Here is a 72,089-nt window from a genome sequence, read left to right as displayed (position 1 = left end):
AGACTCACCAAACGCAACTATTTTCGCTATAACAACATTAGACATATTTACGACTAGGCTTATCTACATAAATGTAACAAGACGACAAGTCGCGTACCTTTCAAGCACCCCTTTCAAGCGCGCCTCACCACCGGCTTGTCCAATTGACGCTACGGTTTCTTTTCCTATAGAGTTCCATCACAACCCGTTTAGAACTCTTTTGTTTATATAATACGCATAATTTGCCATAAGTATACAAACACGCGTTTTAGCTCAAATTTCCAGTTTTAATCCTCTTTTAGGCATTTTCACAAACACCTTAAGGGCATAATTCTTCACAATTTATAATGAAGTTCAACACTTGGTATTTAGCCAAGATAAATATCAATTTAAGCTAATTCACATCAATTTTCATATTACTCAATCTAAACTTGTTTCATAGAACCTGTCACACCCCGATCTCCACGTGCCACCGGTGGGCCCGGTGTGGGGTACAGTGACGTGGTTGGCATCGTCATAGACAAACAACACAATATAATAATGCACAGCGGAAGCAGAATAGATACATTTCAAATTTAATTAAATGTAATAATAACATCATAAGTAGTTGAAACGGATCCACAGGCGGATCAATAAAATAAGATAAATTGTTCAACAGTTTATTTGTCGTCCGAGCTTGCGAGACTATAGTGGACGCTCTTAGGAAACAGCCAGCCTAGTTCGTTTAGTACCTGCACTTAACCTTTTGGGAAAAATACGTCAGTTTACACTGGTAAATACAAATCAACCGACTCATTTTGAAAATGATTGAAAATTGATTTAAATGCACAAGGCATAAATATTTTTATTAACTTGGGAAAATTATGCAATATAAACTTGTGAACGAATTACATGTTACTCGTACATTTGGTGGCCCGGGATCTGCTGTCCGGGCTAAAGATTAAATGACACACCACATTAAAGAGTTATACACGCCGGGTGTACGCCTACACCCCGTGCTCTGGTCGTGGCCATCTCGTATGATAATGCCAAGGATATCCGGGACACGGTCAATAACCCCCCAAAGCCTAAAGTAAGAACAAGACTGTTTAAACGAGTCGCATAAACTATTCAAGACTGTACACCCATAGGGTGCAGGATTTGTGCGCTCGATCAAGCGGTATTTTAAATACCGTACCCCAAGCCCGTATAGGGAAAATAAGTCAAAATGTATTGACCTGAGCAAGTATGAATCACAAACAGTAAGTGTAGGTAGCTTTTACTGGGTCTCCTAATCTGGAACAAAGGTTTATAATAACCTATTAGATTTCTAACGGGTCTTTTATTTAAGCTTTAGCTTAGACCGGTTAGTTTTAAGGACGATACGGTACAAGCGCATGATTAAGCGAAAGACCGGATAGAATGTGATTTAGACCCGACAAGTTTGAATACTTGTATAATATGGGTATACTAAATACATTCTGGATTTTGAGACAAAAATGATAACGTTTGACCCGTTTCGGTCAATTTACGCAAACTAGTTACGTAAACCGAACCGGACGCTAAAAGGGCGTTACGGGTAGCCAAAAGAGTCAAATGCAAGTTCCCTGAGATAATATGCTTTAAATATGATATAATATCAGTAAGTTATGTTCTATTATGCCCCGAATGATTTTAAACTCAATTTACACCTCATAAGGGCATTTTGGTCATTTAAAAGATTATAAAAGAGTCAAATTAGAAATCTGAGTTCCGGATCTGGTTTATACAGTAAATATACTCCATTTAACATATTATAACAGTAGGGTATGACCCATATACCAAACTTAACATTTAAAATCAAACTATGCACCGTAGGGGTATTTTAGTAATTTCACAAGGGCTAAAAATGCCAAAACTGGAAATCTGAGTTCATATACTTATACTTACTGTTATTATATGAAAATATACTAATTACATCAGTAGGTATGAGTCTTATATGTTTAAAACGGGTATAACGCTTACTATGCGCTAAAAACGCTTAAAATGCGATTTAGAGCCGTTTCCGGGTTTTCAAAAGAAAGCTGAGATTTTTATATTTCCAGAATGCTCAAAATAATTTATTTAAGAAATAAAATCAGTAGAAAAATATTTGGGGTCAAAAGAATGTGTAAAACTCATTTTATGGCTTAAACGGTCAAAACCGGCATAAACCGAATCGACTAAACGATCTAAGATACGATCAGCCAAAAATTAAATAAAAATTATCAAAAATCCCAAAATATTATATAACATCAGTGGGTAAAAAGTTTTGTATCAAAACGTGGCCTGAAATAGGTTAGACGCGAAATGTGCCGTTTATTAAATATAAAGCTTTAGTTTTACGCTATTGGCCATAACTCAAAATCTGGACCACCAACTGGTCTCAAATTTTCGGTGCAAGTTTATATATTAGAAATAAAGATTTCTACTCTTTCACTTTTCCAAAAATCACGTTTTATATCAAAAAGGGCAAAATAGTCAACTTTAAGCATAAATCGGAAACATGCAAATGAATCGGCTAAGTATAGACTCAAGTATCAAAAATTCCAGAAAGTTATACTAAAATAAAAATGGTCAAAAAATATGCTCCAATACAGATCTCAAACATGCATGCACGGATCCGAATCGATAGTCTACGAAAAAGTCGTTTTACAAGACTTTCGGTTCCGATTCGTATTTATACTAAAGATTGTCGAGTTGAATATGATAAAACACATTCTTATATCCATTATAAGTTATTTTTGATGATCAAACGAATTGCATGTCATCTACATTACCATTTAAGCTTATTTTTGCAAAAACAACTTCTGTTGACTTTTTAAGAACGCCTTTGACTCGACAATTAGCATGCAATAAGTGGGAATCAGAGAATACCCTTTTGAGGGTTTGTTTCCCACATAAATACCAACATATCAGTGGTTTCAATTTGAGAAATGACAGAGTAAAACTCGTTTAATCGAAAAGTCAAACTACAAGAACAACGGTTTTGACTTTTACTAATAATCAAAGCAAGAACGAATTAGAGACTGATATAGAAGCTTACAAAGGTCCTAATGAAACTTAGTTAACACTTAGAGTCAGCCTTGTCATTCAGAATTGCTCCAGAAGGCCTTGAGAGCTTTTGCAAGTTAAGAGAGTTCTTTGTTGCAACAAGTGCTTCAAGAAAGTGAATGAAATAATCTGATTTATGGAGGAATCAGATGTTATAGCAAGCTCCTAGTAGACCTAGGCATGCAAGGAAGTTTATTGGTGCAAAAGGAGGTGATATGAGCTGTTTACCACTTCAAATTCGGACCCAAATTGCAATTTTCGCGAAGTTCTGATGCTGGCGGGGTCACGCGGCCCGCCTAAGGATTCCCAGGCGGGTCGCCTGGGGTCTGCAGGCCCAAAATTGTTTCAAACTTGGCAGCTTTGGTCCCTGTTCTTGTACGCGATGTTTCGGCTACTTATTTTGACTCGTAAACCCCCAAACTTGGTTTCTAAGAACCTTGGGACATTTACCAACATGGTAATGTCCTCGGATAACTTTGCGCTCAACCGAAAAGCCATGAAATTCGACGTTGACGCTTTTAGCCCCTCAAGTACGGTTTTGGCCATAACTTTCTCATACGTTATCGAAACTTCACAAAAATTTTACCACATATTCTAGTGAGTATATTTTAGCATTACCAAGCTTCGGGTCTGCCAAAAGTTCACTCAGAGGTATAAATTCAACATGTTGACACTTTTGGCCCCTATAGTTTGTAATTCCTCACTTTTGTGCAATTTCCGCTTCGTATGATCCATGAACCATCCGTTTAAGGTTATGAACATTATGTAGGGTTATCATAGAGTCTATTTATCCATTGTTGACACTTTGGACCCTTACGTTCCATAGTTTTCACTGTTTGTCACTTTTAGTCCCTCTAAAGTATATTTTCACATACCGGAACCTTATGACACGTGTCAAGACATTATTGGACGAAATTTTTCGAGGTGTTACATCCTCACCCCCTTAAAAGAAATCTCGACCTCGAGATTTACTGAAATAAATGAGGATATTTCTCTTGCATCGTGGATTCCACTTCCCACGTGTATTCGGGACCTCTACGGGCATCCCATTTGACCTTTACAATAGGTATATACTTCCGTCGAAGCTTCTTTACCTGTCGATCCTCGATCGACAATGGTTTTTCCACGAACTTCAAACTCTCATCTATGTGTATATCCGTATGCGGTATAACCAGTGATTCGTCAGCGAAACACTTCTTCAAATTACAGATGTGGAACACATTATGAATAGCGCTAAGTTCTTCAGGCAAGTTTAACTTGTAAGCGACTGACCCGACACGTTCGATAATCTCGAAAGGTCCTATATATCTCGGGCTCAGCTTGCCTTTCTTTCCAAATCGCATCACACCCTTCCAGGGCGATACTTTAAGCAATACTTTATCACCTACATCGAAGTGAAAATCTTTGCGCTTAGGATCCACATAACTTTTCTGCCTATCCCTGGCAGCTTTCAAACGATCGTGAATCTGAATGATCTTGTCTGTCGTCTCAAAGACGATATCTGGTCCTGACAGTTGGACTTCTCCAACTTCTGCCCAACAGATGGGCGATCTACACTTTCTACCGTATAAGGCCTCAAAAGGCGCAGCTTTTATGCTGGAATGGTAGCTATTGTTGTAGGAGAATTCAATCAGTGGTAGGTTCTTATCCCAACTACCACCCAAGTCGATCGCACATGCACGAAGCATGTCTTCCAAAGTTTGAATAGTACGCTCACTCTGACCATCAGTCTGAGGATGATAAGCCGTACTAAAATTCAAACGAGTGCCCAACGATTGTTGGAAACTCTTCCAAAAATGTGACGTATATCTAGTATCTCTATCAGAGATAATAGATATAGGTATACCATGTAGCGCTACAATCTTATCAACGTATAATTGAGCTAACATATCGGAGCTATACGTCTCCTTGATGGGTAGAAAATGAGCTGACTTAGTCAGTCTATCTACTATGACCCATATGGTATCATTTCCTTTTCTCGTCTTTGGTAACTTGGTGATGAAATCCATTGTCACCATTTCCCATTTCCATTTGGGAATTTCAGGTTGTTGAAGCAAACCTGACGGCTTCTGATGCTCAGCCTCGACTTGCGCACAAGTCAAACATTTAGCTACACGCTCAGCTACTGACTTTTTCAAACCAATCCACCAGTAGTTTGCTTTCAAATCCTGGTACATCTTATCAGCTCCAGGATGAACGGAATATTTAGAGCTGTGGGCTTCCTGGAGGATAACATCCCGAAGTCCTCCATAAACTGGAACCCATATTCGTCCGTTTAGTCGTAGCATTCCATCTTTGTCGTAGGATAACTGCTCCTCAGTTACTCCTAACTTCTCTGCAGGATAGTTAGCTTCCAACACAGCTTCCTTCTGTGCAGCTAACACCCTTTCATTCAAATTATTTCTTATTTCAATGCGCTTGGCATTGATTTTGATTGGTTTCACCCCTTTCCTTTCTGCTTAAGGCGTCTGCAACTACATTTGCCTTGCCTGGATGGTATCTCATCTCGCAGTCATAATCATTTAAAGTTTCCAACCATCGCCTTTGACGCATGTTCAATTCCTTCTGATTGAACAGATGCTGAAGACTCTTGTGATCTGAATATATTATACACTTGGTTCCATACAAGTAATGTCTCCATAGCTTCAATGCAAATACAACCGCACCCAATTCCAAATCGTGGGTGGTGTAGTTCTTCTCATGCACCTTTAATTGTCGAGAAGCGTAGGCAATGACTTTGCCTTTCTGCATGAGTACACAGCCCATGCCAGTGTGTGACGCATCACAGTACACCACAAATTCTTCTACGCCATCGGGCAATGTCAACACGGGAGCATTGCTCAACTTCTTCTTCAAAATATCGAAGGATTCCTGCTGCTTAGGGCCCCAATCGAACTTAATCTTCTTACGAGTCAACGAAGTTAGGGGCGCAGCAATTCTTGAAAAGTTCTCGATAAATCGCCTATAATATCCTGCCAATCCGAGGAAACTGCGATTCTCAGTAGGAGTCTTCGGCTCCTGCCAGTTCATGACTGCTTCTACTTTAGCGGGATCTACTTGGATACCACGCTCACTTACTACATGTCCAAGGAACTGGACTTCTCGAAGCCAAAATTCACACTTCGAAAATTTGGCATAAAGCTTCTCTTGATGCAGAAGTTTGAGAATACAACGAAGGTGTTTCTCATGGTCAGCTTGGCTCTTCGAGTAGATAAGGATGTCGTCAATAAAGACAATAACGAATTTATCTAGATAGGGCTTGCAGACACGATTCATGAGATCCATGAATGCGGCTGGTGCGTTAGTGAGCCCAAAAGGCATCACTAGGAACTCGTAATGTCCATAACGAGTCCTAAACGCTGTCTTGTGTACGTCTTCCTCCTTGACCTTTAACTGATGATAACCTGACCTCAGGTCAATCTTGGAGAAATAGCTTGCTCCTTGTAACTGATCGAACAGATCGTCGATCCTGGGTAACGGATACCTATTCTTGATAGTGACCTTATTAAGCTCACGGTAATCGATGCACAGATGCATCGACCCATCCTTCTTTTTAACGAACAAGATTAGCGCTCCCCAAGGAGACGAGCTAGGTCTAATAAAACCTTTAGCTAAAAGATCATCTAACTGCGTCCTCAACTCCTTCATCTCCGTTGGTGCCAATCTATATGGTGCTCTTGCTACAGGCGCAGCGCCTGGAATGATGTCTATCCGAAACTCCACTTGCCTATCCGGTGGCAAACCGGGTAGTTCTTCAGGGAATACTTCAGGATATTCCGAGATAACAGGGATATCCTCAATCTTTGGCTTCGGCTCATCAATGGTAACTTGTGCCATATAAATGACACATCCTTCCTGCATGCATCTGGATGCCTTGAGCATGGACACTTGCTCAGGCAATCCATGCTGGGTATCTCCTTGAATAGTAAGTGACTCACCAGACGGAGTCTTAACTATTACTTGCTTTCTATTGCACAGAATCTGGGCTTGGTTACTCGACAACCAATCCATGCCTATCACTATATCAAATCCAGCTAGCTTAAAGGGAAGCAAGGATAACGGGAAAGAATGATTCCTAATGGATATAACACATCCATCTAGAACAGTCGAGGCGGTTTCTATGGTTCCATCGGCTAATTCCACCTCATATTTCACGCTTAAGGTTTTAACAGGAAGGTTCAACAATTTACAAAACTTATCATCTACAAACGACTTATCAGCTCCTGAATCAAACAAGACTCTAGCAAAAACATCATTTACAAGAAACGTACCTGTAATGACGTTGTCGTCTAGAACTGCTTCCTTGGTGTCCATTCTGAAGACTCTCGCATTAGTCTTCTTCCCGTCGTCAGCTTTCTTTGCATTCTTTGGGCAATTTGGCCGGATATGCCCTTTCTCGTTGCAACCAAAACAAGTTGCATCCTTAAGCTTCTTGCAATCTAAGGCTTTATGGTCTGTGGACTTGCAGATTCCACATCGCCTTTCTTGAGACTGGGATTTCGCTTCCAAACGACATTTCCCAAAATGGTGTCTCTTGCAGGTCTTGCATCTGGGTTTTTCACCCGATTGATCTCCTTTCTTGAATCCCGACCCTTTCTTATGGTCGTTGTTCCCTCTGTGTCGTTTCTCAGATCTTCGTGAGGTGTCATCCTCACGTTTCCTTTTGTTTTCCTCTGAGCTCTTCATAGCTCTCAATCTGACTACATCTTGAGTGAGGGAGAGGGATAGATCAGCTACGGATCTAAATGTCGTAGGCCTTGAAGCCTTAACACTCGCCTTTATCTCCGGTGCCAAGCCCCCAATAAAACGGGCGATCCTTCGTGGCTCAGGGGTCACCAAATACGGCACCAATCGAGATAAGGTGTTGAATGTAGTAAGATACGCTTGACAATCGAGGTTTTTCATCACTAGGGATACAAAATCCGACTCAATCCTTTCGACCTCATGCTGCGGGCAGAAATTCTCTTTGATCAGTGCTACAAACTGATCCCAGGTCATGCTATACAGAGCGGCCTTACCGGCAGCTTGCAGAAGTGACTTCCACCATGCTAACGCATCTCCCTTGAACGACTGGGACACGTACTTCACGACGTCCCTATCAGCACACCCGCTGATATCAACCACAGTATCCATCTCATCCAACCATGTCATGCAATCCACTGCTCCTTTTTCCCCAGTAAAATCCCTGGGTTTGCAAGATACGAAATATTTGTACGTACAGGACTTGTTGTGCGTATCATGCTTCAGCTTGATTTCTTGCTTAGGAATACTGCTGTGGTTGGAGGAGTGATTATCCCCCTCATCCTTCTTCGGCTCATTCTTCTTAGAAGGTGGCTTACTATGAGCCTCAGAATGAGTCTTGGGCTTGACATGCGTTACAGTTCGGGTCCTACTCCGGGTCCCGCTAGATTCTCTGAACTGCCTATCCATAGCTTTAGCAACAGCGTTTTCAACCAGTGCTTGCAGTTCCGCACCAGTGACGTGAATCTTTTTATTATCTGGGTGCTCCCCAGAATGACTGTTGGTTTCTTCCGATTTGGCCATGTAGCTTTAAGCTACATAAAAAGGACAAGGTCTTATTTAGAAGCCTAACAGTATTATCGTTCTAGACGATTTATTAACCATGATATTAAGAATCATAATAGTTAATTTATTTAATTTCATTCAGGGCTTTTATTAGCAACTATATTATGGAATGAAATTTATATATTGGCACAATAGGCCTAGTCACTTCGGACAACTTACTAAATTATAAATTTAGATTTTTATAGGATTAGCATTGTATAATTAAACAAATAATCCTTTACTAGGCAGGGAGTCATAAACCACAACTGCCACTATATGACATAGTCATAACCCGTAGGTATCAAGTCATAAACAGACTTGTGTACAGATATAATCTGTAGATAATTTATTAAAAAGGGTGGCTTGTGTGATTTTACAGATCACGCTTGGCTAGGAATGTTAACATGTTTTCAGATGTTAACAGAGATTTGAATCTTTTCAACCAGGTTTTACCATATTGGCTAGGCCTGTAAATAAGGCATTCAAGCTAGGTTCTACCTTACTAAGATTCTTATTAAAATGGCAAATCAAATAAAAATTGATATTTTCCATTTATTTTAATATTATTTTCATGCACATAAATAAAATGAGAAATTCAAATTAACCATTTCAAATTTTAAATAAAGTAACTAGTACATCTTTGCCCTAAACGGGACTTTAATTCAAATAACATGAATAACATGCCCGCGCAGGGGCTAAACCAATAACAACAACAACAAATAAAACAAAACAAACCCACGCAGTGGTTAACAGAACAACATACCCACGCAGGGGTAGAATAAGAGAAATATACCCACGCAGGGGTAGGATACAGGAATAAATGTCCACGCAGGGACATGAGTAAAAGAGCTAACAACAGAGGATTTAATAATCCTTCTTACTCTTACCCTTAATCAAGTCAACCATCTTCTTGAACATACCGCGGTTGTGTCGGCGATCATTTTGCAATTCCCGTCGCACGTCGTGTATCCCTTGCAGGATTTCTTGGACTTGCGGTGGCGACATCATTGGCGCCGGCGGCGGTGGCTGATACTGCTGTGGCTGTGGAGGCTGCGGCTGCTGGTATCCCTGCGGTGGGAATCCAAAAGCTGATTGTCCCGTAGCCCAGGGACCTCCAAAAGTACTCTCCTGATTGAGAGGGTTGTAGCCTGAAGCTAACCAGTAGGGATCTCCCGTATAATCATAACCGGGAGGAAAAGTCGGCTCGAAAGGGTTGAACTGTGCTGCGCTAGCATACGCAGGGATGGGCTCTCCAAAGTTCTGCGGCGGTAGTGGTGCAATAGTCGCAGAAGTAACCTCTGAGACGGGATGCTGAGACTCTCCCATCTCTGACTCCTCGTGGAGCGGCGAGTAGCGGCCGCTACCTGAATGTCGAGGGGTGGCAATGCGAATCCCTCCTCGCGTAGACATACGCGCGTTCCTCCTTGGCCTCTGAGGCGGAGGAGGCAAAACCGGTGGTGGTGGTGGCGACGGAGTAATCACGTCGCTCCAAAAGGCCTCAGATGGGTCCTGCTGCAAAGGCGGCTGCTGAAGCTGCTGCTGCTGAGAGTGGTGCTGCGAATGCACGGGAGAACCGTGGTAAGACTGGTGCATGGGAGAGTTGTGGTGGCTGGGGGTATAAAACCACTCGTGCTGCTTAAACCTCTCCTCGTAGCTGTCAACACCATTGAATGGTGATCCCCTGTATGGTGACCCATCCGATATCTCAATGGGATGGTTAGGCGTGCCGGACGGTGGCAGGGAAGGGTCAGTGTCCTCGTCGACCTCCATCTCGTTACCACCAGAGAAGTGGTCTTCAGGTCCTAGTGGGTTATGACCCACTGGTTCATCCAAGTAAGCATCAGGGTTGTATAGGCCCTGATAAGCTGGTGCTGGGTAGTGGTGAGGTGACTGGTGCAAGGGTATGAAAGATCCATGGGAGTCATGGGGCCCATTTTCAGAGTGGGGCCCAAATGAGTGGGGTAGGGATGGCGAGGTGCTCAAAGATACCGAGTGCCTGGCTGGCTCGGCGAATGATCTCCAAAGATCATGGGCTGCAGTGTTGTGCGAAGCTGATGGGGCTCGCCTGTGTGAGGGTCCTGCCTCGTGGTCATGTGATGTGGCGAATCCTCCTCGTCCTCGCATACGTGGCGGCATGATGAACCTGTCAAAAATTAAACAAGTTGCACAACAAAATATATAAGACAAAGCTAATAATAAAAATAAAGATAAAATAAACGAAATGTCGAACATTTCCTAAGTTCTTTGTCTAGACTCGAAAATCGAGGAATGTGCAATTGTGTAACTGAGATCAAACACAAAAAAAGGCTAGTGTTTAATTCACACAGCGTTGGCTCTGATACCAACCTGTCACACCCAGATCTCCACGTGTCACCGGTGGGCCCGGTGTGGGGTACAGTGACGTGGTTGGCATCGTCATAGACAAACAACACAATATAATAATGCACAGCGGAAGCAGAATAGATACATTTCAACTTTAATTAAATGTAATAATAACATCATAAGTAGTTGAAACGGATCCACAGGCGGATCAATAAAATAAGATAAATTGTTCAACAGTTTATTTGTCGTCCGAGCTTGCGAGACTATAGTGGACGCTCTTAGGAAACAGCCAGCCTAGTTTGTTTAGTACCTGCACTTAACCTTTTGGGAAAAATACGTCAGTTTACACTGGTAAATACAAATCAACCGACTCATTTTGAAAATGATTGAAAATTGATTTAAATGCACAAGGCATAAATATTTTTATTAACTTGGGATAATTATGCAATATAAACTTGTGAACGAATTACATGTTACTCGTACATTTGGTGGCCCGGGATCTGCTGTCTGGGCTAAAGATTAAATGACACACCACATTAAAGAGTTATACACGCCGGGTGTACGCCTACACCCCGTGCTCTGGTCATGGCCATTTCGTAAGATAATGCCAAGGATATCCGGGACACGGTCAATAACCCCCCAAAGCCTAAAGTAAGAACAAGACTGTTTAAACGAGTCGCACAAACTATTCAAGACTGTACACCCATAGGGTGCAGGATTTGTGCGCTCGATCAAGCGGTATTTTAAATACCGTACCCCAAGCCCGTATAGGGAAAATAAGTCAAAATGTATTTACCTGAGCAAGTATGAATCACAAACAGTAAGTGTAGGTAGCTTTTACTGGGCCTCCTAATCTGGAACAAAGGTTTATAATAACCTATTAGATTTCTAACGGGTCTTTTATTTAAGCTTTAGCTTAGACCGGTTAGTTTTAAGGACGATACGGTACAAGCGCATGATTAAGCGAAAGACCGGATAGAATGTGATTTAGACCCGACAAGTTTGAATACTTGTATAATATGGGTATACTAAATACATTCTGGATTTTGAGACAAAAATGATAACGTTTGACCCGTTTCGGTCAATTTACGCAAACTAGTTACGTAAACCGAACCGGACGCTAAAAGGGCGTTACGGGTAGCCAAAAGAGTTAAATGCAAGTTCCCTGAGATAATATGCTTTAAATATGATATAATATCAGTAAGTTATGTTCTATTATGCCCCGAATGATTTTAAACTCAATTTACACCTCATAAGGGCATTTTGGTCATTTAAAAGATTATAAAAGAGTCAAATTAGAAATCTGAGTTCCGGGTCTGGTTTATACAGTAAATATACTCCATTTAACATATTATAACAGTAGGGTATGACCCATATACCAAACTTAACATTTAAAATCAAACTATGCACCGTAGGGGTATTTTAGTAATTTCACAAGGGCTAAAAATGCCAAAACTGGAAATCTGAGTTCATATACTTATACTTACTGTTATTATATGAAAAAATACTTGAGTCTTATATGTTTAAAACGGGTATAACGCTTACTATGCGCTAAAAACGCTTAAAATGCGATTTAGAGCCGTTTCCGGGTTTTCAAAAGAAAGCTGAGATTTTCCAGAATGCTCAAAATAATTTATTTAACAAATAAAATCAGTAGAAAAAGATTTGGGGTCAAAAGAATGTGTAAAACTCATTTTATGGCTTAAACGGTCAAAACCGGCATAAACCGAATCGACTAAGCGATCTAAGATACGATCAGCCAAAAATTAAATAAAAATCATCAAAAATCCCAAAATATTATATAACATCAGTGGGTAAAAAGTTTTGTATCAAAACATGGCCTGAAATAGGTTAGACGCGAAATGTGCCGTTTATTAAATATAAAGCTTTAGTTTTACGCTATTGGCCATAAATCAAAATCTGGACCACCAACTGGTCTCAAATTTTCGGTGCAAGTTTATATATTAGAAATAAAGATTTTTACTCTTTCACTTTTCCAAAAATCACGTTTTATATCAAAAAGGGCAAAATAGTCAACTTTAAGCATAAATCGGAAACATGCAAATGAATCGGCTAAGTATAGACTCAAGTATCAAAAATTCCAGAAAGTTATACTAAAATAAAAATGGTCAAAAAATATGCTCCAATACAGATCTCAAACATGCATGCACGGATCCGAATCGATAGTCTACGAAAAAGTCGTTTTACAAGACTTTCGGTTCCGATTCGTATTTATACTAAAGATTGTCGAGTTGAATATGATAAAACACATTCTTATATCCATTATAAGTTATTTTTGATGATCAAACGAATTGCATGTCATCTACATTACCATTTAAGCTTATTTTTGCAAAAACAACTTCTGTTGACTTTTTAAGAACGCCTTTGACTCGACAATTAGCATGCAATAAGTGGGAATCAGAGAATACCCTTTTGAGGGTTTGTTTCCCACATAAATACCAACATATCAGTGGTTTCAATTTGAGAAATGACAGAGTAAAACTCGTTTAATCGAAAAGTCAAACTACAAGAACAACGGTTTTGACTTTTACTAATAATCAAAGCAAGAACGAATTAGAGACTGATATAGCAGCTTACAAAGGTCCTAATGAAGCTTAGTTAACACTTAGAGTCAGCCTTGTCGTTCAGAATTGCTCCAGAAGGCCTTGAGAGCTTTTGCAAGTTAAGAGAGTTCTTTGTTGCAACAAGTGCTTCAAGAAAGTGAATGAAATAATCTGATTTATGGAGGAATCAGATGTTATAGCAAGCTCCTAGTAGACCTAGGCATGCAAGGAAGTTTATTGGTGCAAAAGGAGGTGATATGAGCTGTTTACCACTTCAAATTCGGACCCAAATTGCAATTTTCACGAAGTTCTGATACTGGCGGGGTCACGCGGCCCGCCTAAGGATTCCCAGGCGGGTCGCCTGGGGTCTGCAGGCCCAAAATTGTTTCAAACTTGGCAGCTTTGGTCCCTGTTCTTGTACGCGATGTTTCGGCTACTTATTTTGACTCGTAAACCCCCAAACTTGGTTTCTAAGAACCTTGGGACATTTACCAACATGGTAATGTCCTCGGATAACTTTGCGCTCAACCGAAAAGCCATGAAATTCGACGTTGACGCTTTTAGCCCCTCAAGTACGGTTTTGGCCATAACTTTCTCATACGTTATCGAAACTTCACAAAAATTTTACCACATATTCTAGTGAGTATATTTTAGCATTACCAAGCTTCGGGTCTGCCAAAAGTTCACTCAGAGGTATAAATTCAACATGTTGACACTTTTGGCCCCTATAGTTTGTAATTCCTCACTTTTGTGCAATTTCCGCTTCGTATGATCCATGAACCATCCGTTTAAGGTTATGAACATTATGTAGGGTTATCATAGAGTCTATTTATCCATTGTTGACACTTTGGACCCTTACGTTCCATAGTTTTCACTGTTTGTCACTTTTAGTCCCTCTAAAGTATATTTTCACATACCGGAACCTTATGACACGTGTCAAGACATTATTGGACGAAATTTTTCGAGGTGTTACAGAACCCAATTTATACTAAGATAACATCATAATCCTAATGTTCATCATACTTCTACAAACCCATTTATCACTTTAAATGGTGATTATGGATTTCACAAGAATTAGGCAAAATTTCAACAAGTAATTGACTAGGGCCTTTATGTCTTTATTGGAACTGGAGCTCATACACTACGTGTGGATGGCGTCGGGTTCCAAGTCCTGCAATAAAAACAGAAAAGAATGTTGGTCAGAAGGTTCACCACGGCCCCGTGTTGAGCGAACACGGCCCCGTGGTCGGAATTACAGTGGTTGTTTTTCAGATCCCAGTTACTGGAAGTTGGACACGGCCCCGTGTTGCACCGGCATGACCCCGTGGTCAGCCTTCTGTAACTTGAAAAACAAAAACTGCCAGTAACGTTGCTGAGCACGGCCCGTGTCCGACCAGGCACGGCCCCTTGCTGAGCTCTGCAGAAGCTGAAAATCTAAAAAAAAAATCCTAAAAAATTAAAGAAAAATAAAAATATGATTAGGCCGTTGATTCCTAACTTTCTTAAAATCCTTGTGTCCCCGGCAACGGCGCCAAAAACTTGATGTGCGTGAAGTGTGTTATATTTTTGATGAGTATTTAAGCCCCTTTTTACACTTTTAGCCAAGTTTTAAATTTATAAACACGATATTCACTAACACTAAACACACATATGGGTAAGTGCACCCATCGTGGACGTAGTATAGTGTTGGTAAGATACCGAGGTCGTCCAAGGACACAAGAGCTTTTAATACCGGTTTATCCTCAACGTCTAATCAAATCAAAAAGTGAGAAAAATGTTTTAAACTAAGAAAAATAAAAACTAACTAAATGCTGAAAATAAAAATAAAATAAAAACAGATAGACAAGATGAATCACTTGGATCCGACACGTGTATTAGTATAACCTTTGATTATTTTCGCACTTTTGCACTTGTTTAAGAGATTATCTTAGTTATTGTAGTAGGCCCCTCTTTTGAAGGCGACGTTACCCTCAACCCAGTAGTTTGAGTCAGCAAGGATACAATCCTAAAGGGTCGGATTATTGAAAGATAATGAATTAAGTTATTAATGCAAATTGTGGTAGGCCCCGCTTTTGGCGGTGACGTTACCCTCGGCTAAGTAGTCTGAGTCAGCAGGGATACAGTCCTAAATAGCCGGGTTATAGTATTAATAGTAGTTAACTTATGAGGGGGTCAAAGAGTTTGGATCCCCGCCATCCAATACCTATGGGCATTGAAGGAGATCCTACTAAATTTGACCCAGGTCCCAAGCAGGACCTCTAAACGCTGAACAAGGGCAAGACCCTTACCAAACCGTTCCCTTAACCCCCGACCAGGTAGCCAACATACCTCCATATAGACCGTGGAGATATGAATGGTGAAAATCTTTTATTTTATATAGACAGTAAAATAATGCCAAGACACCACGGACAAACGATAAGGAAAGATCACCTTCAACATAAGTAACTAGTTATTAAAGTCATTAATACAAAACCAAATAAAAAGTGCAAAAGATTAAAAATAAAAAGTATTATACTAAACACTTGTCTTCACCAAGTGATGTAAGAGACTTAGACAAACATGGCCTTGATTGTCAAGAACTCTTACGATCAATCTTGGATCCCGAGACGACTCACACACTCTACGATGGACAATGGATGATGGTGGTGGATGATGGTGTTATGGTGGTGGTGGGTGGTGGATGAAGTGTGAGAGAGGTGGTGTGCCAAGGGATGAGAGAGAATGAAGCCAAGCTCCTCTATTTATAGGCTGAACAGAAGGCTGGACACGGCCCCGTGTCCGCTGGACACGGCCCCGTGCCCGTCTGACATTCTCTCACTTCATTAATTGTAATTGCGAATTACAATTAATGCGCCTGCTGTACTTTCACCATGCCCCCGTGCTCGCTGGACACGGCCCGGTGGGCAATGGAAGCTTCTACTGGTTTGTCTTTTCTGCTGCTTCCTGGGCACGCCCCCGTGTTCGCTGGACACGGGGCGTGTTCAGACTCTGTTTCTTCTCCTTTGCCTTGGGAGGTGCCGTTGAGGGTCCGGGCAGTCCACTTTTGTTCCTTTTCTTGTATTTATGGTAGAATTAGTTGTCTTTTTGCTTCTTTTGTGATTTTGAGCTCATTTCATCCTGAAAATACAAAAGGAAGACAAAAACACTCTTTTTCCAACATTAGTACTTAAAAAGGGTTAGTTTTATGCCTTAATTGATGTGATTTATATGTTGCATTTTACACACATCAAATACCCCCACACTTGAACTTTTGCTTGTCCTCAAGCAAAACTCTTTAAATGTGGCTTACACTCCCAAATGGAATAGTAGAAGAGAAGTTTTTTTGCTTGTCCTAGAGTGTCGGGAATCCAAGGTTTTTATAGGTTTTATTTTTATTTATTTACAATCCTATTCGTTATGATTTATTTTGAACGTTTCATAAGATGAATTACTTATTTGGGCATAGCATGCCTTATTAAAATTCCATTTATATACAAGTTCACATACCTCACGGGAGATCACTCAACACTCGGCCGAAGGTGTATATTTTAGTGAATCACTCGAGAGCGGCACGGAACTTACGTCTTCCATAGGCTTGCCAAGCAATCAATCCTCCTCCTTTTTAACTTTTTACCTTTGTAAATATCAAGAGGACTTTTGGGGTGAAGGCTTGGTTTTAAAGGTGGGTGGTTGGTTAGTGGTTAGTAAAAAGGGCGAAAATCGTAACAAGCGTCGGTTTTTCGTGAAGTACCTTCTTTTTAGTGATTTTTTTATTTTGAAGTATTTCTCCAAACAAGCTTTTATAGCTTTTGTTTGTTTTTGACTTCATCATCATCATTTTTTTTTTTCGATCGTCACATAAAAAGGTGAGTTTACGAAAAAGCGAGCTTGTTACTAAAATAAATAGAAAAAAAAAATAAAAAGGTTTTTGGTGGGTAAAAAGGGTTTTGGGGTAATGAAATGAAAGGTTTAGGCTCAAAGGGGCTATCTAGGGGGATTTTGGGTAGGTAAAAAAAAATGAAAAATAATGGTTTAAAAGAAAAATGGTTAGTCCTAATGCCTCCATCATTTACTTACTTGGGTTTAAGTTGGTAAGGACCGGGAATGTATCGTCGTGGCAAGTTCTAGATTTGTAAGGACCGAGCGACTATTCACACAAGAAAAATGAGCATTTAATCTAAATATGTGTATTTTTGTGCTCAATAAAGGCTCAAAACTCACTTTTGTGGGAATGGGTTTTTAATGTGACCAAGCATATATAATTGAATTTTTAACTAGACTTGTTATACCGTTTCATAATTTTCTTATGTTGGTTCTTTTTTTATCACGACGCTATCGGTTGTAAACTTGTAAAAATATAACCTTTTTAGAACTTGTTATTCCCAACTTAAACTAAGACAAGTAAATAAAAAAAATGAAAAAGTTTTTTGAAAAAATTTGGGGTGTTTAGCGGTTCCAATAGAGTTTTGTGTAAGGCTTGTGTTTAGAATTTTGCAAAATTTCAAGGTTTTAGCATCTCCCCCACACTTAAATTACACATTGTCCTCAATGTGTCCAAAAATAAAGTTTTTGGTTGATTTAGAATGTGTAAAAGTGGGTTAAAAAGCAAAGATTTATGTTACTGGCATCCTGGACACGGCCCCGTGCTGACCGGGCACGGCCCCGTGGTCAAGTGCCAGTAACAAAAATTACAGAATTGAAACAGAAGCCTGGACACGGGGGCGTGTCCGCTGAACACGGCCCGTGTCCAGTTACCTGAACTGGGTGATTTTCTGCTGGGGCTCAGCACGGGGCCGTGTTGGTTGGGCACGGCCCGTGTTGAGCCTTCTGTGATGGAGATTTTTGTCGGGTTGCTCTGTTCTGCGTGCATGGTTCCATTTTTCTCGTTCCCTTTTTCATCCATTACCACCATGAGTGTGTTTTATTCTGCAAAAACTAAAAGATTAAACTAAACTAAGGATAGATCCGCGGAATGCCTCCGTGGTGCGCCACGTTTATAAGGGTCCTTGGCTAGACCCGATTCCAGGTTATATATCTTCTGAGTGGAGTGCCTTGCTTCCCAAGTTACACCGTCAGAGAGCGGCATCCAAGCTTGAATCAATAACCTTCATGTAATTGACTGGGTCGTTGTCCTCTATTCTCTTCCCAACTCCGAACTTCACCTCATCGTCCCCATACCTCAAAGTCAGTGTCCCGTCATTCATGTCTACCACTGCTTGTGCTGTGGCAAGGAAGGGTCTCCCTAGTATAAGGGGGACCTCGGTGTCTTCCTCCATGTCGAGTATGACAAAGTCAACTGGATAAACGAATCTGCTTACCCTTACCAAGACATTCTAGATGACACCTTGTGGGAACTTGACTGATCGATCAGCGAGTTGTATGCTTATTTTTGTAGGGCTCGTGGTTCCCAAGCCAAGCCTTTTGAACATCGATGAGGGCATGAGGTTAATGCTAGCCCCTAAGTCGGCCAAGGCATTGCGAACGGGTGATTCCCCTTTTGAGCATGGAATCGTGAAACTTCCGGGATCGATTTTCTTTTGGGGTAGTTTATTGAGTACGAGGGCAGAGCATTCTTCGCCTAAATTAACTAATTGCAAATTTTCAATTTTCTTTTTATGTGTAAGGAAGTCCCTCATAAATTTAGAGTATTTGGGCATTTGGGTTAGGACTTCGATAAAAGGAATATTGACATGCAATTGTTTTAACAGACTTTCGAATTTTGCGAACTGCTCATTGGTCTTTTGACGAATTAACCTACCGGGGTACGGAACTCGAGGAGCCTTGGTAGGCTCTGGTGATGGGGGAGAGTTCTTTTCCTGCAGATGTGTTGGCATTGTTTCTTCCGCAGGTGGAGGTACTTCTGCAGGCCCTACGGTGCGGTTTCGTAGTGTGATGAGGTGAACTTGCGCCTTTGGGTTTGTTTCGGTATTGCTAGGTAATGCGCCTTGCGGTCTCTCGGAAAAAATTTGTGCTAGTTGATTTATTTGTTTTTCTATGTTTTGAATGCTAGCTTGTTGATTCCTAAAATTAGATTCTAATTGTAGAAATCTTTCCGAGTTTTTCTTATCAGTGTCAGAGACGAGGCGAGATATAGTATCTTCGAGCCTTTCTCGTCCACCTTGTTGTTGAGTGAAATTTTGTGACTCATTTCTTGATTGCTGAAAGTTTGTTCGTTGGGTTTGTTGGTTACTACTATTGCCGGTTTCCCTCAGGTTTGGGTGGTTTCGCCATCCTTGGTTGTAAGTTCCCGTTGGAGGACCCGACGGCCTAGGTCTATTATCAATGTAGTTTACCATTTCTTGTTGATCGTCCGTTTCTTTCATGCAACTCCAATTTTCATGTGACCCACCACACCCTTCACAAGCCATAACCGAGACTGTTTTTGTCATTTCTAATTTTTTTATTTTTGAAGAAAGGGCCTCGATTTGGGCTTGTAAAGAAGTGCTTTCGTCGACCTTATGGGCGCCCGGGGCGATAGACTTATTTCCCCGGGGAGTGTGCCATTGAAAATTGGTTTGAGCAATTTCCTCAATCTGATTATATATTTCGTGTGGGCGTCGATTACCTAAAAGTCCCCCGGAGCTAGAATCAAGTGTCTGCCTAGTGTGTGGCAACAATCCATTGTAGAAAGTGGATACTTGTTGCCATATTGCGAGGCCGTGATGGGGACACTTGCGTAATAGCTCCTTGAACCTTTCCCAAGTTTCATATAAGGATTCCCCGTCCTCTTGTGAGTATGTATTAATTTCAGCCATTAATTTAGCAGTTTTAGCAGGAGGGAAATACTTATATAGAAATTTTTGGGCTAGTTCATCCCAGGTGTTTACCGATCCAGCTGGGAGGGTGTTGAGCCAAGCTTTCGCTCGGTCTTTTAGTGAGAATGGAAACATACGGAGGCGGATGGCGTCGTTTGATGCTCCATTGATCCGAAAGGTATCACATATTTCTAAGAAATTAGTTATATGTAGATGAGGATCCTCGTCCGCAAGCCCGTGGAAGGTTGCGGAGTTTTGGAGCATTTGTATCAAATGCGGTCGAAGTTCGAAGTTATTGGCTTCGACATTCGGAGCATTGATAGCGGCGCCTAGATTACCTACGGTGGGCCGTAGATAATCCATAAGGGTACGTTGGTCCGCCATTGGGGGTGGATCACCCGAAACCTTCTCTTGTTTTTGGCTTTTAACCTTTCTCTGAGAAAGCGTTCGGGTTTTTCTAGCGGTTCCTTTATGTCTTTATTGGAACTGGAGCTCATACACTACGTGAGGATGGCGTCAGGTTCCAAGTCCTGCAATAAAAACAGAAAAGAATGTTGGTCAGAAGGTTCACCACGGCCCCGTGTTGAGCGAACACGGCCCCGTGGTCGGAATTACAGTGATTGTTTTTCAGATCCCAGTTACTGGAAGTTGGACACGGCCCCGTGTTGCACCGGCACGGCCCCGTGGTCAGCCTTCTGTAACTTGAAAAACAAAAACTGCCAGTAACGTTGCTGAGCACGGCCCGTGTCCGACCAGGCACGGCCCCGTGCTGAGCTCTGCAGAAGCTGAAAATCTAAAAAAAAAAATCCTAAAAAATTAAAGAAAAATAAAAATATGATTAGGCCGTTGATTCCTAACTTTCTTAAAATCCTTGTGTCCCCGGCAACGGCACCAAAAACTTGATGTGCGTGAAGTGTGTTATATTTTTGATGAGTATTTAAGCCCCTTTTTACACTTTTAGCCAAGTTTTAAATTTATAAAACACGATATTCACTAACACTAAACACACATATGGGCAAGTGCACCCATCGTGGACGTAGTATAGTGTTGGTAAGATACCGAGGTCGTCCAAGGACACAAGAGCTTTTAATACCGGTTTATCCTCAACGTCTAATCAAATCAAAAAGTGAGAAAAATGTTTTAAACTAAGAAAAATAAAAACTAACTAAATGCTGAAAATAAAAATAAAATAAAAACAGATAGACAAGATGAATCACTTGGATCCGACACGTGTATTAGTATAACCTTTGATTATTTTCGCACTTTTGCACTTGTTTAAGAGATTATCTTAGTTATTGTAGTAGGCCCCTCTTTTGAAGGCGACGTTACCCTCAACCCAGTAGTTTGAGTCAGCAAGGATACAATCCTAAAGGGTCGGATTATTGAAAGATAATGAATTAAGTTATTAATGCAAATTGTGGTAGGCCCCGCTTTTGGCGGTGACGTTACCCTCGGCTAAGTAGTCTGAGTCAGCAGGGATACAGTCCTAAATAGCCGGGTTATAGTATTAATAGTAGTTAACTTATGAGGGGGTCAAAGAGTTTGGATCCCCGCCATCCAATACCTATGGGCATTGAAGGAGATCCTACTAAATTTGACCCAGGTCCCAAGCAGGACCTCTAAACGCTGAACAAGGGCAAGACCCTTACCAAACCGTTCCCTTAACCCCCGACCAGGTAGCCAACATACCTCCATATAGACCGTGGAGATATGAATGGTGAAAATCTTTTATTTTATATAGACAGTAAAATAATGCCAAGACACCACGGACAAACGATAAGGAAAGATCACCTTCAACATAAGTAACTAGTTATTAAAGTCATTAATACAAAACCAAATAAAAAGTGCAAAAGATTAAAAAAAAAGTATTATACTAAACACTTGTCTTCACCAAGTGATGTAAGAGACTTAGACAAACATGGCCTTGATTGTCAAGAACTCTTACGATCAATCTTGGATCCCGAGACGACTCACACACTCTACGATGGACAATGGATGATGGTGGTGGATGATGGTGTTATGGTGGTGGTGGGTGGTGGATGAAGTGTGAGAGAGGTGGTGTGCCAAGGGATGAGAGAGAATGAAGCCAAGCTCCTCTATTTATAGGCTGAACAGAAGGCTGGACACGGCCCCGTGTCCGCTGGACACGGCCCCGTGCCCGTCTGACATTCTCTCACTTCATTAATTGTAATTGCGAATTACAATTAATGCGCCTGCTGTACTTTCACCACGCCCCCGTGCTCGCTGGACACGGCCCCGTGGTGGGCAATGGAAGCTTCTACTGGTTTGTCTTTTCTGCTGCTTCCTGGGCACGCCCCCGTGTTCGCTGGACACGGGGCGTGTTCAGACTCTGTTTCTTCTCCTTTGCCTTGGGAGGTGCCGTTGAGGGTCCGGGCAGTCCACTTTTGTTCCTTTTCTTGTATTTATGGTAGAATTAGTTGTCTTTTTGCTTCTTTTGTGATTTTGAGCTCATTTCATCCTGAAAATACAAAAGGAAGACAAAAACACTCTTTTTCCAACATTAGTACTTAAAAAGGGTTAGTTTTATGCCTTAATTGATGTGATTTATATGTTGCATTTTACACACATCACCCGTCTCGGTTGGAAACCCGATTGCTGAGTGAGGCGTGGAAGTTACCATGTTGAGCTCTCATTGGGTTTCTCTCCCAATCAAAACATCATGCCTTGATTTGACAGGCATCACCATGAAGTTGACCGTTGTTGTTCTTGAGTGCTTCCCGTCAGAAAGCGTGAGGGGGGAGCTGATTTGGCCTAGTGGGAAGACCATTTCATTGCAGAATCCCGACAAAGGGTAATCGACTGGCTCAAGTCTTGCTTTATCTTCATCGTCGAACTGATTAAAGCATTGCTCACAGATGATATCTGTCGTACTTCCTGGTTCAATGAATACGTACTCTGTCTCGTAATGGCCGATAATGCCGGTAATGACGACGGGGCGCGTTGCGCGTGGACCCCCACGCACTACCGGGAAGATAACCTGTTGCTCTTGCCATGCTGGTTTGAAAGGTCGCTTGCCTTTATCTCTCGCGCTATATCTTGGTCCGTTGACCATATAAGTTTCCAAGCGTCTGACCATTTTGTCTCTTCCATCATCGTTGCGCTAAATCTGACGTGTCTCTTTGCGCACGTTCTTTACTAGATGACCCTACTTTCCACTTTTCAGTGCTTTTTCGATTTCTTGCCTTAAGCTAATACAGTCATCAGTCAGATGACCTGTATCCTTGTGGAAGTCACAATACAGGTTGGGGTCTTGCCCCTTCTTGTTGGTCATAGGCCTTGGCGCCTTAAAATCATGGTTCTCCGTCATGAGCACCTCTTTAGTTGTCTTTTTGAGCGGAGTCCAATGTTTTTCTCGATTCTCATTCCTGACCGCCTTCCTGTACCCAATGCGATCGATAGTGTCTCGCGCGTCTTCTTTGTAGCGAGATCGTTCCTCATAACGAGGTCGTTCGTCATAACCGCTGGAGTGGTTGGCTCTCCACCCAGGGTTTTTGCCTTTGTTTCATCTATTGTTGTCGCGAGAGCTTCCCTTAGAAAATCGATCCTCAGTATAAGAGTTTTTGTTGCCAGCCAGTGACTCTTCAGTTTGCGCGACTATCTTCGCGGCTTCCATGAGCTTATCCTACTCTTTGGGCATTCCATCTTTTCCTGTGATAGTCCTGATAAGGCTATCACAGCGAATGGCTTTCTTGAAGTGAGCGCGCATGAGTTGCTCGCTTACACCACCAATTTCCAGACACTCTTTGTTAAAGCGAGTGATGAAATCTTCTAAACCTTCGTTCTCTCTGCGCCAAATGTCTGTTACCTCGGCTGTGTTGCGCTGGTAACGTCTTTGTTGACTGAAATGATTCACAAACTGTGTTCTGAAATCAACCCATGACTTGATCTTTCCCGGAGGGAGGCTGTCGAACCAGGCGCGAGCAGCCCCTGTAAAAGTTTGAATAAACAAATCGCACCACATGGGCATATTCCATCCTCCCATGCAACCCACGCTTGTGAAAACTCTGACGTGATCATTAGGATCAGTCAACCCATTAAACTTTCCAACTGTCGGAGGTCATTTTTCTCTTGATAGCGGCGCCAGCGCGATCTTTGGGATGAACTTTGAATGTTCTGCAGCTTCAGCTGGTCGATAGGCGAGGCGAAAGTCTCGCTCTGCCTCTTCACTATATCCAACATGTTGTCTTAGCTTGTAGTATTCATGGTTCCTTTGTAAGCGGTTGAAGACTGAAGAACCCTCATCGTCTTGCCATGTTGGATCATTTGGGTCAGTATCGTCCCATTCGTTGTTCATGTTGCGCGGCGTGAGCCGACTATGAACTGGACCTCTTTGGACATGTGACGGATAGTCATAATAGCTTTCTGTCTCTCCCTGTGTGTCGCGCGTGTCGTGCATGCTCAGCCTTCTCATGGGGGGAGGTCTGTTAGCTCTTCCTTGGATATTTTGTTATGGGGGTATCTGGCTCGCCCCCTGACTCTGGCCCTGAGGTGTAACCAAGGACGGTTCTGCCGTTAAAACTGCTTGCTGTGCGCTCAAAGATTGATACGCCACATTGATTGTGGCAATTTGCTTGGCGTACCACGAGGCTGGAGTTTCACCTTCGGGTAGCCCTAGTAGCGCCGAAATGTTATGAGGTGGAGCTGGATTCGAGGGTCCAGCACCATTGTTTCCTGGGGTTACCGTCTGAGTGATGCGAGTGATACTCGCGCGGGGTCCCTCCGTGTTGGTTACTTCGATTTCACCGATTTCTTCCACATGTTGGGCTTGGACATTTTGATTGTCTTCCCCCAACACTGCATTAGAGTTTGCTCCAAAACCAAACTCGTGAACGATTCCTTGACCAGCCATGATCGAAGGAAAAAACAACGAAAGCTCAAAAAGAAGATGAAAGTGATTTTGTAGAAAACCGGTGGGCGCCAATGAAGAAACACGTAACTAATTTTATTGTTAATTAGTTTGTTTTATGTTTCAACCATAAGGGTTAATCTTCTTTGGTTTCCTGAGCTCCTTAATGACCGGTTAATCCTGCAAAACAGAAACACCGTTAGCTCGTTAAGAGGGGAATATGGGGGTTTCCCTCTTAACCAGACTCCGGCGTGAGAATAAGTATCTGCTTTGAAGAGATTAAAGGGAGTAAAGAGTGAATAGAGGGAATAAAATGTTTAACCTATGAACTGAGGTCTCTATTTATAGCCGCAGAGGTGTAAGAGGATGTGGGCTGATGGGCCTTGGGCCGGAAGGTGACAACATAGTGGATATGCTCCTTGTCTCACTGGTGTCGACCGTTAGTGGCTTCTAGAAGTTCTCCGGTGCTGGCGCACCTTGAATGGAGCCACGTGTCACTGCTATCGGCCTTATCGTCCCTCTGCCATCAGCAGGTAAGTGGAGATCGTGGGGCAGGTGTCTCTGCCCTTTGATTGGTGCCACGTAATCGTCCTTCAGTACTTTCTGTCTCCTGCACGTCAGACGATCGTGGAGCACGATTTAGCAGAGCCTGAAGGACGCGGATTGGCCCTTTCTTCTGCCACTTGTACCTTACGTGTATTCTGAAGTGCCCTTTCGCCATATCCCTGCGCGACCCTTGTTGCACATGAAACTGACCTGCGCATGGTATGGGCGGTTGGAGGCTCGTCTTCAGGATGTTAAGTGTTGAACTTAGTGTTTTCTCTTGTTTAGACCCTGCGCGTGGTCAATAAATGCTGAAGTAACCCGCGCGAGGTTGGAATTGAACATGTTTCTGGTTAAGGAGTATGGTCCTGCGCGCGACCTCGAGGAAGGTCTGCGCGGCTTTTTGGGACCATACCCCTTCAGGAAAGAAAGCATAATTTGAGTCAAATATCTCTCTATCTCTTAGTTTTCTTTCTCCCCAAGGTTTTAACCCTATCAAATTATGAGGAAACGGTGGAGCGTTTATTTAGTGCGTGTTCGGTAGCTAATCGGGTGGTCGGCTGTTGGTGTATGGTGCAACATCCCTCCGGTATTCATCTTCGACTTCAAAGACAAATTGGATATCCACAATTCGTTTCAGGTGGGAAAGAAAGCGAAGAAGATCATTCACGGCTTATGATTATTTCTTGTTGGTGCATCTGGAAATGAAGGAACGAGTTGGTTTTCAAGCAGAACATGCGAAGTCCACAAGAAATTATAGGGGAGATAAAATCGAGAGGTTTTGTTTGGGTTAAAAATAGATCGTCTTGTAAGTATATTAATTGGGCGGAGTGGTGTAAATATTCATTGTATATGTTGTAGTTGTTTGCCCTTTGCCCGTTTGAGTATGGGGTGTTTTTTTTTTTTTTTTTTTTTGTTTGGGCTTTTGTCGGTTTGGGTGGAAGGTGGGTTTTAATGAATTTTAATTAAAAAAAAAACATTTTTGAAAGATTCCTACCACGTTTGTGTTATGAGGAGATGGTCAAAGAATATTAAATGATCTCGGAATGTAAAAATTCGTTTTTTAAATTCAAGGATAAAGACAGAGAGTTATGGACTTTGGTTCCTTTTTCAGTTAAAAATTATTTTTGAACAGACGACCGTTACTCAGATGTCTGTTTACTCCATTTCCAAATACCAAACAAGTAGGACCCAATACCCAATCAAAAAGGAGCAACCTTTTCATTTGAATTTCAAATTCCAGTAATGTAACGTTGCCAGTAAAAGATTCTGTAACCAAACCCTTATCTTATTCTACTCAGATCTCTGTGTTTCGTCTTCAACAGACATGGGTGAATCCACGTGTCTCATCAATTCTTTATCCTTTGTTTCTACCATGCCCCATGAGTCCAATAACCATGTAAGTCTTGATAAATTATGAGTTCTGATTGTTGAGTACCAAGTGTTTGTTGAAATGCTCCACTGAATTCATTTCAAATGAAACATAATTTAGTGTAATGTTGGACTGTTTTGATTACAACTACCATGAAAGTTTTGATAAATTCAGGGTTTTGATTGTTGATTACCAAGTGTTTGTCGAATTGCTCCAGTGAATTCATTTCAAATTAAACATGTTTTTGTGAAATGTACTGTTTTGATTCCAACTACATAAAAGTTTTGAGAAATTGAGGGTTTTAAATGTTGAGTACCAGGTGTTTGTTGAAATTCTCCAGTGAATCGATTTCAAATGAGACATATTTTCGTGTAAGGTTGGACCGTTATTATTTCAACTACCATGAAAGTTTTGAGAAATTAAGGGTTTTAGTTAGTGAGTACCAAGTGTTTGTAGAAATGCTCCAGTGACCATGTAAGTCTTGACAAATTAAGGATTTTGATTATTGTGTATCAAGTGTTTGTAGAAATGCTCCAGTGAATTGATTGCAAACTAAACATATATTTGTGTAATGTTGGATTGTTTCTTTTTATTTAAGATAATATATCTGGTTAAAGAATGCTAAAAAGTCGCAAAATTTGGTGCTTTTGGGTTGATCGATGACACTTTCTGGTGGTGTTTGGTTCAAATCTTGCAGGGAAACCACGGAAATGCTCTTGGAGATTCTGTGTCCTTCGGGAAGTTCACATCAGAGTCATTATCCTGGGAAAAATGGTCATCTTTTTCTCATAAGCGATACGTCGAAGAAGCCAAGAGTTACGCGCAGCCTGGATCTGTGGCTGAGAAGAAGGCTTTCTTTGAAGCTCATTACAAGAAAGTTGCTGCTCAGAAGGCCGCTGCAGCTGCCGCCGCATTGCTTGAGCAAGAAAAGGCAAAATCTGAAGCTGAAGAAAGAATTCATGGTACAAATTATCGTGCTCACGATTCCAAACCAACAATGCTGTTGAAATCTCATTATTTACCAACAAGGACATCGAACTTACATGCTTCACAAACAACTCTGCACATGAACTATTTGCAACCGGTCGCGTCGAATTTGAAAATGGCCGTCAATGAAGAACGTCAGATCGTATCTCGAGATGCGAGTAATGCAAATGATGCTACGCGTCATATGTCAACTGTCAATCTGGTTGCACCTCAAACCGATAAGACTTTAGTTGTTGCTGAGGATCAACTTTCGGTTTCGGAGGATAGTGGAACATCTCATATGGATAGACCGTTGTTGAAGGTGACACTCCTTTTCATAACCCTCTCTCCAACAAAGTTCAATACCTCCCCCCCCCCCCCCCCACTCACACACACTTCAATTCATGAAACTAGGGCTCCAAACGAACACGAACAATTGTTCGTGTTCGTTTGTTAAGGAAATATATGTGTTCACTAGGCCTGTAAACGAACCGAACGAACACGAACATAGGCATGTTCGTGTTCGTTCATTTAACTTTAACCGAACATGAACACGAACATATAATCGAACACATTTTTTTGTTCGTGTTCGTTTATTAAGAAATCGGGCTTGTTCGTGTTCGTTTATGTTCGTTCGTTTAAAGCCTAAACGAACAGTTCACGAACACAAACAAAAAAAAATAGCTGAACATATTTGAATAAACCTAAACAAACATAAATTAACATGATTGAACAAACATAAACGAACACAAATGAACAAATATAAACAAACACAATTTAACATTAGTGAACACAAACAAACAAGTCTAATATAATACAGTTCATCCGAAAACACATCTGAATTAGGGTTCATAAATACTAAAGTTAAGTAGTTTTTTTAATATAAATATTAATTAAGTGATCAGTTACGATCTAAAAAAAATTCTAAAATTTCATTTTTTATTACTAGAAAACTCAATTACTAATTAATTATATTTATATAAGTAGTTAGAAAACCTATATTTATATAAATATAACTATTTTTGTATTTACTAAAATTTAAATGAACATAAATAAACAAACATAAATGAACGTTCATGAACATAAATAAACGAACATAAACGAGTGTTCACGAACATAAAAGAACGAACACAAGGTGTGTTCATGTTCGTTCATTTAATTAAACGAATACAATTTTTTGTTTGTGTTCATTCGTTTATTAAATAAACGAACATAAACAAACTTCCCGCTGAACAAATTCACGAACAGTTCATGAACGTTCGGTTCGTTTACAGGCCTAGTGTTCACGAACTGTTCATGAACACTTACCGAATGAGACTTTATGTTTCTGTTCGTTCGTTAAAGAAATAAACGCGTTCGTTTGTTAATTTAGGTAACGAACGCAAGCGAATGTTCACAAACACAAATGGAAAAAAATGAACACAAACAAGCTTTCATGAATATTTTATTTGTCAGAATTTTGAAGTATTTAAATAATATATAATAACTAAAAACACTAATGAACACTCGAACACAAACGACCACGTTACCGAACGTTCACGAATATAAATGAACGCATGTGGCCTTTGTTTATGTTCATTCAATTAACTAAATGAACGGAATTTCTTATTCGTGTTAATTCGTTTATTAAATGAACGGACACAAACGAACTTCCTGCAGAACGGTTCATGAACTGTTCGCTGAACGATCGGTTCGTTTGCAGCCCGGCATGAAACTGTGAGTAAAATACATTGTTTGATTCTGTTGCAGTCAAAGTTGAACACAGACCAGGAGGTTTTGCAACCGAAGATCAGGAGGAAACCGGCTACACCGTCTTTCAGGTCACCGTTAATTGGCAAAAAACAGTCGAGATTTCCATCTTCACCAGGAAAATATATGCACCCTCAGAAAGAAAATATAAATATGGTCACTCCAAGAACCAAAAACTCGACTGCAATGGCGTCCAATGATATAAAGAGATCAGCCCCAAGATCTTTGTACACGTTAATGAATTCTGGCTCTGTTAAAGAATCATGCAAAGTAAACTCGATTGATAGTACGAAACCCGCTCCCATTGTTCATTCCACACCCAAACGTTGTGCAACGCCTACAATAACACCTTTAAAGGTATTCGATTATACAGTACTTATGTTGACTCCATTGTAAAACTCATGTGAATATGGTGGTACAGGTTAAAAATGGGGAGAACAAGCAACCTGTGGTAACCCCTTCAGTTAAAAAAAGGTATATAATTAAAAACTTTGACGGTTTCAGTTTTTTAGAACTTTTTTTTTCTCTTAAAGTATTAACCTTTTTGTTTCTTTTTATAAATCTTGAAGGATGGAAACGCCTGTTCATCCCTCGGCGGTTGGAAGCAAAACGCCTGGTCAAAAATGGCAGATATTTTCATCTGTGTATGCCCCTCCCCTCCCCACACACACACTCATTGTGCATTAGAAAAAAAAAAGTTTTTGATATCTTTTTTTGTGTGCCAATAATAGTTCAAAGACGCTGAGTGCTTATAAAAACAAGTTGCAATCGCCAACCGTATCGTCCCCGTTCACCTTGCGAACAGAGGAAAGAGCCGCACGAAGAAAACAGGCAACAATTTATTATATTCATGTCTTTCTTAATGAAACTGCTATTCATTCAATTTCTTGAATCTTATTTCGCATTTCATCGATTTCAGAAGCTTGAAGAGAAATTTAATGAGAAAGCAGCACCGAAAGTGCAGCAGCAAGCAACATTGAAGGTTATACTAATTCCTTTAATTTAACATATGTATGGAGATTGCTGACACTGTTTAATCATGCAATTATGAATTATGTTGCAGGCTAAAGCAGAGACTGAATTCAGAAGATTCCGACAAAGCTTTTGCTTTAAAGCTCGACCGCTACCTAGCTTCTATAACGAAAGAGAAACACCAGAGAGCCCAATCATTAAGGTATGTGCGGAATTGAAAACGAAACATAGCTAGTTAGCGGTGTCAAAACGCTGACATGTATGATCATAATTGTTTATTTTGCATTGCAGACTCCTCGAGCAAATATGAAGTCTTTAACACCAGCAAGAAAACCTGAGTCAACAGTATCACAACCCTCGTTGACCAAAAGGACTTCAAGAAGGCTTTGGAAAACTAATGACATAACTAGTCATCCTCTCTCTTCATTAGCAAGAAGGATAAACCATGAGAACGCATGTCCAAATAATCAACGCTGTATGGCTGCTAGTTGAGATACCGGTCCGGTTTATGTTGTATATTGAAGTACGACTCACAAAATGATCATAACCAGTAGTTTTAGTTTGGCGGCCTTGTTTATATTAGATATTTGGAACATAACAAGATGATCAAAAGCTTGCCATTTTTTTCATTTTGCCTCGTAAGTCCAGTCTATATTAGAAATTTCCGTCACTGACTAAAGTGGTTGTTGGTCTAGTTTATGAATTGAAACATGACATGGTTTTGTAAACTGGGCCAGCTGGTTGGACCGCCAGCTGGTTATGTTTGAACCGGTATGAGCCCATGTATTAATGCTCGAACCACTGCAAAGGTTGTTGACTCAGGTTTTCTTGCTGGTGTACTATAATACATCAATCTTGTAGTTGACTTTACTGATTTTGTGTTTGAGTTTGTAAATATTGTATGTTTGTTAACTTCTTTTATAGTTTAATCTACAAAAAAGGGTGCACAATTTCAATTATATGACAGCTTAAAGTGTCAATCCAACAATTGGAATAAATCCAACAATTATATACACTAACAATTCATGGAAACTTCATTGTATTCTCATACAATTTACCATTTTAGTTCACCAACACCAAACCGTGCACCACATCGATGATTAAAATCCCTAACCCCATGACCTTTACCTGATCGCCAAATGGTACCGGATGTGGGAAATGGATCTCACAACAAAATATAACAAATGACGTTATTCAAGGTTTCTGATCATAATAACACAAGTATTGGCAATGATACAACCATGTTTACCAATTATTTAGCTTATAAAGATGTTCTAACATAATCCCAGAATGAAATAGGGATGACACTCATCATTTCCCTGTAAAATTAAACCAAAATAAAATAAAAAAAGAGAACACTTATGCCTGAAGGCTCTTGATGTTCTGGATTTGCTTCCCGGGGTTCAGCCCCTTAGGGCAGGCACGAGCACAATTCAAGATTGTATGGCAGCGATACAACTTGAATTCATCATTTACAGCATCTAGACGCTCTTTTGTATATTCATCACGACTGTCCATGATCCACCTGATCAAAACAATGAAACGCATGATGCATCAATATAAACAAGATTGTAACAGAAGTTGTATCCTAGGTGATCATAGTCGCCAGGCGCAAAAAAGCGCACGGTCAAAAAAAAAAAAAAAGCAATGATGATAATAATAATAATAAAAATATTTGATAGGCGTAAAAAGTTAATACTAATCCACACATATAGTAAAAAAAAAACTGACATGATTAAAAGAAAGGAACTTAGTTACTGCCTAATTGAAGTGTATAGGGTTCTGAATATAAAAAGAACCGTTCAATTATCAGTAGCTCAATAGATAAGTTTTGTTAGGTTTTTAATCCGCCATTACGACAGTCAATAACATAAGATATTTAATATAAATATTGTCAAAAAAAAAAAAAGGAAAATATAATCAACTTCTAGAAGTGTATGCAATAAGAAAAGGCAGGGACTGCGACAAATGGTGTGAGAGATAAAGAATTAGGGTTAAATAGATAAAAAGAAAAACCTTAAGACAAAAGACTCAGAACAGAAAGCGGAAAAGAAAATCTTTTCAAATTCCAGATATAAAAGAAATCGCCTGACATCACCTTGCGTGCACCTGTTGTGTGCTTTTCAAAGACACCAGCGTCTACCTCAGAGCAACGGCCTCCATTGCCTTGCCTGAGAGCCTAGATGTGTGTCAGCAAAAACTTAATGTCACCTCTCAAAGGTACTTACTTATACACAATTGATCTCGTAACCCACTATCAGGAATTTATATATTGTTAAGAATAGCCAATGCAGAAATCTATAGATAATTCAATAGTTCTTATCCCAGTTAGATGCATGAGCTTTAACCTACTGGATCTTGAGATGCTACTGTTCTTAATTCTTATACAGTTTCCCATGGCACCAAATCATCGCGATCATATTAACACCATTACTAAAATTATTAATTCCCGTTCCTAAAGATCTAAAAACCCATATCATAACTATTGTGATACGGAATGCCACATGAATTTAGCTATTCCTATGAACATGAAACAACTAACTAACACCACTAGCTCACTAACTCAACATTTCAACATCTACGAGATTATAACATCCAAATTGTCAGCTGATCGCTTTACTCTCTATAAGCTAACTCATACATGAGCTATACTGATGAACAAGGCACATATGACCAATTTATTTCATAGACGAATTTCTTTGTGCAGAAGAACAGCCAAAGAATCCTAAGATTTCCCCCTAATCTAAGAGTTCACCTATCTAGCTAAACATCATGATTCTTGATATAAAACAAGCAAGCAAACAAACGTACCCAATCATAGCAAACCTTTCCCATTGAGGCCTACGGCTCTAAAACCTTTTCTAGACATGCAAAATATAGTATCCAGATAACATAGAGTGTGCCTCATGAAATCAAAACTTCAATATCGCCGATAATATCGCAACCGGTATTCTGAACCAATATGTTGCAAAAGGTCGATAACCGATATCTCAACATATCCCACCGATATTGACTGCATAGCTTATCACAAAAAGTGGTGAAAAACTATAGTAGCAACAGATAAAACAACAAGAGACAAGAAGGTAACACAAACCCCCTTTAAGTACCTATGCACTCCTTAAAAAAAATCTATGCGCTAAGCTCACGCTAAAGAAAGAGTCAAAAGTAAGCCTAAGACAACCCAAAGTATAGTAAAAGCTAAAACGCCAAGAAAAACCGAAAACAAATCTATACCTAAAAGTCCATAACCTTAATCAGACGTCTCCACTAACTCCTATCCGGCTATCCCTGATCCATAGTTGTTAACGGTGAATAGCGACAAGGTGCCTATATGTATATTATATCAAAATACCTGGTATATACGCTATTTTACATGTATATTTAACAAAAACCTAAAATCCAGCTATTTTACAGCTATATTTAATTGCTATTTATGTTAAAAAAACAAATAAGAAAAATAAAGGTCGCTACCATCGCTTTCTATCGCTACAAAGGCTATAGCGAGACTAGAACTATACGCTACGCTACGCTATTCACTATAGCGAGCATAGCGATCGCTATTGACAACTATACCATGATCATGTCCTCAGATTCTAAATATAAGGTTTCTAAAATCTAGAAACATCGATCCAAGTCCAGCTTTCCCATATAAAACTATACACAATATAAACAACAAACAAAGCATGATAAGAATTCAAGACAAGCTCAATTACTAAAGAAACAAGTATCTAATTCATAACTTTCAATCAAACTAATCTGGTACTTGCATGCAACATATACATAACACAAGAGTCGAATAAATGAATACCGATTCGCATGAAGAAGCGCAGCAGGGCCAAGATAACTCTCAGGGTTCCACCAATAACTGGGGCAAGAAGTACTACAACAAGAACACAAAATACACTCATACATCCCATCCAGCTTCGCCCGATCCTTCTTACTCTGCAAAACCTCCTTCCCATCCGTTGCAGGACTCTTCCGCTTCAACCACGGCTCAATACTCTTATACTGGTTATAAAAATTCGTCATATCCACAACCAAATCCTTAATCACAAACATATGTGGCAAAGGCGTAATCATTGTGTCATTATTCGCCGGTATCTTCGTCAAACAAGCGAGCCCGTTACACCCGTCAATGTTCATTGCACACGACCCGCAGATCCCCTCACGACAGGACCTGCGGAACGTTAAGGTTGGGTCAACCTCGTTTTTGATTTTGATAAGTGCGTCTAGGACCATTGGACCGCACTCGTTGAGGTTGATTTCGTAGGATTTGAGCTCCGGTTTGGTCGGGCTGTCGGGGTTCCATCTGTAGATTTGAAATGTTTTGAGAGAAGGTGTTGTTTGGGCTACTGGTGTGGATTGGGTGGTTTGGGGCTCCGATGCGTGTGATCGGGAGATGAAGAGTTTTGTTGCGGGTGAAGAGTGAACCCTAGAAAGAGATCGACGGACCAGACTGGTAGCCATTGTTGAGGGTTTGGTTGTTTGATTGATGACGATGAGGATGTTGTTTGTTGTGTTGAGATTTGGGAATTTGGGGAGTGTAATAAGGGTGGTGTTTGAAGGGTAGTTTTGGGATTGAATGGACGAGAAAATTGTGACGGTTGGATGTGATGATGTGTAGAGTGATCAGCCGTTGGTTAGGGTATGGGTAGTGTGGTGTGCTCGTGGAACAATTAGTATCCAATCGACTAGTCGGTAATCACTAATTAGGAATCTTCTATTGGAGTGTGAAGTTAGTAAACCATTATAATTTTGAGTTCTTTTTTTTAATGATAACTTTCATAAAAACTAGCGAGACGTTAGGAAACAACTTGGTGCAAAGAAAACTCAAAGATTTAACCTCTTCCAAAACTCTAACTATGTTCATTATATTCGGACGTAAAAACCAAATCATTTCTGGACCTCCAGATACACCAACATGTTGTGAGTATGATCCCATGAAGCGGCTTACATTTCTTCTTGTCAAGCTGTTGAAATTTGTGCACTGACCACAATCATGAATCGAGAACGCAAAGATAGGAGAGATCCCGCACCAACATGAAACACGATACCAAATCTGAGAGGTAAATCTGCATGCGGTTAGTTGATGCTCGCATGTTGCTTAGTCATTATCGCATAATTTGCATATCTCCGAATCGATTTAGACATTTCTTCTTTTTTTTTCCAGCTCCTTCATTGTAGGTAATTTGTTTAACCCAGCCTTTCACATCATAACGTTAACCTTCTTGGGAAGCCACTGATTCCATTCCATGGATGCATTAAGAGGCATAGTTCACGAGTTAAAGAGGACTTTTTTCATGGATGAGACAGAAAACAAACTTGAAGAGTCTCTCATGTGTTGGTAAAAACACATTGCATTTGTATGAGTTTTGTACATGTTTTCGCAGTTTTAACGCGTTGTTTTGTATCGGTATGTTGTACTTATTGTGCGTCGGGTTTTATAGGTTTGATGGGTGCTAAATGATGGAAAAGGAACATAAATGCGGGAAATTGGGTTGCGCGGGTCAAGCGAGTGGCCAAAAATTAAGTTCTAAAAAAGTAGCTCCCTCATGCCACGCGGGGGAGGAGGGGATATGTTCTGCGACACGCGAAGAGGAAGGAAGTAGTGGGTCCGCAGACGTTGCGCTCTCGCGCCACACGACAGATGATGCGTGATTGAAAACTGATGTTTTATTGTATGTAAAGTTTGTGTTTTTACATAAAATTGAGTTTCGAATTGCCTACTTTGATGTGATTTGTGTTTTTGCAGGTTAACGAAGTTTAAGGAGCATTTCGAAGCTTTACGGGGCACCGGGACGAAAAACGGATCAACCGGACATGTGAAACAACAAAATCAGAAGATACATGTTTTAGAGGGTGAGTTGTCGACGCCCTAGTTGCCTGTCGGCGACGCCCTCCAGAAAGTTGTGTCGGCAGAACTTGTGCGTAGACAGCATGTTAGGGCGTCCGGAGAAAACTGAGGCCAGACAACGCGTCGGCAACTCCCCCTTGGCCCGTGGACGACGCCTTCTCCATATTGTTGACGCTGAAAAGTTGGGTTGATGATGTGTGTAAAATGCAACATATAAATCACATCAATTAAGGCATAAAACTAACCCTTTTTAAGTACTAATGTTGGAAAAAGAGTGTTTTTGTCTTCCTTTTGTATTTTCAGGATGAAATGAGCTCAAAATCACAAAAGAAGCAAAAAGACAACTAATTCTAGCATAAATACAAGAAAAGGAATAAAAGTAGACTGCCCGGATCCTCAACGGCACCTCCCAAGGCAAAGAAGAGAAAACAGAAGACTGAACACGCCCCGTGTCCAGCGAACACGGGGCCGTGCCCAAGAAGCAGCAGAAAAGACAAACCAGTAGAAGCTTCCATTGCCCACCACGGGGCCGTGTCCAGCGGGCACGGGGGCGTGGTGAAAGTACAGCAGGCGCATTAATTGTAATTGCGAATTACAATTAATGAAGAGAGAGAATGTCAGACGGGCACGGGGGCGTGTCCAGCGGACATGGGGCCGTGCCCAGCCTTCTGTTCAGCCTATAAATAGGGGTGCTTGGTTTCATTCCATCTCATCCCTTGGCACACCACCTCTCTCACACTTCACCCACCACCCACCACCACCATAACACCATCATCCACCACCATCATCCATTGTCCATCGTAGAGTGTGTGAGTCGTCTCGGGATCCAAGATTGATCGTAAGAGTTCTTGACAATCAAGGCCATGTTTGCCTAATTCTCTTACATCACTTGGTGAAGACAAGTGTTTAGTATAATACTTTTTATTTTTAATCTTTTGCACTTTTTATTTGGTTTTGTATTAATGACTTTAATAACTAGTTACTTATGTTGAAGGTGATCTTTCCTTATCGTTTGTCCGTGGTGTCTTGGCATTATTTTACTGTCTATATAAAATAAAAGATTTTCACCATTCATATCTCCACGGTCTATATGGAGGTATGTTGGCTACCTGGTCGGGGGTTAAGGGAACGGTTTGGTAAGGGTCTTGCCCTTGTTCAGCGTTTAGAGGTCCTGCTTGGGACCTGGGTCAAATTTAGTAGGATCTCCTTCAATGCCCATAGGTATTGGATGGCGGGGATCCAAACTCTTTGACCCCCTCATAAGTTAACTACTATTAATACTATAACCCGACTATTTAGGACTTTATCCCTGCTGACTCAGACTACTTAGCCGAGGGTAACGTCACCGCCGAAAGCGGGGCCTACCATAATTTGCATTAATAACTTAATTCATTATCTTTCAATAATCCGACCCTTTAGGATTGTATCCTTGCTGATTCAAACTACTGGGTTGAGGGTAACGTCGCCTTCAAAAGAGGGGCCTACTACAATAACTAAGATAATCTCTTAAACAAGTGCAAAAGTGCGAAAATAATCAAAGGTTATACTAACACACGTGTCGGATCCAAGTGATTCATCTTGTCTATCTGTTTTTATTTTATTTTATTTTTCAGCATTTAGTTAGTTTTTATTTTTCTTAGTTTAAAACATTTTTTCTCACTTTTTGATTTGATTAGACGTTGAGGATAAACCGGTATTAAAAGCTCTTGTGTCCTTGGACGACCTCAGTATCTTACCAACACTATACTACGTCCACGATGGGTGCACTTGTCCATATGTGTGTTTAGTGTTAGTGAATATCGTGTTTTATAAATTTAAAACTTGGCTAAAAGTGTAAAAAAGGCTTAAATATATATCTAAAAATATAACACACTTCACGCACATCAAGTTTTTTGGCGCCGCTGCCGGGGACACAAGGATTTTAAGAAAGTTAGGAATCAATGGCCTAATCATATTTTTATTTTTTTCTTTAATTTTTAGGATTTTTCGTAGATTTTCAGCTTCTGCAGAGCTCAGCACGGGGCCGTGCCTGGTCGGACACGGGCCGTGCCCAGCATCGTTACTGGCAGTTTTTGTTTTCCAAGTTACAGAAGGCTGACCACGGGGCCGTGCCGGTGCAACACGGGGCCGTGTCTAACTTCCAGTAACTGGGATCTGGAAAACAATCACTGAAATTCCGACCACGGGCCGTGTTCGCTCAACACGGGGCCGTGGTGAACCTTCTGACCAACATTCTTTTCTGTTTTTATTTCAGGACTTGGAACCCGACGCCAACCTCACGTAGTGTATGAGCTCCAGTTCCAATAAAGACATAAAAGAACCACTAGAAGAACCCGAACGCTTTCTCAGAAAAAGGTTAAAAGCCAAAAACCAAGAGAAGGTTTCGGGTGATCCACCTCCAATGGCGGAGCAACGTACCCTTATGGATTATCTACGACCCACCGTAGGTAATCTAGGCGCCGCTATCAATGCTCCGAATGTCGAAGCCAATAACTTCGAACTTCGGCCACATTTGATACAAATGCTCCAAAACTCCGCAACCTTCCACGGGCTTGCGGACGAGGATCCCCATCTACATATAACTAATTTCTTGGAAATATGTGATACCTTTCGGATCAATGGAGCATCAAACGACGCCATCCGCCTCCGTATGTTTCCCTTCTCACTAAAAGACCGAGCGAAAGCTTGGGTCAACGCCCTCCCAGCTGGATCGGTAAACACCTGGGATGAACTAGCCCAAAAATTTCTATATAAGTATTTCCCTCCTGCTAAAACTGCTAAGTTAATGGCTGAAATTAATACATATTCACAAGAGGACGGGGAATCCTTATATGAAACTTGGGAAAGGTTCAAGGAGCTATTACGCAAGTGTCCCCATCACGGCCTCGCAATATGGCAACAAGTATCCACTTTCTATAATGGATTGTTGCCACACACTAGGCAGACACTTGATTCTAGCTCCGGGGGACTTTTAGGTAATCGACGCCCACACGAAATATATAATCAAATTGAGGAAATTGCTCAAACCAATTTTCAATGGCACACCCCCCGGGGAAATAAGTCTATCGCCCCGGGCGCCCATAAGGTCGATGAAAGCACTTCTTTACAAGCCCAAATCGAGGCCCTTTCTTCAAAGATAAAAAAAATGGAAATGACAAAAACAGTCTCGGTTATGGCTTGTGAAGGGTGTGGTGGGTCACATGAAAATTGGAGTTGCATGAAAGAAACAGACGATCAACAAGAAATTGTAAACTACATTGATAATAGACCTAGGCCGTCGGGTCCCCCAACGGGAACTTACAACCAAGGATGGCGAAACCACCCAAACCTTGGTTGGAGGGAACCCGGTAATAGTAGTAACCAACAAACCCAACGAACAAACTTTCAGCAACCAAGAAATGAGTCACAAAATTTCACTCAACAAAGTGGACGAGAAAGGCTCGAAGATACGATATCTCGCCTCGTCTCCGACACTGATAAGAAAAACTCGGAAAGATTTCTACAATTAGAATCAAATTTTAGAAATCAACAAGCTAGTATTCAAAACATAGAAAAACAATTAAATCAAATAGCTCAAAATTTTTCCGAGAGACCGCAAGGCGCATTACCTAGCAATACCGAAACAAACCCAAAAGCACAAGTTCACCTCATCACACTACGGAACCGCACCGTAGGGCCTGCAGAAGTGCTGCCACCAACGGAGGAAACAGTACCCACACCTCTGCAGGAAAAGGACTCCCCTCCGTCACCAGAGCCTACTAAGGCTCCTCGAGTTCCATACCCCGATAGGTTAATTCGTCAAAAGACCAATGAGCAATTCGCCAAGTTCGAAAGTCTGTTAAAACAATTGCATGTCAATATTCCTTTTATCGAAGTCCTAACTCAAATGCCCAAGTACTCTAAATTCATGAGGGACTTCCTTACACATAAAAAGAAAATTGAAAACTTGCAATTAGTCAATTTAGGCGAAGAATGTTCTGCCCTTGTACTCAATAAACTTCCCCAAAAGAAAATCGATCCCGGAAGCTTCACGATTCCTTGCTCAATAGGGGAATCACCCGTTCGTAATGCCTTAGCCGACCTTGGGGCTAGCATTAACCTCATGCCCTCATCAATGTTCAAAAGACTCGGCTTAGGAACCACAAGCCCTACAAAAATGAGCATACAATTAGCCGATCGATCCGTCAAATTCCCACAAGGTGTCATCGAGAATGTCTTGGTAAAGGTAAGCAGATTCGTTTATCCAGCTGACTTTGTCATACTCGATATGGAGGAAGACACCGAGGTCCCCCTTATACTAGGGAGACCCTTCCTTGCCACCGCCCAAGCAGTGGTGGATATGAATGATGGGACACTCACCTTGAGGTACGGGGATGATGAAGTGAAGTTCGGGGTTGGGAAGAGAATAGAGGACGACGACCCGGTCAATTACATGAAGGTTACTGATTCAAGCTTGGATGCTGCTCTCCGACGGTGTAACATGGGACGCCAGACATCCCACTCAGAAAACATATAACCTCGCATTAGGTCTAGCCAAGGACCCTTATAAACGTGGCGCACCACGGAGGCATTCCGCGGAACTATCCTTAGTTTAGTTTAATCATTTAGTTTTATTTTGCAGAATAAAACACACTCATGGTGGTAATGGATGAAAAAGGGGAACGAGAAAAATGGACCCATGCACAAAGAATAGAGCAACCCGACACAAATCTCCATCACAGAAGGCTCAACACGGGCCGTGCCCAACCAACACGACCCCGTGCTGAGCCACCTGCAGAAAAACACCCAGTTCAGGTAACTGGACACGGGCCGTGTTCAGCGGGCACGCCCCCGTGTCCAGGCTTCTGTTTTAATTCTTTAATTTTTGTTACTGGCACCTGACCACGGGGCCGTGCCCGGTCACCACGGGGCCGTGTCCAGGATGCCAGTAACATAAATCTTTGCTTTTTAACCTACTTTTACACATTATAATCAACCAAAAACCTTATTTTTGGACACATTGAGGACAATGTGTAATTTAAGTGTGGGGGGGATGCTAAAACCTTGAATTTTGCAAATCCTAAATACAAGCCTTACACAAAACTCTATTGGAACCGCTAAACACCCCAAATTTTTTCAAAAACTTTTCATTTTTTTTATCATTTACTTGTCTTAGTTTAAGTTGGGAATAACAAGTTCTAAAAAGGTTATATTTTTACAAATTTACAACCGATAGCGTCGTGATAACAAAGAACCAACATAAGAAAATTACGAAACGGCATAACAAGTCTAGTTAAAAATTCGATTATATATACTTGATCACATTAAAAACCCATTCCCACAAAAGTGAGCTTTGAGCCTTTATTGAGCATAAAAATATACATATTTAGACTAAATGCTCATTTTTCGTTTCTTGTGTGAATAGCCGCTTGGTTCTTACAACTCTAGAACTTGCCACGACGATACATTCTCGGTCCTTACCAACTTAAAACCCAAGTAAGTAAGTGATGGAGGCATTAGGACTAACCATATTTTTCTTTCTAAACCATTATTTTTCATTTTTTTTACCACCTACCCAAAATCCCCCTAGATAGCCCCTTTGAGCCTAAACCTTTCATTTCATTACCCCAAAACCCTTTTTACCCACCAAAAACCCTTTTTATTTTTCACCCTTTATTTTAGTAACAAGCTCGGTTTTTCGTAAACTCGCCTTTTTATGTGAAAAAAAAACAATGATGAAGTCAAAAACAAACAAAAGCTATATAAAAGCTTGTTTGGAGAAATACTTCAAAATAAAAAGTCACTAAAAACAAGGTATGTCACGAAAACCGACGCTTTTTACGATTTTCGCCCTTTTTTCTAACTAACCCAACCAACCACCTTTAACCCAAGCCTAACCCTTCACCCCAAAAGTCCTCTTGATATTTACAAAGGTAAAAAGTTAAAAAGGAGGATGATTGATTGCTTGGCAAGCCTATGGAAGGCGTAAGTTCCATGCCGCTCTCGAGTGATTCACTAAAAATTACACCTTCGGCCGAGTGTTGAGTGATCCCCCGCGAGGTATGTGAACTTGTATATAAATGGAATTTTAATAAGGCATGCTATGCCCAAATAAGTAATTTATCTTATGAAACGTTCAAAATAAATCATAACGAATAGGATTGTAAATAAATAAAAATAAAACTTACAAAGACCTTGGATTCCCGACACTCTAGGACAAGCTAAAAACTTTCTCTTCTACCTATTCCATTTGGGAGTGTAAGCCACATTTAAAAGAGTTTTGCTTGAGGACAAGCAAAAGTTCAAGTGTGGGGGTATTTGATGTGTGTAAAATGCAACATATAAATCACATCAATTAAGGCATAAAACTAACCCTTTTTAAGTACTAATGTTGGAAAAACAGTGTTTTTGTCTTCCTTTTGTATTTTCAGGATGAAATGAGCTCAAAATCACAAAAGAAGCAAAAAGACAACTAATTCTAGCATAAATACAAGAAAAGGAATAAAAGTAGACTGCCCGGATCCTCAACGGCACCTCCCAAGGCAAAGAAGAGAAAACAGAAGACTGAACACGCCCCGTGTCCAGCGAACACGGGGCCGTGCCCAAGAAGCAGCAGAAAAGACAAACCAGTAGAAGCTTCCATTGCCCACCACGGGGCCGTGTCCAGCGGGCACGGGGGCGTGGTGAAAGTACAGCAGGCGCATTAATTGTAATTGCGAATTACAAATAATGAAGAGAGAGAATGTTAGACGGGCACGGGGGCGTGTCCAGCGGACACGGGGCCGTGCTCAGCCTTCTGTTCAGCCTATAAATAGGGGTGCTTGGTTTCATTCCATCTCATCCCTTGGCACACCACCTCTCTCACACTTCACCCACCACCCACCACCACCATAACACCATCATCCACCACCATCATCCATTGTCCATCGTAGAGTGTGTGAGTCGTCTCGGGATCCAAGATTGATCGTAAGAGTTCTTGACAATCAAGGCCATGTTTGCCTAAGTCTCTTACATCACTTGGTGAAGACAAGTGTTTAGTATAATACTTTTTATTTTTAATCTTTTGCTTTTTTTATTTGGTTTTGTATTAATGACTTTAATAACTAGTTACTTATGTTGAAGGTGATCTTTCCTTATCGTTTGTCCGTGGTGTCTTGGCATTATTTTACTGTCTATATAAAATAAAAGATTTTCACCATTCATATCTCCACGGTCTATATGGAGGTATGTTGGCTACCTGGTCGGGGGTTAAGGGAACGGTTTGGTAAGGGTCTTGCCCTTGTTCAGCGTTTAGAGGTCCTGCTTGGGCCCTGGGTCAAATTTAGTAGGATCTCCTTCAATGCCCATAGGTATTGGATGGCGGGGATCCAAACTCTTTGACCCCCTCATAAGTTAACTACTATTAATACTATAACTCGGCTATTTAGGACTGTATCCCTGCTGACTCAGACTACTTAGCCGAGGGTAACGTCACCGCCGAAAGCGGGGCCTACCACAATTTGCATTAATAACTTAATTCATTATCTTTCAATAATCCGACCCTTTAGGATTGTATCCTTGCTGATTCAAACTACTGGGTTGAGGGTAACGTCGCCTTCAAAAGATGGGCCTACTACAATAACTAAAATAATCTCTTAAACAAGTGCAAAAGTGCGAAAATAATCAAAGGTTATACTAACACACGTGTCGGATCCAAGTGATTCATCTTGTCTATCTGTTTTTATTTTATTTTATTTTTCAGCATTTAGTTAGTTTTTATTTTTCTTAGTTTAAAACATTTTTTCTCACTTTTTGATTTGATTAGACGTTGAGGATAAACCGGTATTAAAAGCTCTTGTGTCCTTGGACGACCTCGGTATCTTACCAACACTATACTACGTCCACGATGGGTGCACTTGCCCATATGTGTGTTTAGTGTTAGTGAATATCGTGTTTTATAAATTTAAAACTTGGCTAAAAGTGTAAAAAGGGCTTAAATATATATCTAAAAATATAACACACTTCACGCACATCAGTTGACTTATTTTTGACGGAAAATTGAATGGGGTTAAGAGGAGTTACGGGATTTCAAAGCTAATATCACATCTTGGAGCCATCTATCATCATCACATTCACCTCTAACCTTCTTCTAACCCCTATCCCATCCTCTATCATCTCTAACCCTAATTCATTACATCATTATCATCCACCATCATCTTCATCGGTGTTCGTGTTCGTCATCTAGTATTCATGAAGCATCAACCATGAGCGACTAGTCTCTCCGGGTTTCACCCCGGTGTAGATTTTTATAAGATTTTCTAGGATTTATACATTTGTATTTGATTTGATTTCATGACAAGTTGTTTAGTATTTGAAACCTTTGATAATTGTCTTGCATTTTTTCGAATTTGTGTAAATTGTCGAGTGATGATAAAATTTGACTTTGCGAAATGGTTATGTGCAATTATGTCTTATCGTAGGTTAGGATTTGCATGTTCTTGGTAAAGAAGTGCACTGCGGTCCGTTGTCTATGACGTTGATAGCTTTTGGCACCTAAGCCACGTGACACTAAATTCGTTAATCACTATATACAACTGAATCAAGTTAAAACGTGTAGGAATCCTATGTTTTGCAATTATCGAACCGAGTGTGATCCTTGTTCCCAATTCTTGTTTTCAATTAAGTAATCAAGTTTTTGTAATAGTTAACGTAATCAGTTTTTTTATGGTTAATAGTAACTTGTCGGTTTACTCTGACACCTTTTTCAACCAAACAAACAAAGAAAATTAGCAAGCTTCATAAAATAGTATGGACGACATAATAATGGCGTTTGTCCGAGTTAATAAACGTGGTACCTACGTGACGACCTTTAATGAACTTAGACATAAGTTTCCGAAGGTCTTAAATGCATGTTTCCTAAACTCTCAGAGTTTTGTGTATTGTATGTAATTGTTTTTGTGTACCATGTGTATAACACCACTTTAGCGTATGTTTGAAATCAAAATTTTGACTGTTCGTTTTTCGGAAACGGTTGGAGACCATATTCGAGTACTATGCGTTCTGTATACATTCAGGTTTTAATATTCTAAGTTCCCAGAGGAAAGTGAGGTTAGAGCCTAGGTATCTCTACAGAAACCTAATTCGCTGTAACCTATAGCTCTGATACCAATCTGTCACACCCCGAATATCAGAGCATTGGCTTGACTGGACTGGTATCTTCATTGCACAGCGGAAGCAATTAAAGCTAAGACTTCTAGAAAATGAACGCCCACTAAGTACTCGACTCTTCATGGTTCTCCTATTTCAACCGTGCCATAATTTCTGAGATGCAACCTGAGAAAGAAACATGCGAAAAATCAACATAAAGTTGAGCGAATTCATAGTTTGTTTGTAAAAGATTTGAAGTAAATCTTTTTGAATAACCGGTTTTTGAAGTATTGTTGAGAAAACGAATTTAAATCATTTTCTTGTCATGTTGTATGGAAACTTTGTATGAAAACATGGTATGTATCTTGTATAAATCAAGTATTCTTGTATAAATCATGTATTCTTGTATAAATCATGTATCCTTGTATAAATCAAGTATTCCTGTATAAATCATGTATCCTTGTATAAATCAAGTATTCCTGTATAAATCATGTATCCTTGTATAAATCAAGTATTCCTGTATAAATCATGTATTCTTGTATAAATAATGTATCCTTGTATAAATCGAGTATTCCTGTATAAATCATGTATCCTTGTATAAATCAAGTATTCCTGTATAAATCATGTATTCTTGTATAAATCAAGTATTCTTGTATAAATCACGTATTCTTGTATGTATCAGGGTTGTTAATGGGTTGCAAGGCCATTAACATGTGACACGACATAGGAAGCAACCAAACCTTAGGCATTTTTCTAGTTGGCATATTCTGAGACACAAAAGCACTGCTTGGTACTCATTCTCACCAAGAGTGTGGCTGCCCGAAACCCGTTAGATCTAACCTTTTGTTCTGCGGTCTAGGTATATTGTTGATTAATGGTGCTTATGGTACCCTATTCGTGACACGATTTCTCGTATCATTTGTCGTATCAATTCTTGTATCATTTCTCGTATCATTTCTCAATTCTTGTATTCATCATACCATTTGTAAACATTATAACATTTGTATCTTGTAAACTCTTGTATTTGTATTTTCCCGTAGTTTAGAAAACTAGAACTCGTGTGCACGCATACTTCGAAAAATATGCTTGTTTGAAAAACCGGTATAAAACATAAGCTTTTCGTAAACCATTTGTGTCAGTTAAAACTTGCTTGTAAAATGGTTTAGAAATATGAAAGTCTTGTATGCTTTGCAAAAAGTGCATGTCTTTCCACCCCGAAAACATTTAGAAAAATGTAAAATCGTAAAAAGGTGGGGTTATGAACTCACCTGAATATTCCTGTGCAAAGCTAGCTATATACGACTTCGTGATGTCGTTTCCAAGACGAGACTCGCTAGCGTGCATTCTACAATATTCCTAACACGGAATATCTTATAAGTTTCTAAATAAAAGTGGTAACTAAACTACGTGTCACCGAGCTCTACCGAATCGTTAGCCGAACGATTCGACGGTAAGTTGTTAACTTAATAAAAATGAATAAGTTATACTTGTTAAGTTTTGTCTATTGTCGGTGATAACTAATAAGTCTTGAAAAGACTTAATTCTCGAGAGATTTAAAATAATATAAATATAAATATATTATTAAAAGCGCGCTAGTCGTCTCGATATGTCGTACGTGTATGTATTGAGTAATCGTATGAAAATAATAACAAACTCGTATTATTTGTTGTGTCTCGTATGATAAGTATCAAAATATATGTATATGCCGTTTAGGCGCTTGAACTAAATATAAAAGCTTCTATTTATTTAATAGAGTTTTCGTGTTGAGGTCGTTTAAAATAAATATAACAGTTATATTTATTTTATAAAAGAATACGAGTTGTTTGGCGTTTGAAATAAATATATAAAATATATTTATTTTATAAAAGAATTCGCATTGTATGGTATTTGAAATAAATATGTAACTATATTTATTTTATAAAATGAATACGAGTTGTTTGATATACATATAAACTATATTTATTTTTTTTAATAAAAGAATCGTCGTTTTCGTATGTGATAAAGCGTCGTCGAAAGAAATTTTATGTTTATATTTGCTTTTATAAAGATTATTTCGATCCGATAGCTTTATGTTATAATAAAACGCATTTTGTTTTTACGGATTTTCTCAAAAAACGGGCAGAGTTTTCTCTGTTTTTGGACGGACCCGACAACTAAAGTGTCGTTATATTTTCAAAATTCAACAAAGATTCAAACAATATATCAGATTCGCCAATTATTTCATAATACGTAAACTATAATCATGTCGGTTCGAGCTCGTTATCACGCAATATTAAAATTATAGAAATAACATAATTATTTATCGCACCAAGACTTTACCAAATTCTCGTGTCGAAAAACTGAGTTGACCGAGTCAACTGAGTTGACTGGCTCCGTTGACTGAGTTGACTCGTCGGGTTCACCAGGTTTGACCGAGTTGACTCGCTGAGTTGACCGAGTCAACCGGGTTAACGGAGTTAACTGAGTTAACCGGGTTTGACCCGAGTTGATCAAACCGAACTGTCGACAAGGTTGACTGCCTTTGACCTTCGTTGACTAAACCCGAACCGAGACTGACCTGAGCCGACCCGAACAAAACTCGAACCAAACACCCGGGTTCATACCAAAATCTGAGATGAAAATAAATGGAACCCGAACCAAAACTCAGCCGAAACAACCACATAAAGCTCGAACCTGATGCACCGAATCTGAACCGGAGATCACCTCTGCTGAACTAAGCTTGACCATCATCATCATCATCAATATCAATTTTCAGAGACGGGAGATGAAAGAGATGGGTTTTTACCGGAAAACTTGTCGGATAAAGGCAAGAACCGCTGGACCAAAACGCCGACCGCCGGACCGAGACACAAACCACCGGTCCGAGTCTCCGACCGCCGGTTCTCTCTCTCTCTCGTTCTATCTCTGGTCGCCGCCGCTGGGGTTCATCGGAAGGGGGGGGGCTGTCGAGGGGGGGGGTACCGCTGAACATACTCACCGTCGCCGCCACTCACGGCGGCGCGTCTTCTTCTGTTGCGGACATCGGTACCGAGATGGGGGGAGGGTAGAGGTGAAGAGGGAGGAGAGTGGTCGTGTCGTAGGCGTCGGAGGAACAGCGCCGACCGGCCGGAATTCCACTCCGACCGTCGGACCAAGCAGACAAGAGTGAAGGGGGTGCCCGGGTATTGTTTGTGAAGGAGATGGACCGACTCTGCACATATGAAAAATAAGGGGTGTAGACTCTTTTATAATAGAGATTTGTTAATGGGCTTTGGGCTTGGGCCCAAGGCCCACAAGCCCAAAGCTCGCGTTTTAAGTGGTCCGCAATCCGTTCCTGAATCCCGCTTTTGAGCCCGATCTTCATGGAACATCGTATAGTAAAGTTTTAGGGTCAAAAATACTTAAAATCATGTCTTTTATTGTCGTTAGGCGTGTACGCTTGTTAGTTACGCTAAAAACGCGTAAATTACATAGGTCGTCGTTTCTGAACCGTTTTTCAATCCGGCTTCGACTACGGTTAATAATATTTAATTACAAAGTTAATTATATCGTAAAAATTCAGTTCTGAAGGTGACACGCGTCTCCGTTGCTTCTGTTTCGTCGTTGATTGTCGATGCGTTACTGTTTTCGCGTTTTTCGTTCGCGTTAGCGGTTTGTGTTGTTTGAAAGCATAATAGTTTCGAAATACAAAATCCATAAGCATATGTCATATGTATAAACTTCGTAGTCGATGGCGTTGCCAGTATTTTGTACGGTGTCAGCTCGTTATCGTTTATCATCCAACGATTTCTCCGGATATTGTCATACACGCGCTGTAAAGTCGATTAGGCGTTCCTAGACACTCCAAAAGGCCTGATTAAGTTAATTTGCATCTTAAACACTATTTATTATCGTGTTAATCGTCTGTTAGTCACGTAATTAGGAGCCGTAAATCACCGGCTGTCACACAGAAATTGTGTTGTTTTGACCTAAATTGCTTTTCAGCCTCCTCATTCAGTTTCTAAGCTGTTTTTACGAATCCAGAGCAAGGAAAAGGCGGTTTCAAGCATTCTTTCACCAAATTCTTCTCGTTTCTTGATGTTTAATCATTCGGAATCAAGATCTGAAGCTGTGATGATGAATATGCACGGCGAAAACCCTTGTGACTTCCCTTGGATGTATGGTTACTAGGTTTTGCACAATTAACTTGTTTTTCTGATTTTTGTAACCGATACATCTTGATCACTTGTGTTGATTTCGGTAAACGCTATTTACATTTAAACTATTTGTCTTTTATCAAGCTTATTGGAGATTTTTTGCATCGTTAGCGAGTTGGTAATTCGGTGGCTAGTTGGTATATCTTAACGGATTGTTAGGTTGTACGGTTAGTATTAAAAACTGTCCCTAATCGTTTATCAAATTCATTAATCCCAAGGCCATGTCTATATAGTGTTTGAATCAGTAAACAATTTTTTTGTGTAACTTATAATCGGGATTCCGGATGGGGGTTACTTATTCTCAATCTGATAACACTTCTCAAACAATTTGCGTGTTCTTTTAATTAATCAAACAAACCCCCAATCTAGTCAATAGTAGTTGATTAGTTAAATCACTAAACACTGACCACAAATTCCCTACGGATACGACCTTACTTACAGGTACTCGTATTGGTATTTAAGTGAAAATACTTGTTTTTAGTAGCCCACGACAGCTACATCAAAATGGTGCCGTTGTCGGGGAATTCTTGCGCTTAGTGTTAGTTTAGAGTAGTTGTTTTTGTTTGTGTTATAAAAAACTAATAAAATCCAAATATATTTCTTTTTGTTTGTTTCTTATTTAGTTTAGTACTACATGCAGTTTCTTGTCTTCTTGTGTGCAGGTGATCTCTTCGTTGCATGCATACCATGTTTCAAGAAGGTCATCACCGCTTCTTTTTTATCTAGAGAGTGAAATAAATAACTATCGAACAAACTCGTGTTTTCTTCGCTCAGCAATGAAAGTAAAATCACAATCATCAAGTATAAATCCACAAGATAACAAAGAAAACCCAAACCAACTGCCACCACAACAAAACCCACTACTTGGCATGCCACTTCCACCTTTCCAAAATAAACCAAACCAGCAACAATAACCAAATCAACAACATCAACCACCACCACAACAACAAAACTTAAATGTCTGAAAAGCACCACCTCAACAAGGTGGGTTCCAAGTGATCGGTGGGGCATTAGAATACCCACGCATGGAGTATCCTCTAGAAAACTAACCACCATAGCCCAATCAATTGCGGGCTGCTCAAAGAGCCAACTGAGAGCCATACTCGCACCGTGCAGGTAATTTGTTCGACCAAGGAAACAACAGGGTTTAGGGATGAAAATTGGGATGATGGCAGATACGTTGATGGGTATGGTGATGATGAAGACTGGTTGATAATGATGGATATATAGGGAATCAAAGAGGTCAGTTTGATCAGCCAGGGCACATAAATTAACAAGGATTTCATCTGAATAATCAACATGGAGGAAATGGGTACCAAACTCCACCACGAGCAAACTTGGCACCGGTTATGCATCCTCACAAGCAAAAGGGTCCCAGATTTCCTGATCCACACATTAGGGGAGTAGAGAGCCATTTTTGACCTCAGATAACAGCACATTCCTCTCCCATAGTTATGCCGGTAGTTAGAGCATTCACAAGTATGACCCTAAACATATGTGAGTGAGTTTAGTTATATTATAAGGAATGATTGTTAGTGTTTTTTGAGTGGTTATGAGTGGAGGAGAGAAAAAAATATATGGGAATATTACTATTCATCTATAAATATATGGAAAAAATCTAGAGAGAGAAAACCTTATAAGTTTTACTAATATTTTTAGAAATGGTTGTGAGTGGGGGAGAGTGAAAATGTAATGATAAATGTATAATAATATTATTTAATTGAAAAGGAAAGAGAAAAAGTAGTTGTTTTTAGTGTAAATATATGGATATGGATAAGAATTCATTGTGAATGCTCTTATCGGGGATCGATCATTTGAGGCCAAACCTCATATTCCGAACATGTTACCTAGTTTTCACGGGAAAGGTAGCGAGGAGTCGTATGCACACATTGCGGATTTCGAGGAAGTGTGTGGCATGATTGGTGGTCATGGGTTCACACCAAGTCAGGTGAAATTGGTGTTCTTTTAGTTTTCATTAAAGGATGTTACACATGATTGGTTCATATCTTTGTCATATGCTAGCTTACATAACTGGGAGGAGTTGCAACAACAATTTTTTGAAGAAGATTACACTCCTCAAAGAACAGGTGCAACTCGGGCAGCCATCAGAGAGTTCCAACAGTTACCTGGTGAGTTGTTCTACGAAGCTTGGAAGAGGTTCAACCAGTTGATACGAAATTGTCCTCATCAGGGCATTCAACGATGCGAGTTGAACACTGCTTTCCATGATGGGATATCTAACGATGACAGAAGAGACATCAATGATACAACGGGGGGTACTTTTCTTAGAAATCATGTTGATGTTGATTGGGATTACTTAAAGATTGTAGCTGTTGATTCAAAGAGATAGGCACAATCGGATAAAAAGAAGAAACACGCAGTGATGACACCAATGAATGAGTAGCTCAGCTGGAGCGGGAGAAAGAGGCGTTGGAGCGCCAATTGGCAAGTTTTAAAGGTCTTGGAGGACGAGATACTTTACATGCAGCTCAGACTTTCCCGGTTGGTGACTCATGTAGGGAACTGAGCCATTCGTTGGAAGATTGTCCAGGCCAGTTTGGTGAAGCTAAAAAAGAGGTCAATCTGGTGTGTATGGCGACCAAAAGAAATATGATATGGATTCGAATACATATCATCCAGGTTTGCGTAATTACCCAAATTTTCGATATGGCAGCACTACTAACTAATCTAATCCAAACTCTCAGGTACCAAATCAGGAAAGTCAACCATATCAAAATAGGCAGTCTGGTTACAATAACTAGAACTACAACTAGGGTGCTTACAACAGGGGCAATTAAAGCACTATCAACAAAGTTTGGATCAAGGAAGAGCCAGCAATTATAATGAAGGATCTAATAATAAAATGATGGAAATTCTAAAGCAAATCCGGAAAGATCAAGAATTGTAGTCTAAGCTTAGATGCTACACATTTAAATCGAAGAGCCAATTGAATTGCGACACATAGGTTTAAATCTAAGCTTAGCACTACAGTACCATGGGTTTCCGTGTAGCATCTAAGCCCAGACATATGGCCAATTTTGCTTTTTTGTTCAAGTCAAATGCTATTTTCGTGATTTTCCCATTGAAATACATCACCGACTACCACCATCGCCCCAGAACATTGCCACCTTCGACTAAACCACTGCCCTCACCATGACACGACCAAACCGACCACCAAGACTGCCATCCCGACCAAGCTCAAACCGCCACTGACCTGTATTGGACCGACCCAACTCGGACCGTCGTCGACCTGCACTATCCCAAATTGCACCGTTTCAATCTGACCTGCACTGTCCCGACCTAACTCAGATTGTACGATTTGAATTGGGCCCCGCCGACCTGACCAGCACCACTGCCGACCCGTTCTAGCCACTTCGGGATGGTGCAGGTTGGTTCGGTGCCGGTTGGCAACTGTGCGGGTCGGGACATTGGGTCGGCGGCAGACAAGTCAGGTCAGAACAGTACGATTCGGAAATGGTTTATATATGTCATGAAATTATGAATTTTAGAACCTGATTTATATTTCTCATGAAAAAAGGAGGATATAATAACACTTAAATTAATAAAAATAGAAATATATAAAAGGATATATTTGCCCCTCCTCTAAAGGAAACAAATGGATGGACTTAACAAAGTGGATAAAACTGGCAAAAAAAATTAAAACCTAAAGGACCCAAATACGAAAAGAAATTGGTTAAAAGTGACAAAATTGACTAAAACCCACATATAGGAAAATAACAATTTACTCTGTATATTAACTTGTTAATGGTTAAAAAAAATGATTAAAAGTGACAAAATTGACTAAAACCCACACATATATGAAAATAACAATTTACTCTATATATTAACTTGCGAATGGGTCAACAATAACCACCGAAAAAAGGATTACATCCTACTTTGTTCACAACAATACTCGAATATATAGTCGGTAAAACAATTTAGCTCGATCCTTATGTTTTCCCGGTCCATTCCTTTTCCTTGAAAAATGATAACATTTGCAATTAATAATCTCCTAAAAAAAGGAAAAACTAAGAGTTTCCTAAAAAAGGAAAAAAGAACATTTGCAACTAATAGTTTCCTAAAAGGAAAAATAGGTCTTCTTGTTGATTGAAACTATCCCATAACAACAAAGAATCTACACTATCAACCCATTGTTGTAAAGTATAATCTCCTTCATTTAAAGAGGATTCCCCAAAGGAAGAATTGGGGGTTTTCGAAATCAACGTCGATTTTTCTTGGTTTGTGTTTGTGAATGCATTTGCGTCTTGGTTTGTGTTTGTGAATGCACTTGGGTCAAAGTTCTTGCACACCATGTTGTAATCACTCTTAAAGTCCATGTCATTTTTTAGTCCCATTTCCTCTATCTTGGCACAATCCACATTCGTGTTTGCATTAGTTGACACAATGTTGCACAACTCTTCATTCTTTGGTCCCAAATCTTGTTTCGTCTCGTCCTCAATATGTTTGTGGGTGGTTGGGTCTACTCCAAGAAGCTTGAGCTTTTTCTTAATTCGAGTATTCCAATGATTCTTGATTTCGTTATCTGTTCGTCCAGGAAAATGTGAGGCTATCTTAGACCACCTAAAATAGTTCAAATTGTGTTAGTCATTGAATATTTATTTACATATGTATAAACTTTACTTGATAACATCAAAGAAACAAAGATGAAGAAGTAATACCTATTACCAAGACGAGCATGAAGTTCGATAATCTGATCCTCTTCGGCTTCTGATAATGTACCTCTTTTAAGATCTGGCCTCAAATAGTTAATCCATCTTAATCGACAGCTTTTCCCGCATCTTAGCAAACCTTCATGAAACCAAAAGTTGAAACATTTAAGAATTCAAAGTTGATGTCAAAAAAGAATGAAAATGCATGGTGGTTTTCAGTTTTCAACCATCATAAATTGTTATATGTGACAAAGAGAACTTGATTGTTTAATAATGCAAAAACAAAGGTTTACTATATATTAGCTATTTTGAGAAACTGTAGAACAATTAGCATAATTCTTGTCAAACATATGATGTTTTATGTTCGACATTTTACGAAACATGTGAACTAGAGGTGTACAAAAAACCGGTTTTAGAACCGAAACCGGGAAAAAAACCAAAACCGGTTTTAGAACCGAACCGCCGGTTGTAGACCGGTTAGGATTCTTGATCTGAAAACCGGTTAAGAACCGAAACCGGTTTTAAAAAGCCGGTTTTTTTTTGGCAAAAATCGGTTAAAAACCGATCCCAACCGGTTACACCGGTTATTGTTTTGGACTTGAAAAACCGGTTAGTAACCGAAACCGGTTATAAAAAAAAACGGTTTTCGTTTTGGATGAAAAAAGCGGTTCAGTTAATAACTGGAACCGGTTTTTGAAAAAAACCGATTTGTACACCTCTAATGTGAACTATGATTGTTGAAATTAGCTCGCGGCTCTAGACTTATTTCACGATAAACCCTCTCGTTAGCTCCTTATTGGCTCGTTTAAGGCCAAATTTTAATATATAAATTATGTAAGTTTCAATATATATAAATTTTAAATTCTATAGTTTATAAATCCTGCATTCTTAAAAGTACTAAAAGTATTATTGTTTTGTTTGTTTTTATATGTATCAATATACTTAAAAAAATACAAAATTTCAAAAATTTTAAGAACTACTGAGTTTGCTCGAGCTTTTTACGAACTGAGCTCAAGCTCAACATTTCAGCTCGTTTAGCTAGTTTGTTTAACTTTCAAGCCTAAGCTTGCGCAGCCTCAACTCGTTTCGACTCATTTACAACCCTAGTGTTAACTCTTTCAAACTAATTAATTACACCGACAAGAAAACAAGAAAAAACCTGCAAGCTTAGGAACCATTCGCCAACATTGAATGCCATTGTTGATGATAAAATGCATAAGCTTTCGATCTTCTTCCATAGTCCATGGACCTCTCTTCAATCCTGCTCGATCACAACAAGGTTGTCTCCCCATGATCACACAAAACAAGCTTCCAAACCGTTGTACGTGCACGTTCTTAATCTCTTTCTAGTTCTTGTTCTTCCAATTCCCACAAAAACCAAACAAACCCTTTTATAAACTGAACCAAGATTCCTCCGACAAAAATATTGAATATTTTAAAACATGTACAGTTTGGTTACGAAGAGGTTGATGAATGTATTATACGGTATCTTACGTAAAACCTATAAATGGTCACCCACTCTTTATTTATTTTATTCTTTGTAGACGTGGGTTCTTTGTGTTGACAAATGAAAACCGTAATTTTGTAGCCAAACCGCTAAAGTCTTGTTTTAAAAATTTTTAAAGTTTGGATTCGAAATCTTGGAGAATATTAAATAAAAAGATTTGGGTTGATAGGGATTCTTTTGGCCCCTTAAAGAGCTGGACGGTTTTGTCTTTGTAGGGAAATACTTGATACATCTTAGATGCCAATTTGCACTACTCCATTCGTGTATGTTCGATTCATAATTATTAAGTTGCTAATTGGGTCAAATTTTGGTTTATTGGTTTGATTGTTGTTATGATATTGAGGTTCATTTTAAAACCAATAATAGGTAGAGGAGAATCGTGTAAACATGTGTAATTATTGTTTGAATGTAATACATAGGATTGTTATATAACAGTATATGTTTGTCTTTTTCACTACTTGTATTCGTAGCGGCGTGGTGTATTTGGCAAGCTAGAAATGAGGCCGTTTTTCAAAACAAGACAACAACTACAAATAAAATCAAGGAAAACATAAAAGCGTTGGGATATCTTTGGATAAAAAATCGATCCCCTTGTAATAATATAGGATGGAAGGATTGGTGTAGTTTTGATTTGTAAGGTGTGTTCTGTTTTTGCTCTAGCGATTTGCTAGTAGCGTTTTTGGAATGAAAGTTGTTCAAAAAAAAAAAAAAACTTGTAATTATCTTTTGTGCACTACTTTTTCACTACTTGTAATTATCTTTTGTGCACTACGCATAACTGCATTATACGGTTCTCATTGTTCTTAATGTATTATTGCATCTGACATGAACGGGCCTATGTATATATATTTTTTAACGACAAATTTCGTTTATTTATGTGGGACTTGAACCCAAGATCTCCCCCTCCCAAGGTGTTTAAATGTTTTGTCTTTGCCAAGAGACCACCACCTCATTGGTCATGCAAAAACCTAATAATATATTGATAATGCACTTGTATGTAGTGCAGGGCTGCTATAAGCTTTTTGGAGGCCCAAGGCGAAAAGAAATTTTGAGATCCTTTTTCCTTCTTTGGTTATTATAAATGATACTCCTTTATTCGTTTTTGAAACCAAACAAAAATCTAACACAACTATAAGACATAGTGGTTTGCTTGTATAAGGACTCAAAGAAATCTTAAACAATAAGTTTGCACTATAGTCCGGCCCTGACGTAGTGCATAAAGATAACTAGAAGCAGTGAGACAAATAAACAAAATGGTTACATAACTTTTTAGGAGCGGCAATAAGTTTGCACTATAGGTCCAACCCCCACCTCCAGCCAAGGCGCTACTTTGTACCCCGCCAATGGGGGATGCTCCCTTAGAACCCCTATGATCTAGGGCTTCGCCTCATAAAACCTTAGAAGCTCTTTACTACCGAAGTCATAATAATATTAAACGAGTATATAAGCCACACCACATAACTCAGTATTGATATACCTTTGATTTCTCATTTGGTCTACTAGTAAATCTAATTATCCAAATTAACTTATACTAAAATCACCAAAATTTAATTGCTATTGGAATCAAGTTACTCATTCTAGTTTAGCTAGTGTCCAAGAGATCGAGTTTCAATCCCCCACTTGTAGTGGAGTGGTGGAAAGAAGTTTGGGTTTCCTTGGAGACCCGGGTTCGATCCCCACCTGTTGCATTTAGGGGTAAGGGCAATGAGGGCGAGGAGACCCGTGGACACAAAGGACCGCGGGCCTGAGCCTGAGCCCGCCCCCGGTTTTCATCCGGCTGTTACTCTAGCGAGGCTTCTCGTGTGGAGGCAGAACGGTTTCTGGGGGAAAGCCGTAACCAAATCTGATAACCAGCGCGAGCCCGGTTAAGACAACGTAGTCTGGGCAGACTTGGCTAGGGCCTCCCGGTTTGGGGGGTGTGAGAGTTGCTCTCACAACCAAAGTAGACTCTCACCTTTCAAAAAAAAAAAAATAGAGATTGAGTTTCAGGTCACGCTTCAATGGTTTTTATGAGTAATAGTGGATCAATAATTCAACTAGTAAGTTTTGTCTTTACCTTAAACTCCGAGTTAATGCCAGGTAGAAACAGAACTTTTCGAACAAAGTCGTAAAAATATCATTTTTTATATTTGATTCAATATCGTAACAACTTCTAGCCTTAAAATATTGTAACAATTTGTAGTCTCAAAAGTCAAAACTACAAGAAGTTAAACATATGGAAGCTAGTAGATGTAGTTGGTAGCTGGTAGTTATAGCTTTTTAGATATATTTAGATGTTTGGTTGAGTAGTTGAAACTTTTAATAAAATGTATATTAATGATCAAAATGGACATAACTAAAAAAACATAACTACTAAACGTGTCAATATATGTTTGTTTTGGTTTGTTTATTATTATTATTATTATTATTATTATTATTGTTATTATTATTATTATTATTATTATTATTATTATTATTATTATTATTTTGGTTTTACATTACTACTAACGATAAAAAAAAGTTTATTATTATTTTGGTCTTAAATAGCTACTAACGATAAAAAAACACAAATTAAGAGATATAATTTTTTTAGTTTTTAAGTAAAAAAATAAAAATATTAACCATTTAAGATGGCTATTTTGAAAAATATTTTAGAATTAATAATAAAGGATTTCAGATAATATATTAAATATACTAAATTATAGATAACTAAGAATTTGATTTTTCGTTATCTTAAAAAAAAATTAAAAAGTTAGTGCATTAAAAAGTTTATTATCTCTAAAGGTTAAATAATTATTTTTTTATTTAAAAGTTTGTAGCTCCTTCTAAACGCTACTAGTATGAGCGTTCAACCAAAAACTTCAAACTCTTAACCTAATAAGTTTCAAACTCCTTTGACCAAAAAAAGATTTTTATTAATAAGACTTTTTTTTTTTTAATTTTAGCTTCATACCAAACATGCCTTATATCAATGCCCCCTTAGTATTTTTTTTACTGGTTATAGAACTAACGATAAGGACCCCTCTATAAATGAAAATATACATTGACCACGGGTCGAAATCAAAGTTATAGTATTATATCTTTTTGACTTTTTTTCTTTATGTCCTGAACCGTGACAATGATATACTCGAAAATTACATAAGTGATAAAATAATTAAATAAAAACAAATAAAACAAGATTGTATATTTGTATTTATCGTGTACCTTTTAAATAAAACTTATGACCCAAAACTAGAACTATAATTTCCGAAAGAAAAAAAAATGAAGTAAACCTAAATTTTTAAGTTGAATAAATACATTACTAGGTTAGAACCCCGTGTATTACACGGGTTGAATAAATGTAATTTTATATATTAAATAATAAAAAGTTATATCTTTATGAACTCTATATATTGTACGGGTTAAATAAATGTAATTTTATATATCAAATAATAAAAAAATCATATCTTTAAAAACCATGTGTTTTACACAGATTAAATAAATGTAATTTTGTATACTAAATACTAAAAACGTCGTATCTTTAAAAAACTCGTGTATAATCTGGTTGAATAAATCTACCAAATAATAAAAATTGACATCCTTAAAAACCTCGTATATTACACATGTTGAATAGATCTAAAAAAGCAGAGCCGTCCCCGAAAACTTTCGAAAAAATTTGGGCCTCGGGCGACGAAAAGAATTGAGCTCAAAATTATGGTTAAGGGTAAATGAATTACAAAAATAAAAACTTAGTGATGGAGCAAATACTCGAACTTGAGACCTTTACATTATTTTGAAATGGTTTTTGCCATTACACCACCAATATTTTTTTTTTCGGGCCCTTTGAAATTTTGGGCCTCGGGCATCGGCACGGGTTTGTCGGGCCCAGAGCCGGCCCTGTAAAAAAGAGTTATATCTTTAAAAACCATGTGTATTACACAGATTTAATAAATGTAATTTTGTATATTAAATACTAAAAACATCGTATCTTTAAAAACCCGTGTATAGTTGGGTTGAAAATCTACCAAATAATAAAAAAAATTATATCGTAAATAAATGTAATTTTGTATATTAAATACTAAAAACGCCGTATCTTAAAAAAACCCATGTGTAGTCGGGTTGAAAAATCTACGAAATAATAAAAAAAATTATATCCTTAAAAACCCATGCGTTTTACACGAGTTGAATAAACATAATTTTGTATACCAAATAATAAAAAAATTATATTTTTAATAAATTAGGATAACATTTAATATTAATTTATTATTTATATATTTAATATAAGATAAGTAGATAAGAGAGATATTTGTTTTAAAAATATATTAAATTAACAATTTATATTTGAGGATAATATTTTATTGAAGTATCATAAGATTTAATGTTAATTTATTATTTATTTATTTAGATAAATATAGATTTAAGGATACCTTCAATGAATGACACGTGTCTAAAAACTGGTTTCTTTTATTATAGTAGTTAGATTAGATTATTTAGAAAGAATTTAGTACATAATTTTTTTTTGAAAAGTGTGAATTATTTACGAATGTCGGGAGGTCTAGCATACGTTGTCTTAACTACGTTCACGCTAGAGAGCTCCCTCGCACAATAGATCCCCAATTTAAACCCCTTAATGAGAAACCCCTATCATACAGACTTGAACTTGAGACCTAGAGGGTAAAACTCACCCGAACCCACTACGGCGGAACTTAAATACTCGTGGACACCACTAGAGCACTAGTGATGGTTATTAGTATATAAATGATTTGTGTTCTGTTCATGTATCGAATAAGTTGGAAACCTTGAAACATTAATTGAACATTATGGTTGGTGGGGAGATGAGACCCTAATGTTTGATTCCGTAATTATTTTTTCAATTATTGGTTTATTGTTTTTCAATTAGAATAATTGAACAAAATATTCATATAGTACTACAAATAGTTTATTCTACTGTTTTTGTACGATTATATTTTTCAATATATGTGGAAGAGAAGCAAAGAGTTTTAGAATAATTGAAAAAAAATATTCATATGGTATACTACTTTAGAATAATTGAACAAAATATTCATATGGTATACTACAAAATATTCACATAGTATACTACAAATAGATTATTCTCTTCTAACTTTTAAAATATGACATTTTATAAAAATTTAAGTATATATAGTTGCAACGTCCTTATTTTTATCTACGTCTTAATATAAATTTTATTTAAATTTAAGTTGTGAATGATAATGTACAAGTAATTGAAGCACGATTATACATGTTATCAGAGCTATCTCATGATTTATTTTTTAGATATAAAGTGGTGTCGTTTATCATATTGTTATTTTAAAAAATATAATATAATGTTTTATAAGACTCTGAATACACGGTTGCGACGTTTTTATTTTTTCTTATGTTTTAATAAAAATTTTGTTTAAAAATGAACAGGCAAAATTGTTAGGTCTTGAAATTGAGACTGGAGCTTTCCAAATTAAAGATCACAGTATGCATGGATTAACGGTTATGAAGATGACACAACAGGTTGATAACATTAGCATAAGGGGAGATTATTGGGTATAAAAATGGTAGTCTAATGTTATCAACAAATTGTAGGGGGTGAAGATGTAGATAAGGCTAAGTTGAAGGATCAGATTTGAAGACTTCGGAGACACTTCTTAGGTCACAAATTCAAAGTTGAACAAGTCTGAAGTCAAAGCATTAGTCCAACACGAGAAGATCGCGGATAAAGGATTGGCTTATAAAGTTCAAGTCATGATCGACAATGCTATTCCAGTTAAATAAATATATTTTGTTTAGACAAAATATACCTATTATTTTAGACAATTAGTTTGGTGATTTGTTAATCTCTAGGGACTTAAATTATAATTAGCCTAATTTTCTTCATATTATAAACAGATAGAGTTTTTAGGGTTTCAGGTCAACACACATTAGGAAGATTTCGTGTTTCCATTATATTGTCTTTTGCAAATCAGATCTAAAGGGCTTAATTGAACTATCAAAGTGTGTTCATCATGTTCTTCAGTTTTATCACATTCTTGGGTCTAATTATCATATCGATTGATTTTTTAGATCTTGATCTTAGTTACAAACATCACTACCATTGTTAGGCTGCATGGTGTGGGATAAAGCCATTAGAGGCTTTATCACGCCACATCAACGCCATGTAAGGGACGTGTAAGTGGGGGCGCTTTATTGTTAACTTGCATGGTGTGGAATAAAGCACCCTTCAAAACTATATATAAAGAAAAGAAAAAAGAAATTAAAAAGGAAATAAATCTGATTTGTGAGAATCAAATGTGCCCCCCCAAACAACTCTTTGGCGCTTGTTATGCTAATGGCGAAACCCCCCTATAGCGCCCCTTCAGAATGCCCCCGCGTCAGAGTTTGGGGCGCTATGAAGGTGAGGTGGTAAGGGGCGTGAGCCCACACCGGGTGACCTTAGACTCACGTATCTAGATCTAGATCTTTATATGTATCAATACACATACACACACACACACATATATATATATACATATAATATACACACATATATACATATACATATACAAATACAAATACATACACATACACATACACATACACGTACACCTATACATATGCATACACATACTCATACTCATACTCATAGATACACGTTAACAGATACACATTCACATAAACACATAGCGCACACACACATATATATACACATACAAATACATAAACTAACGCATACATATACATATGCATATACTATGATACTCATAAACGTACAAATTACATACAAATACATAGAGGTGTAAACGAGCCAAGTCCGAGCTCAAACTCAGCTCGATTCAAGCTTTGTTTATAAAGTTCGGGCTTGGCTTATTTATTATTAATTAATTAACTTATACTACTTATAATTATTTTTCAATAAATTCTATATATAACATTATAAATTGTTCCAATATATATATATATATATATATATATATATATATATATAACATTATATTATATAGGGTCAGGATATTCTAAAAATGGTCAAAACTGATGATTTTCAGCCATCGGATCAAATCAATGACCAATCTATGGACAAGATTGACGCAATTACGTTTTTGCAAATATCTGGAACTTACAAAAAGGCATGGAGGGTCATTAAGGGGAAAAGAGTCATTCAACAATAGGAAAGCCAAGTGCAACAAAAACAGCAAAACGCCATAAAAATCCAACACACTTTGAAAACTATTAAACCACCAAATAAATTTATTAAATATAAATGTTGTTTTCAAAAACATAAACATTGGAGGTTCTGAAATGCCAGAGCGGTCATAATACTTTTGCCGTTGTGTTTTTATTTCCTGCCAAGTGACAAACAAAAACGCGTCTGAAAATCATAATATAAGAACACCCATACAACATTCGTTTGTCATACTCAACACACATAGTTGAGGAAAACGCCATATTAAAAATCCCACTTTGACAAACAGTAATGGCAAACATCATTTCATGGAGGTTTAAAATATCGACCGATAGATTCGTAATCATATTTGAAGACAGAAGAAGAGTAACGGTCAAGAACATAAGCGTCATAATGAATATGGCTGATGAATATGGCTGAAAATGTTCAAAGAGGAATATTCGATCTTGGGGTTCTTCTAGATAACTTGTGTGAAAAAAATATAAATCATAATAAGAAGATTAAGAAGAAAATTCCCAGAAAATGTGGAAGATCATTTTGTCGAAGAAACTATAGCAAGTTGGCGTTATGATGAGGAAATGGAAATAGTGACGGTTGTGTGGACCGACGGACAAGAAGGTGATTAACTAATTGATACCATACTAACCAAGGAGAGTCTTTGTTTTATGGAACAATGTTGTAGTCTCCCTCTTTCAAACACCGTGAGATATCCGATAGTCGTTTCACTTGAATAATTGTTTCAATAGAGGTTAGAAACACTACAGGACATAAACGTCATTCAGTCTGAACATGAAGATGAAGATCTAGGTGGGGAATTGGAACAAAAGATGAAGGGAGTGATGGCTACCTCTCAGATGTAATCCCATCGGTTGATGAGTTTTTATTATTTTGATGAATGTTTGGCGTTTTTATTTATTTTGATGAACATTGTTTGAGTTTTAATTATTTTAATGAATGTTTGAATGTCACTAAAACACCAGGGACATGTTAAAATAAAATTAAAAAAAGTCAAATGCCACTGATATTTTAATAAACGTCAAAAGTGTGTTAAATGATTGAAAAGACAAACTGAATTTGTATCCGCCCTCGAAGACCATGTTGATCTTCTTTTAATCACAAGTTTCTTGTATGTAAAGGCATAATGTCCTATTTTTTGCAATTTTGACACTAACTTTCTTTCGTCCCCGCTTTTTTTTGTCTTTTTACCAGCCTCCTCGTGTTTGAATTTCACACGCTTGCGAGATCCAGAACCTTTAGACTTGTATCTAACAGGAACCCGTATGGGAATCTTGTCATTTTGGTAGTGGATTGTTAGCTTGGTAAATCTGTCCATCTTGCTGGGAGCTGGGGCAACAACATGCATATCTCGGCCCTTTTACATGTACGATTGAACATGTTCCTTATACAACGAAAGTCCGTCCTTGTTGTTTGACATACGATTCAAAGTATACTCGGTAACAAATATAAAGTATCGCATCATACCTTGAACATCAGGATCAACATCACATATAAAATCACGGCTCATTGGAAAATTAGTAGGACGGTTTAGGGCAACATCTTTAAGCCATCTATTAAGTATGACATTAAAGGATTGATAAACAAAAATGCCAAACAGAAAAACATACTTTGCGCAACTAATAACAAACAGAGAAAAAAGAATTATGAAAAAAATTCGTAAGATGGAACAGTATTACTTTGTAACTCATCATCCAAAACTGACACCATAGATCACGAAAACTTGGAGAAGAGGTAACACTGAATACGAAGAAATTGGGATCTAAAAAGGGTGCAGGCACTGACATACGGAATGTTTCAAATCAAACAACAAATCGGTAAAATGACGATCTTACCCTCACGTGTAATTTAGCGCCCCTAGCACGTGTCAGGGCCAGAATCGTTCCTACCGTTTTGGCCGTTTTTAGCCAAACCCTACACACACATATATATATATATATATCATTTATTTTTGTATATCATAACTTTATAAATAATATAAATAAATATTATTTAAATATATATTTAATATATTAAACAAAAATCACATAAATAATAGACTCGTTTAGGTTTACGAAGTGAAGCTCAGGCTCAAGCCCGTTTACTAAACAAACATATTTTTAAGCTTGGATCGTTTCGAGCTGATTTCAAGCAGCCTACGAGTAGTTTGGCTCGTTTGCACCCTATACAATTATATTCACGAATAAATAACTACACATATGCATGTACATACACATGAAGGAAATAATGTTTTCTGTATTGATTTTCTATTTTATTGCTTCTAAAATTCTAAAAAAATATAAAAGTTGAATTCTCTGTAGTTTTTTAAGAGTAAAAAACAATTTTAAAATGTGCACACACGAAACAGAAATAAAGATGAATTCATATCTTTGGTTAACAACTAGATCGAGTTTGAGCAATATAGTTTGGGATATGTGGTGTGATTTAAAAAAGTAAGAGACGTGATTTTGCAATTGTTCCTTTTGCCTTGGATTTTACAGCTACTATTTTAATAAATAGTTTCGCCGTTCAAAAAAAAAAATACGCGAAACAGAACCGATCCGGGTCCATACGTTTAATGTTTATGTTTCAAACCCACAAAACCGGTTCGGTTCAACGATCCAAACCAATTTGTGCACCTCTACCTCTAAATGACACAATATCAGCAACTTGGGCTCTGAAACAAGTCAAAGCCTCAATGCGCTATGAAATGATGATTGTAGATAGACCCTAAAACTTCTGCTACAAGGAATACACATTCTAAAAACTAAAAAGCAGCCGTTTGAGTAATCCCCCAAAACAGTGAAATAAAATGGAAGTAAAAAAAATTAAAAATCCAGCCGTTATTCTCTCCACACAAACACTCAGGGTCTGTTTGTTTTTTCAAGAAGAGCTTCCTGGCCTCTTATATCTGCGCCGCACAGACCTTTGGGTCTGAAGACTGTTTGTTTTCTCGAAGACCTTTCCTTAAAAAGGTCTGTGCGCCCTCTTCTTGGGAAAAATGTGGACTCATGTCTTCAAACCTCTTCTAATTCTTTCTTTTTGCCCAGCTACGACAAACACAATCACCCCAACAAAAAAAACCTTGCTCCTTCTCCATCTCCTCCCTTCTCCCCTCCAAAATATGTTGTTATATCGACCGATCTTACTGTTTACTCCGATCGATCTTATGCATATGCTCAACATTCATAAGAATTCGATATCAATTTTAATTCAGTTATATATAGTTGTGCAGATACCCACAAATGAAATCAATCTCCAATTGCAATCCCAGATGTATTCCTGCTATCGTTGCTATTACAGTACAGTCGTTGCTGCATATTCATCATCAAGCACATCCTAATCCCCTCCAACCGACCTTACCTAACACCCGGCTTGATGATTTCACTGTCGCCTGCTACCGCAGAGACCTCCTGGCTGCCATGAAAGCTCTGAGCTTCATGCAAAAGCACGAAATTTGGGTTGATTCTGTAACATATTCTGAGCTCATCAAGTGTTGTTTGGCTCAATGAGCGGTTCGAGAAGGAAAACAAGTCCATAAACACGTTTTCTCCGCTGGATACCAGCAAAAAACTTTCTTTATTAATACCCCTATCAGTATGTTCGTTAAGTTTATTGGACGAAGCACGGAAATTGTTCGATGAAATGCCTAAGAGAAGTGTAGTCTCTTGGACCACCATGATAACTACTTTTTCTATAACTATTATTTATGTTTGAATGTTGAAAAACTCTTTTAAGTTAAATAAAATCAGTTTATTTATATTTCAGTTTATTTCAGCAGCTTGCAGAAGTTAAAAAACAACCAATCTTCTTCTTGCAGACAACAGAGGTTTGGTCCATCTCTTCAGCTACAGATGTCTGCAGATGTGGTCCGCAGACTACAAATGTTTTACCTCTGAAAAACAAACAGCACCTCAGTAGACGATCTTAGCTTGTAAAAATGGTGGATGAACAACCAAAATAAAGTTCTCCTAAACAATCTGAAAATGGAGAGAATGCGAAGTGTTTATTCAGCCCAGGGTTTTGATATGTGGCAGCCATGGCCGGTTGGGACGAAGAAACTTTGATAATGGCTTCACTTGCAGTCGAAGATACACCGGATCACAATTCAAAACCGAAAAGACCCTCGGATCCGATGTTCAAAACTCCTACACTAATTCTAGAATGTACGAACACCTAATTCGCGCATTTGTTATGTTTCTGTTTTACGGTTGGACAGTTAGGTCTTGCGACGAGAATTCAGTTGGTATCCGAAGATTGTAAAGATAATGATAGTATAATAAAATATGAAAAAGTGTATCGTACAAAATGCCTTAACGTACGTTGCGTACGCGATGGCAAGTTCGCATGTTATAAACACGTAGAAGAAATATCGCATGTTATAAAAATGAAAGTTCGCACGTTCAAAAAACTAAAATTTACATGTTCAAAACAAATACATTTTCACATGTTTGTGTTAAAAAGTCGTATGTTGTTAAGGAAATCCAAATTCGCATGTTAGTTACCAAATTTCGCATGTTAATAATGCATTGCATACGCATCGTACGTTAAGGCATTTTGTAAGTTAACCGGCCTCATATAATATAATATAATGTAATGTAATGTAATGTAATGTAATGTAATGTAATGTAATGTAATGTAATGTAATGTAATGTAATGTAATATAATGTAATGTAATATAATATAATATAATATAATATAATATAATATAATATAATATAATATAATATAATATAATATAATATAATATAATATAATATAATATAATATAATATAATATAATATAATATAATATAATATAATATAATATAATATAATATAATATAATATAATATAATATAATATAATATAATATAATATAATATATAATATAATATAATATAATATAATATAATATAATACATAACTTTATTTTTCTTAAGTAAAATATAAAACTAAATTATAAATATTAATCAGGTTCTGTTTACATGGCCTGTTTCAAGTTTCAAATTGTAAACCAACAGTTTTGACAGTTTATTAACACTCCTAATTGAAATATGTGATGTGATTCAGAAAACGTAGAGATCAGAGTAAGAGTCCTGTTTCAAAATTTGTGGCAGTTCTTGAAGGTGTGTTTGATCATTACAATCTTTATTTGGTGGGTTTTTTTTGAACTATAGCACTAATTTGGGTGTGATGTATTGACAGAGACTTTAGAAGAGTAGAAAGAACAGAAGATTAATGTGGATGTTAATGGTAAAAAGTTGGAGAAATCAGATGAATCAAGCTCTGGAAAGGCTTTGATTCTAAGCATCGATCGACTTCGTGAAGAACTCTCGTGTGCAGTAAGTAAGGGTGTTCGTTATTCCGTTTCTAACCAATTAAACCAAAAACCGAACTGTACATATTCGGTTTTTGGTCAAAACTGAATTGGTTATTCGGTTTTTTGGTTTTACAAAAATATGAATTCGGTTCTAGCTGAATAAATAATGCTTATTTAGTTTAGCCCAATCCAATTGCAATTTCAGCCCGATCTTACCCAATTCAATAACAAATAACCATACAAAAACATAAAATCTAAAAAAATGCAACAAAAAGGGTTTATTAGATGAAAACTGAACTGGATTCAGTTTTCTGTTTCGAAAGAATAAATTTTCAAACCGAACCGAATGCAGTTTTCAGTTATGACAGAATAAATTTTTAAACCGTGTGAACCGGAAAATGAACCTATGAACACACCCAAGTGCTATTTGATTTCACTTCTTATGGGCACAGGTAATTGCTTCATCAATCAATAAAAATACCCAAATTAGGTTAGTTTTTCTTATTTTGATTATGAAATGTTGTAGTTATTGTAAGAAATGTTTGAGATCTACTACTGAAAAATGTGGGCTATGTTACCCAAAATGCAGGCAACTTATCAGGTACCTCAATAAACTTTATTATAAACAAAAATAACAAATATATGATTGGAATCATGTGTTTGCTTCAGCAATGGAAGATCTTGTACTATCAATACCGTTGGGGAATTTTCAGAAGCTGGATGATCAGGGAGGCGTGTAATCACTCTCAGATCAAATTATTTCAGTGGTTCTCCCGAATAATTTAATCGGATACAACTCTGACTTTTGAGAAATTGAACAAATGTATGTGTGTGGAGAATTCGTCTGAACCAGAAAATTGTGATCAAACTGTCTACAGGTTAGGGATGATTAACTGCCTAATGGCAGTCATCTCCATTTTAAGACAAAATTGCCTCTTAACAGCTATTATTTAGAAGTTTCGAAATTATGGCATATTCCAGAAAATAAAATTTTCTGATGCAGTTTTATTAAAGTAGTTTAATCAAAACTGCCTCTTAACTGCCTTGGACCCTGCAAGGGGTTGCCGCCCCTTGGACCCTGCTCCCTAGGTTGCTGCCCCCAGACCCCCGTGAAACACCTCGTAAAATCACGTCCAATGATGTACTGACACGTGTAATAAACCCTAACAAAGTCAAACACTGAAATTAAGGGACTAATTTTTCGAAAAATCGAAAACTTTGATAATAAAAGGACTGGAAGTGTTAGCATACCTGAAATAAGTTTCCAAATAACCTCTCACGATGATTATATTCACAAATGAGCCACTTGTCAATCGAGTGTAGCCGTTTGCGTAATTAATTGCAAGTTTGCGTAATAAAGGGTTAAAAGTGTCAACATGTTAATTCTTACCTCTGAGTGACCATTTAACAAACTGGGAGCTTCATGATATTTGATTATACTCCCGGGAATGCCAACTATTGGCCATCTAAGGTTTTCATGCCTATAAGTAAAGTTACGCGCAACTTTGCAAATTAGAGGGACTAAAAGTGTCAATATGTTTAATTATACCTCTGAATGACCTTTTAGCGAACCCGAAGCATCGTGATTTTAATAATACTTTGAAGAATGTCTAATATGGATTAGATGAGGCTTCAATGCTATTAAATGATGAGATGCGCAAGTTTGCGCAATAGAGGGACCTAAAGCGTCAACTTTTAAACCTACGCCTTTCGGTGACCATTTAAGCGATCGGGAACGTAGTAATATTTAAGTATATGCTTGGGAATTCCCATTATGGGCCATGGAAGGCTTGGATGTCAGTAAACGACATTTCATGCTACTTTGCGCAATTAAAAGACTATTAGCGTCAAACTGCAAAAGTATGTCAATTCGTAGGGTATCAGACCTTCCGAAATATGACCATGAGTTAAACATACCCTATTTGTCCTTTATATAGCTTAGATATAGGCTTAAAGGTGTTCGGTGCGCAAAAATAAACTTTTAGGTCATGCAGGGACTAAAAGTATCAAAAAGTGCACAAGTTTGCATTTTCGCGCATATCTTACATTCTGAATATCCCCGGACACCCAAAAATTTATGTTAGCACTAAATTATTTTATTTTAGTGTTTGGCTTGATAAAATTCTATTCGTCGCGTAATTTGGTTCGTTTTTCGCGTCCGTCCGTGTTTCGTCGTAATTAGCCGAACAACGTGACCATACGACCAAACGAACCGACATCCGGCATATTTTTGAGCATGTTTCATGTTCCCTATGCTTAGGCATCATTGTAGAGCCATAAAAATGGTTTAACGGGCCTTGGATGTGTCGGAAATGGCAATTAACAAGTGCAGGGGCCTAATGTGTCAACATTTGAAGATTTGCTGTGCTGATCTGGTCCCTTACGGACCGTATACAGGACCATACGGTCCGTATACTAACACCCAGCAGCAGAATGTTGAAAACCAGCTTTGGTTTTGCTCATTTTCTCTCATACTTGAATCTAGGGGCTGCCCATTGTTTAGTAAACCATGGGTAAGAGGTGTATGGCTCAGATTTGATCACGGTTTACGAGAAACGATCCTAACGGTTCTCAAAAACCTATAAATACCCTCTTGATTTTGCTCTCATTCTCACCTTGATCTAAATTATTCTAAGTTGGGGCCCTTGTGCTTCATACCTGAACATCCAAGATCAACTCCCTCCTTGCTTGGACCTTTTGTAAGTGTCCTTTCATGCTTAGTTTATTTTTTTAGCGGTTATAACCGAAAGTCAAGCGTTTTCGATAAACGCTTTGACTTTTAATCGGTTGAGTCATTGTTCGCAACGAACATGGCTACGTGACCGTAATTAGGTAGGTGTTTAACCCTAAAAAGGGCACCTCCTAATTACCACGATTACTTAGTTTAATTGTCGGGTCAAATAAAAGTCAAAAGGGTTAGTTTTAAATAAAATACATAGCTATTAATATAAAAGTCATAAAATCCTCACTTTAATAACTTGGTAAATATTAGTTGAACATGCCTAAGCATGATTCAACCCGACAATTCTAAGTATAGGCTCGGTTCGGAACCGAAAGTCGCAAAAGTTGACTTTTGCTTTGACTTTCAGTTCTGACCCGATTTAGCTTAGTTTAGATGCGCCTTAGGATTCCATTAGGACCATATTATAGGTTAGTATAATCCTCCGAGGTTATACTACTTGGTTCCATAGAAATCCTAGTTCATGCATGTTTCCGTTAAATGCCTAAATGTTGACCGTTATGCCCTTTGAACCTTAAAACGATATTTTGAAAATGTGAGAGGATAGAAACCTTCACTAATGAATTATAAACTTGTCCCTAAAATTTGACACCAGTTTGAGGTCAAGATTAGGAGTTATGCTCAATAGCGTAATTAGAAAGCCTTTTTATTTATTTAACGGCATAATTAGCATAAAGCCTATCTAAACCTAATTTTTGAAACCAAACTTTTTACCTACTGATATAAAATAATATTTTGGGATTTTTAAAGATTTTTATTTATTTTTAGGCTGAGCATAACATAGGGTTCTAGCTTTAATTCGGTAATTGCCGGTTTTGCCCTTTTGGGCTATAAAATGAGTTTTATAAATCCTTTTGACCCCAAACCTTTTTCTACTGATCTAATATGATAAATAAAATATTTTGAGCCTTCCGGAATAATAAAAACACCAG

The 72,089-nt window shown here is 38.5% G+C and overlaps 3 protein-coding genes and 2 non-coding genes across 5 annotated transcripts; 2 read left to right on the top strand and 3 right to left on the bottom strand.

The window, feature by feature from the left end:
• Positions 1 to 20,114: 20,114 nt before the first annotated feature.
• Positions 20,115 to 20,221, top strand: LOC118487840. The gene has a single exon (XR_004882783.1). It is a non-coding gene; the product is annotated as a small nucleolar RNA R71 (small nucleolar RNA).
• A 6,497-nt stretch (positions 20,222 to 26,718) lies between these two features.
• LOC110912245 (protein WVD2-like 7) lies at positions 26,719 to 31,511 on the top strand. Its single transcript, XM_022156921.2, has 9 exons — positions 26,719 to 27,024; positions 27,695 to 28,285; positions 29,713 to 30,069; positions 30,134 to 30,186; positions 30,282 to 30,356; positions 30,444 to 30,543; positions 30,632 to 30,694; positions 30,776 to 30,886; positions 30,976 to 31,511. Exons 1-9 carry the CDS (start codon positions 26,953 to 26,955, stop codon positions 31,174 to 31,176), a joined length of 1,623 nt encoding a protein of 540 aa, XP_022012613.1. The 5' UTR covers positions 26,719 to 26,952; the 3' UTR covers positions 31,177 to 31,511.
• A 338-nt stretch (positions 31,512 to 31,849) lies between these two features.
• LOC110912246 (succinate dehydrogenase [ubiquinone] iron-sulfur subunit 2, mitochondrial) lies at positions 31,850 to 35,211 on the bottom strand. The gene is made up of 2 exons (XM_022156923.2): positions 34,493 to 35,211; positions 31,850 to 32,209 (listed from the first exon to the last, which is right to left on the bottom strand). Exons 1-2 carry the CDS (start codon positions 35,149 to 35,151, stop codon positions 32,044 to 32,046), a joined length of 825 nt encoding a protein of 274 aa, XP_022012615.1. The 5' UTR covers positions 35,152 to 35,211; the 3' UTR covers positions 31,850 to 32,043.
• Positions 35,212 to 39,317: 4,106 nt separating this feature from the next.
• On the bottom strand, positions 39,318 to 39,424 carry LOC118487805. The gene has a single exon (XR_004882748.1). It is a non-coding gene; the product is annotated as a small nucleolar RNA R71 (small nucleolar RNA).
• A 14,213-nt stretch (positions 39,425 to 53,637) lies between these two features.
• On the bottom strand, positions 53,638 to 55,810 carry LOC110912243 (myb-related protein 315). The gene is made up of 3 exons (XM_022156920.2): positions 55,648 to 55,810; positions 54,498 to 54,627; positions 53,638 to 54,399 (listed from the first exon to the last, which is right to left on the bottom strand). Exons 1-3 carry the CDS (start codon positions 55,778 to 55,780, stop codon positions 53,886 to 53,888), a joined length of 777 nt encoding a protein of 258 aa, XP_022012612.1. The 5' UTR covers positions 55,781 to 55,810; the 3' UTR covers positions 53,638 to 53,885.
• Between the last annotated feature and the right edge of the window lie 16,279 nt (positions 55,811 to 72,089).

This window comes from Helianthus annuus, chromosome 15, assembly GCF_002127325.2.
Source record: "Helianthus annuus cultivar XRQ/B chromosome 15, HanXRQr2.0-SUNRISE, whole genome shotgun sequence".
Taxonomy (NCBI): Eukaryota; Viridiplantae; Streptophyta; class Magnoliopsida; order Asterales; family Asteraceae; genus Helianthus; species Helianthus annuus.
The sequence above is the reverse complement of the archived record's forward strand: the minus strand, read 5'-3'. Positions and strand labels throughout refer to the sequence as shown.

Coding starts and splice junctions, on each gene's coding strand:
- LOC110912243 (XM_022156920.2), bottom strand. CDS start 55,780: ATGGGGAGACAACCTTGTTGTGATCGAGCAGGATTGAAGAGAGGTCCA. Junction 54,628..55,647: donor AATGGTTCCTAAGCTTGCAG/GTTTTTTCTTGT, acceptor GGTTTCATGAAG/GTTTGCTAAGATGCGGGAAA. Junction 54,400..54,497: donor CATGCTCGTCTTGGTAATAG/GTATTACTTCTT, acceptor GAACTATTTTAG/GTGGTCTAAGATAGCCTCAC.
- LOC110912246 (XM_022156923.2), bottom strand. CDS start 35,151: ATGGCTACCAGTCTGGTCCGTCGATCTCTTTCTAGGGTTCACTCTTCA. Junction 32,210..34,492: donor GCGCTTCTTCATGCGAATCG/GTATTCATTTAT, acceptor TGTTTTGATCAG/GTGGATCATGGACAGTCGTG.
- LOC110912245 (XM_022156921.2), top strand. CDS start 26,953: ATGGGTGAATCCACGTGTCTCATCAATTCTTTATCCTTTGTTTCTACC. Junction 27,025..27,694: donor CCCATGAGTCCAATAACCAT/GTAAGTCTTGAT, acceptor CAAATCTTGCAG/GGAAACCACGGAAATGCTCT. Junction 30,357..30,443: donor TGGCAGATATTTTCATCTGT/GTATGCCCCTCC, acceptor TGCCAATAATAG/TTCAAAGACGCTGAGTGCTT.